The sequence below is a fragment of the Oncorhynchus mykiss genome, chromosome 6, assembly GCF_057628025.1.
Source record: "Oncorhynchus mykiss isolate SJ-2025 chromosome 6, ASM5762802v1, whole genome shotgun sequence".
Classification (NCBI taxonomy): Eukaryota; Metazoa; Chordata; class Actinopteri; order Salmoniformes; family Salmonidae; genus Oncorhynchus; species Oncorhynchus mykiss.
This window is the reverse complement of record NC_143027.1, coordinates 48549603-48614196: the sequence shown is the minus strand read 5'-3', so window position 1 is coordinate 48614196 and position 64594 is coordinate 48549603. Positions and strand designations below refer to the sequence as shown.

General features: G+C 43.8%; 2 protein-coding genes and 1 long non-coding RNA gene across 3 annotated transcripts; 1 reads left to right on the top strand and 2 right to left on the bottom strand.

The window, feature by feature from the left end:
• Nucleotides 1-12583: 12583 nt before the first annotated feature.
• On the top strand, nucleotides 12584-13148 carry LOC149982887 (uncharacterized). Its single transcript, XR_016496714.1, has 2 exons — nucleotides 12584-12691; nucleotides 13108-13148. It is a non-coding gene; the product is annotated as an uncharacterized LOC149982887 (long non-coding RNA).
• Nucleotides 13149-24066: 10918 nt separating this feature from the next.
• Nucleotides 24067-27242, bottom strand: LOC118964899 (uncharacterized). Its single transcript, XM_036980346.2, has 3 exons — nucleotides 24758-27242; nucleotides 24474-24552; nucleotides 24067-24230 (listed from the first exon to the last, which is right to left on the bottom strand). The coding sequence occupies exons 1-3, from the start codon at nucleotides 26255-26257 to the stop codon at nucleotides 24067-24069; spliced, it is 1743 nt and encodes a 580-aa protein (XP_036836241.2). The 5' UTR covers nucleotides 26258-27242.
• A 29414-nt stretch (nucleotides 27243-56656) lies between these two features.
• Nucleotides 56657-59707, bottom strand: LOC110512256 (uncharacterized). Its single transcript, XM_021592749.3, has 3 exons — nucleotides 57516-59707; nucleotides 57245-57323; nucleotides 56657-56858 (listed from the first exon to the last, which is right to left on the bottom strand). Exons 1-3 carry the CDS (start codon nucleotides 58326-58328, stop codon nucleotides 56695-56697), a joined length of 1056 nt encoding a protein of 351 aa, XP_021448424.2. The 5' UTR covers nucleotides 58329-59707; the 3' UTR covers nucleotides 56657-56694.
• Between the last annotated feature and the right edge of the window lie 4887 nt (nucleotides 59708-64594).

Below are 64594 nucleotides of genomic sequence, written 5' to 3'. Positions count from 1 at the left end.
ATCCTGATTCAGGCCAAAGAGTTCAATCTCGGTATCATCAGATCAGAGAATATTGTTTCTCATACCCTTCCCCCAGGTCTGTGTTTCTTTCCAAATCATGTCCAATCAATTGAATTTACCACAGGACTCCAAACAAGTTGTAGAAACATCTCAAGGATGATCAATGGAAACAGGACGCACCCGAGCTCAATTTCGAGTCTCATAGCAAAGGGTCTCAATAATTATTTAAACAAGGTAATTCTGTTTTTATTCTTAATAAATTTGCTAAAATGTTCTACACTTTTCGCTTTGACATGAGGCGTTTTTGGTAGCTTAATGAGGAAAAAATAATTGTATCAATTTTAGAATAAGGCTGTAATGTAACAATGTGGAAAAAGTCAAGTGGTCTGAATACTTTCCGGATGCACTGTAAGTTTACTTTTTATAACACATTTCCTGTTTTCAACGGATACGATTAGACGAGTTTAACAGTTACAGAATAGCTGCAGTGTCAGAGGCGCAGAGCCTTAATTAACGGCCTACACATAATGGCTGACGACAGCCAGGTAAGGTTCATTTTAGCCTACGTTTAACGAGCTTTACAGTTGTCCTAATTCCATCTTGTTCTATTGGCAAGTCTGCCTTAAGTGCAGAAACTATGGTTGATATTAGAAAATAAGTATGATTGGAAGTTTAGGCAAGTAATTCCAATTCAGGAATTGTTGTGGGATGTTAGCCTACCATATTGCGCGTGTAGCATTCGTGCCATGGAGGATTGTGCAGGCCTGCAGGTTGCTACAGGATCCTAGTATCATGTATGTTATAGGGATCAGATCTGGCTGACTTTTTCACCTGAACTGCTCATTGGCTGTCCATAATGAGCCCAGCGAGCAGGATGTGTAGCTGGGCTCTGCAATAATTAGCTCCCAGAGCAATTACAAATAACTATTATTGTTTTAAAATCGTCAACTAGCAACATGACGGTCAGTCACCTCTAAGCAGGACTCAGTAGAAACGCTATGTGTTGGATTTGTCCATGTCTCGCTAAGTTAACCTCGCTACCATAACAGCCGTGGTGAATTTATACTACAGTTTTAAGGGATCTCTCTGAAGGTTTTAGATGATACAGTGGTGCTTCGTACTCTGGATGAAGAACCATACATCTCGGCTTGGCTTCATTGCATTATTATTTGGGAAACGTTGACATGGCATTTGTGTTGACGGATGGATGAAAATAATGTAATTATAGTATCGTTATACATAGGCTAGCAGGAAAATCCGCATGAGATATCCATAGAACTGAGCCCTGCTCCATTTCAGCACAATGCCGCGGTCTCAGGTGCTGCCCAGACTCGAAACATTTCAGCACCATGGCACTGTCCCCTGACGCCAAGATACGTGTCAGCTCTATGCAGCGGAACGTCTTTGATTTGAAATTATTCTGCAAGTGGTTATAATTTATTGCACGTCCTAGTTTTGCAGCTTTACAACCTCAGAATTATAGCTAATGTATATGGTGATGAATGACGATGCATGATAAACCATCAATTATACGCAAAAACGTGCACTTAGACATATTTTCGTTTGGCAGAACTTTGACAAGCTTTTATTTGTTTTCTAATGACATTGACAATTCATATAGACATTAGACTTAGGCCTAATTGTGACATCATGTGTGTATGACATCTTTGAAGAATGCTCTGCCTTCAGCCAATCGGAATCGAGTATTCAACAATGCTTTGGCATAATTCAAGGACGTTCATATTCACTTCAGTTGTCTGCCGATGGTTCACTGACGTTTTTTCAAAGGAGGTATTAGTATTTCCTCTAAACAGCCTACAACAATAAGCTACTCATCATGTCAGATGACAGCAAGGTATGGTTCATTTGCCTATTTTGAGTTTAGAGGAGAAATTACTAACAATATAGTAGGTCACTAACACAGCAATAGGTCTCACTGGTTTGATCCATGGCCTGAAATCTGACCACTATTGCCGTTTTGTTTAAAATAGGAGCGAATAAGTTGTTTCATAAAGTCACAACCTAGGACTGATATTGACCTCTTATTTATCCACCAGAGCGTGAAATGGGAGGATCCCCCGGATGACCAAAATAAAGTCGTGGAGAACATGAAGGATGAAACAGAGACACATGAGACCAACAAGAACAGGACAGGAGGCAAGGTAAGAAATATGCTGTCCTTTACACATGCTCTGCCTACTTAGGCACAGATCTAGGATTAGTTTACTATCACTAAATCCTAGCCTTACAGCATTAGGAGGAGACGCTACACTGACCTTAGATCTGCTATGAGACCTATAATCTGTTGTCATGTAGGCTAAACATAAGTCCAGTGGCTGTGCCAAGAAGACTTTCGTGGAGGAGGACAGCAGCATTGGTGCAGGTCCGAGATTACTTCATGTTGGGTGCAGGTTGTGTTCAAATTCATCAGCACTAATCTGAGAAGATAGTATCTATATAGGTGAAAGCAATATAGTGGAGGCCCGCAGAGAGATGTGCTTTTACCTGTCCAGTGCAATCAAATACCTAAAGGTGAAGGAAATTAGGGATCAAGTTCAGATTCAACTTTAGATTTCTCTTTGCGGTTTCCCAGAGTCTTCTCAGACACCCGGGTGTGGTTTCCGGGAAAGGGGATCTATCATTGAGCAGCTGGAGAAGGAGGCTCAGAGGATTCTAATGCCTTCTCTCAAGATTGGGACATGCTGTGCCCCAATCCTCCTCTCCTTCCTGAGGAGTCTAACTGATGAGCAAGTCCCATGTCTTTTTCCAACCTCACATACAACTCTGAATTTATAGTCATAGTGCACCTTCTAACCACAAATGGGATTTCAAACATTACACCTAACCCTAAGGTAGTAGTTTTGGAATTGTTAGCTAGATTACTCGTTGGTTATTACTGCATTGTCGGAACTAGAAGCACAAGCATTTCGCTACACTCGCATTAACATCTGCTAACCATGTGTATGTGACAAATAAAATTTGATTTGATTTAACATTACTGTAACCACACCTCTAACTCTTCCTGTAAATCAAGATCAAAATGTCTCATGTACTTGCTAATTGCTTAATTAAATACACTTTTATTTTCCTTATAATGGCTATCTAGTGACTCCACTAACTCAACACCAGTGTACAGGTAAAATATGTTTCCTTTCTTTTCTTTTCTCTAGCCAATGGAGAGTGATTCAGCAGGGCATGAAAAATAAGTCTCTCCACATAAGGTTCTGGTCAAAAGTTGTGCGCTATACAGGGAATGGTGTCACGGAATTACTTGATTGACAAAAACATTACTCTGCTTGTTGGCCACAGCTCACATTCGAGCAGCTCTCCATGCTGTGTCTGAAGATTGTTAAAGTCGTGACCCAGACAGCCCTCCGCATTCTCCTACCAGCGCTAGCTCGTATCATGGGGGTGAACCTGAGGAGTGGGGCAACCTCCCCAGAATCCCAGTGCTCTCTGACAGGGTCTGAGGATTCCTTAGGCAGTCTGGATGAGAGAGAGAAAAGGCTGCTGATCAGTGAGATGAACTACTGGACTAAGGAGAGGAGGAGGAATGGCAGTGCAGGATGCCGCCAAAAATCCACTCGCAGAACCTCATCACCATGCTGTTCGCCTAAGAGGTATGTTCACAGCAATATTTCAACATAATAATTGCAAGACCTGATCCATACTTATCTTAAATTATTAACTTGGAATTCACACCTTGTAGTTTTAAGTTCTGGTCAGAAATGTTGCCACTGAGGGGGTGGGTCCAGGTGAAAGTCATTTTTAACTGGGTAAGCCATAAAGTCATCTATGAATAAATAGATCAGGTACATGCCTTTCAGAATTAATCATATTCTGATGTCGTACAAACATAAAAATCTGGCAAAACATCGTGTCAGTTGGCTTTAGGCTTCTAGAACTACGGTGGTATGAGAAGTAATCCATCATTGCTCTAATTTGGTTTTCAGGCTCACTAATGACCCAGATTAGATACAGTTGGTCACATTTGCATGGCTTAAGTGGTGATTGTGTGTTTATCTTCAAGGTCCCAGACCTCATTGCAGAGCTTGCCTGCAACTAGAGAGGCTCCCCTCATGGAGGAGCCTCTGAAGGCTCTTTTTGGGGTAACGGAAGAGAGCCTCCTGATATCCCTGGTTGAGGGTCACTCCATCCCCACCTCCTCCAGCTCCTCCGAGTTGAGCTGTGCTATCGTGGGGGACGTAGTACACCAGCTTAACTCTGGCCTCTCAGTGGCCATTCAGGCCAGCTCGGGGAGTTGCCCCCCTATGGACAGTCAGGACATAGCAGCAGGCAAGGAGGTCATTCGGGTAGCCTCGGTGCAGATCCTGGCCGAGCTACAGAGCCAAACGTCTGAGCCAGAGTGGGTAGGGTTTATCGAGCCCCTCATGGACCCTGTGACCGATGATGTGCTGGTAGCCATTGTCGGCACAATGGACAAAATGGCACAGGACTTCAACATCCTATTGGATCTGGCCAAGAAGATGACAATCTTGGGGTCTAAATTTCTGACCAATCTTCAATGTGACCTTGATGTTGAGTGTCCTTCTGGGAAAGAAGGGACCACTCACTTTCTCAAAGAGACTGGATCCTCTACCAGTGTGGCGTCCAGAAAGATTCAGACCCTCTCTAGCCCCGACTTTCAGTCTAAAGCCCTGAAGGCGGTGAGCACCATCCTTACAAGGAAAGTCAGCAGCTCTTCTGGCATGGCTCCTTCCTCTTCTAGTGCTGCTCCTAGCCTTACTGAAGCCCCCCTGAATACCAGCTGCACAGCCCTAACATCTGTAACCTCCACTGCCACAGTGATTGTTAAGGCATTTGTGGGAGGCATGGAGACGATAGCATCATTTGAAGGCACATGTGAAGCAGTTGATTGGCCAGTTCCTGTAAATGACCACAAAACAGGACCTTCACAGATGATAACCCTCTCTCTAGCCCACACACTCTACGGCCGTATACGAGCAAAGCTGAGGGACCTTTTAACTCTAGCCGCTCGAGAAGAAGGTGTGGCTAAGGATGCTTCTCTTCTGGAGTATTCAGAAACCCTGGAAAAGGCAACTGTTTCAACTGTTGAGGTCCAGTTACCCAGCACCGAACTTAGTAGACATTCCCAGAGAGAGCCAACCAATACCAGCTCTCTGTCTCTCCAATCTGGATACCAGTACTCAAGAAGTTCTTAGCAGTGTTTTTTCCATCTACAAGTCAGAGTTATCAAAAGTGGAGAGTAAATCCTTGGCCGTTGTCAGTTCATCTGATGAGTCCCTAGAGGCTTGTTGGTTTGTTGTGTCCTATCAAAGCTTGATGACTATACTATTTCCCAGTCACCCTCACCCAATGAAGACTTGAGCGTGAGTACTCAATATTCTCAACTGAGCTCAGAAGAGAGTGTCAGAATCACAGAGTCCTCAACTAGTCTGATTCAGAGCATTAAGAAGCTCTCTAGCAATGACTTTCAGACTCAGGCAGAAGAGGCAGTGAGTAAAGTGCTGATGAGATCCAGTCATTCCTTTATCACACAGATCAGCCATACTGGTCTTCAGAAAAGTCTGCAGGCTGGCTTATCATCTAGCTCACCATCAGAGATCCATGTCCTTTCAGAATCCATGTCCTCCATGTCCTCTGAGAATACAGCCTCTGGATTAGTGGAAACCTTTGTCAAAGGAATGGCGACTATTTTCCAGAAAAATGAGTCCACTGACACTGTGCTACTGGAAAGAAGTGGGAGAGTTTCGCAGTGCTCCCACGGGGGCTCCCAACTGGATTATACTGAATTGAGTGTTAAAATATCAGAGGAGAAGCTTTGGTCAACAGCTGCGTCAGTATGAAGAACACACTTAAGGATTTCTTCACAGGGCTGAAGCCATCTGGATCCGAAAGGACAGAAAAGGCTTCTTCCAAAGAGACCCTTGGGGAAATCCTGGTTGCTATCCAGAGTGAGATCTCAAACTTAGGGCGAATGAAGGATTCCAGGGAGCTCCTTCAGATCAATGATATGGTAGGAACTATGCTGAAGGAGGTTGAGAAAAGTGAGAATGACAGTGAACAAGTCTGCCAAGACATCCCTAGAACCTGTTAATCTTTGTCCACTTCTTTAAATGGTCGTAGTTCCTTGTCCAGCTCTTCAAATGGTCCTAGGTCAGAGTGTGAGTTAGAGATCAACCTCCCTGGCACTCCCATCCCTGACAAAGTGTATTTTGATCTGACCTGCCCCATCGTCAGGAGCTCCTGCATCGACACCAGGGTCTCTAAAATGCCAGAGATTTCTTCAAGTGACCTAAAGACAAAGATGATGGAACACACAGATGAACCCCTGCATCGTAACAGTCCAATGACTGACAGCAGCCGACCACCGAGTGCTAAAGCCTCTTTTCGATCCTCCACTCCATCTTTCACCAGCAAGGGAACCTCTTTGGTACCAAAGGGAGATGGGATTGACATTGAAGAGAAGGAGGTGTGTATCCCCAGCAGCTCTGGCCATCTGAGGGAGCTCTTAATCACCCCGGACATCAGCAGTGCCACTGCAGTACTTGATGGACTCCAGCAAAGATGATGGCATCTGTTTTGTCACCATACTGGTGATAAGGTTGATATCGGAGATCAGACCCTCAGCCCTAGATGGACCCTCCCAAAAGGCAGCAGATCTGACAGAAACATCTCAGCAACTCATCAGACAAGTCCTGTCTGAGTTCTGTGCTGCATCCAGATTCTCCAGGACACAGGCATATTCCCAGATCCTGAACATTCAAAGGGTGTTCAGAGGTGTACATAAAAACCTAATTGAGGAGTTAGGCTCTGCCCTGCAAGCAGCTATTTCCTCCCAGGACCCTGCATTTGACAGAGTCCTGGTAAAGTCCTTGACCCAGCAGCTGGTACAGGGATGCAAGGAGGCGTCAAGACCAGCTTCTGCTGCAACAAACCCATCAGACCAGGCTGAGACAGAGAGGGGGGCTGAGCAGAAAGCAAGAAGGAGCTTCCTTTGCTTTTCAATTACCAAACTCAGGATCAACTTCAAGGTATAGCAGGGAGTTAGAATTTGTTTTTGGATCCAGTTAGGTGCTGATGTTATTGATGATAAGACAAATACATGAAATACATTTGCTTTATTCATCACTAAATTGTTGCCTTGGATTCAGAAGTTTTCCATTTATTTATTTATTCTCTGTACCATTTTCTTTACCTTTCTTCTGTTAGCGTTCCAAGAGAGCAAACAAAAAGGACTGCCATTCAGTCCAGGACCAGACTGAGATTCCCTCTACTGATGGACATTGCATAGGTAAGGATGTTTTAGAGCTCTGCTATAGCTTGTAGTTTGGTTTAGGTGTGTGTTAGAAACATAGGAATGCCTACCAAACTCATAGCACTGTTATTTTTCAACGTTACTATACTGCATCTCTCTCTCTCCCCCCCCCCCCCCCAGTTGGAGAGGTTTCTCCCTCCATATCTCAGCCTGTCAAAAAACGATCCTTGATTGTACGGGTCTTTTCAGCAATGATGAAGCCATTCAGGCGCTTCACCAAGAAGAACCTGTAACCTGTTACGCTGCATGAAGAACTACTTTTGTAACAGCAAGACTTTTGACAAGAGGAATTTCTGCATGTCTACCCTTTCAAAGTCTATTTGATCAAATAAATGCAAATTATTTTACAAGAATTTCAAGTGTTTTGGAAGATTGGTAAAACTGAAGCAGCTTTTCTCAGAGAAATGCACTAGTTCCCCCTTGGTTACACATTTATTGTGCAGTTTTTGAGTTGGCAGGACTTGGGGCAGCAGGTAGCCTTGTGGTTAGAGCATTGGGCCAGTAACTGAAAGGTTGCTAGGTCAGATCCCTGAGCTAACCATGTAAAAAATATGACGTTCTGCTCCTGAACAAGGTAGTTAACCCACTGTTCCTAAGCTGTCATTGTAAATAAGAATTTGTTCTGAACTGACTTGTCTATGAAAATAAATAAAATAACCACAGTTTGACTCTAATACAATAGTTGCTGCATAGACTGTCAGATAACCAGATGTTCTCTATTAATTTAGTTAGATTGGTAAGAGCTTATTAGCAGCAAGGGGAAAACACATAGATGAGAATTAGCTATCTGCAGCTAGATCAACCCTCTGAGATATTTTCTATATGTTGAAAATATAAGGTCCAACAGTTGACAGTGTATGTCAGAGCAAAAACCAAGCCATGAGGTCGAAGGAATTGTCCATAGAGCTCAGAGACATGATTGTGTCAAGACACAGATCTGGTGAAGGGTACCAAAATGTTTCTGCAATATTGAAGCTCCCCAAGGACACAGTGGCCTCCATCATTCTTAAACGGAAGAAGTTTGGAACCACCAAGACTCTTCCTAGAGCTGGCCGCCAGGCCAAACTGAGCAATCGGGGGAAGGGCAGTGCAGTGGAGCAGCAGTGCAGTGGAGTAGCTTCAACATCCATAGGCCCAGGGATTTCACATCCCATTCCATGATGCAATGCAGAATACGGCTTCACACAGAACAATCACCAAACCCATAAGATAACACTTAGCACAGCCAAACATCATGGATCACATGAAGAGGCATGTGTGTTCTCCAGACGTGATACCTTGTCATGGACCTGCTGTTTTGATCTTCGCTCTCCCTCTCCCCCACCTCTCTCTCTCTCTCTCTCTCTTTCTTTCTCTCTCTCTCTCTCTCTCTACCACACCTGTTGTCTCGACCTCTGAATGTTTGGCTATGAAAAGCCAACTGACAATTACTCCGGAGGTGCTGACCTGTTGCACCCTCTGTAACCACATTATTTTGTTGACTCTGCTGGTCATCTATGAAGAATGTTTGAACTACAGTACTTGAAGAACGATCTGGCCTTACAATCTGGCCATGCACGCTTATAATCTCCACCGGCACAGCCAGAAGAGGACTAGCCACCCCTCAGAGCCTGGTTCCTCTCTAGGTTTCTTCCTAGGTTCCTGTTTTTCTAGAGAGTTTTTCCTAGCCACCGTGCTTCTAAATCTGCATTGCATGCTATTTGAGGTTTTCAGCTGGGTGTCGGAATAAGCATTTTGTGACATCTACCGATGTAAAAAGGGCTTTATAAATAAATTGTACTGATTGATTGATGATTGATTGTATGAAATGGAGTAGCATATATCCATCATGTAAAATGAACATTGGGCACTGTCTCCATGGAGTATAAATCAAAATCAAATCAAATCAAATCTATTTGTCACATACACATGGTTAGCAGATGTTAATGCGAGTGTAGCGAAATGCTTGTGCTTCTAGTTCCGACAATGCAGTAATAACCAACGGGTAATCTAACTAACAATTCCAAAACTACTACCTCATACACACAAGTGTAAAGGGATAAAGAATATGTACATACAGATATATGAATGAGTGATGGTACAGAGCGGCATAGGCAAGATGCAGTAGATGGTATCGAGTACAGTATATACAGTGCCTTGCAAAAGTATTCGGCCCCCTTGAACTTTGCGACCTTTTGCCACATTTCAGGCTTCAAACATAAAGATATAAAACTGCATTTTTTTGTGAAGAATCAACAACAAGTGGGACACAATCATGAAGTGGAACGACATTTATTGGATATTTCAAACTTTTTTAACAAATCAAAAGCTGAAAAATTGGGCGTGCAAAATTATTCAGCCCCTTTACTTTCAGTGCAGCAAACTCTCTCCAGAAGTTCAGTGAGGATCTCTGAATGATCCAATGTTGACCTAAATGACTAATGATGATAAATACAATCCACCTGTGTGTAATCAAGTCTCCGTATAAATGCACCTGCACTGTGATAGTCTCAGAGGTCCGTTAAAAGCGCAGAGAGAAGTGAAGAACAAGGAACACACCAGGCAGGTCCGAGATACTGTTGTGAAGAAGTTTAAAGCCGGATTTGGATACAAAAAGATTTCCCAAGCTTTAAACATCCCAAGGAGCACTGTGCAAGCGATAATATTGAAATGGAAGGAGTATCAGACCACTGCAAATCTACCAAGACCTGGCCGTCCCCCTAAACTTTCAGCTCATACAAGGAGAAGACTGATCAGAGATGCAGCCAAGAGGCCCATGATCACTCTGGATGTACTGCAGAGATCTACAGCTGAGGTGGGAGACTCTGTCCATAGGACAACAATCAGTTGTATATTGCACAAATCTGGCCTTTATGGAAGAGTGGCAAGAAGAAAGCCATTTCTTAAAGATATCCATAAAAAGTGTCGTTTAAAGTTTGCCACAAGCCACCTGGGAGACACACCAAACATGTGGAAGAAGGTGCTCTGGTCAGATGAAACCAAAATTGAACTTTTTGGCAACAATGCAAAATGTTATGTTTGGCATAAAAGCAACACAGCTCATCACCCTGAACACACCATCCCCACTGTCAAACATGGTGGTGGCAGCATCATGGTTTGGGCCTGCTTTTCTTCAGCAGGGACAGGGAAGATGGTTAAAATTGATGGGAAGATGGATGGAGCCAAATACAGGACCATTCTGGAAGAAAACCTGATGGAGTCTGCAAAAGACCTGAGACTGGGACGGAGATTGTCTTCCAACAAGACAATGATGCAAAACATAAAGCAAAATCTACAATGGAATGGTTCAAAAATAAACATATCCAGGTGTTAGAATGGCCAAGTCAAAGTCCAGACCTGAATCCAATCGAGAATCTGTGGAAAGAACTGAAAACTGCTGTTCACAAATGCTCTCCATCCAACCTCACTGAGCTCGAGCTGTTTTGCAAGGAGGAATGGGAAAACATTTCAGTCTCTCGATGTGCAAAACTGATAGAGACATACCCCAAGCGACTTACAGCTGTAATCGCAGCAAAAGGTGGCGCTACAAAGTATTAACTTAAGGGGGCTGAATAATTTTGCACGCCCAATTTTTCAGTTTTTGATTTGTTAAAAAATTTGAAATATCCAATAAATGTCGTTCCACTTCATGATTGTGTCCCACTTGTTGTTGATTCTTCACAAAAAAAATACAGTTTTATATCTTTATGTTTGAAGCCTGAAATGTGGCAAAAGGTCGCAAAGTTCAAGGGGGCCGAATACTTTCGCAAGGCACTGTACATATGAGATGAGTATGTAAACAAAGTGGCATAGTTTAAGTGGCTAGTGATACATGTATTACATAAAGATGCAGTAGATGATATAGAGTACAGTATATACGTATACATATGAGATGAATAATGTAGGGTATATAAACATTATATTAAGTAGCATTGTTTAAAGTGGCTAGTGATATATTTTACATCAATTCCCATCAATTATCATTATTAAAGTTGCTAGAGTTGAATCAGTGTGTTGGCAGCAGCCACTGAATGTTAGTGGTGGCTGTTTAACAGTCTGATGGCCTTGAGATAGAAGCTGTTTTTCAGTCTCTCGGTCCCAGCTTTGATGCACCTGTACTGACCTCACCTTCTGGATGATAGCGGGGTGAACAGGCAGTGGCGCGGGTGGTTGTTGTCCTTGATGATCTTTATGGCCTTCCTGTGACATCGGGTGGTGTAGGTGTCCTGGAGGGCAGGTAGTTTGCCCCCGGTGATGCGTTGTGCAGACCTCACTACCCTCTGGAGAGCCTTACGGTTGTGGGCGGAGCAGTTGCCGTACCAGGCGGTGATACAGCCCGACAGGATGCTCTCGATTGTGCATCTGTAGAAGTTTGTGAGTGCTTTTGGTGACAAGCCGAATTTCTTCAGCCTCCTGAGGTTGAAGAGGCGCTGCTGCGCCTTCTTCACGATGCTGTCTGTGTGGGTGGACCAATTCAGTTTGTCTGTAATGTGTACGTCGAGGAACTTAAAACTTACTACCCTCTCCACTACTGTCCCATCGATGTGGATAGGGGGGTGTTCCCTCTGCTGTTTCCTGAAGTCCACAATCATCTCCTTAGTTTTGTTGACGTTGAGTGTGAGGTTATTTTTCTGACACCACATTCCGAGGGCCCTCACCTCCTCCCTGTAGGCCGTCTCGTCGTTGTTGGTAATCAAGCCTACCACTGTTGTGTCGTCAGCAAACTTGATGATTGAGTTGGAGGCGTGTGTGGCCACGCAGTCGTGGGTGAACAGGGAGTACAGGAGAGGGCTCAGAACACACCCTTGTGGGGCCCCAGTGTTGAGGATCAGCAGGGTGGAGATGTTGTTATCTACCCTCACCACCTGGGGACGGCCCGTCAGGAAGTCCAGTACCCAGTTGCACAGGGCGGGGTCGAGACCCAGGGTCTCGAGCTTGATGACGAGTTTGGAGGGTACTATGGTGTTAAATGCTGAGCTGTAGTCGATGAACAGCATTCTCACATATTCCTCTTGTCCAGATGGGTTAGGGCAGTGTGCAGTGTGGTTGAGATTGCATCGTCTGTGGACCTATTTGGGCGGTAAGCAAATTGGAGTGGGTCTAGGATGTCAGGTAGGGTGGAGGTGATATGGTCCTTGACTAGTCTCTCAAAGCACTTCATGATGACGGATGTGCTGCCATCCTGTTAGAAGGTAACAGATTATTTTATTACAATGGTTCAATTGGATTTTCATTGTGTTCAATGGTGTTATTTGCCCCCTAGTGGATGTTTCTGGTACTTAGAAAGACTACGCAAACAGGAAGGAGAGAATTTGTTCTGCACGCATAGAAGCAGCTACAAACAACGCTACGGTGCAGGTCTTTCAATGTAGTTATTTCTTGTCACGCTTCAGCCTTGGAAAATATTTGTTTGTAAGTTCAATTCAAGCGTTTAGCTAATGATTATAATCTTGTTATTGATAGAGTTGCTTACATATCAATGTTGGTTGCATTTACTCACAAATTGCAATGCCTTTCATGTATGTCGTTAGCTGTATTACTTTGCTCGTGCGTCATGCAAACGAATTGTAAAATATACAATACTGTAGTTTTGTTACTGTTCCTAGTGTAATGTGCTTTGTTATTCTACATAAATGGTTGTACATTAGAGTAATGAAAGGAGCCAATTACCATATGAGTAACAAATAGCTATATGGTTTGGCATCATGCCAGATGCATGGTACCTTAGCGCGTGCTTTGTATTTATGCAACTTCAAATGTATAATGTACAGCTACAGTGTTTCGGTGTGAATTGAATACTAAAGTATATTCTTTTCTGTATTTTGCAGTTTCACAACATAAACGTTTTCAATATATTCATTCAAGAAAAGTCACGCCTTGGGAGTTTTATTGAAGACTTAGTTGTTAGCTATCTGTCTAGTTTTGCATGGGAACGCAACTCAAGGGCAGAATAACGGAAGTGAGTGCTACGGGGCGGTAGTCGTTTAGCTCAGTTACCTTAGCTTTCTTGGGAACAGGAACAATGGTGGCCCTCTTGAAGCATGTGGGAACAGCAGACTGGGATATGGATTGATTGAATATGTCCGTAAACACACCAGCCAGCTGGTCTGCGCATGCTCTGAGGGCGCGGCTGGGGATGCAGTCTGGGCCTGCAGCCTTGCGAGGGTTAACACGTTTAAATGTTTTACTCACCTCGGCTGCAGTGAAGGAGAGTCCGCATGTTTTGGTTGCGGGCCGTGTCAGTGGTACTTTATTGTCCTCAAAGCGGGCAAAAAAGTTATTTAGTCTGCCTGGGAGCAAGACATCCTGGTCCGTGACTGGGCCGGTTTTCTTTTTGTAATCCGTGATTGACTGTAGACCCTGCCACATACCTCTTGTGTCTGAGCCGTTGAATTGCGATTCTACTTTGTCTTTATACTGACGCTTTGCTTGTTTGATTGCGTTGCGGAGGGAATAGCTACACTGTTTGTATTCGGTCATGTTTCCGGTCACCTAGCCCTGACTAAAAGCAGTGGTTCGCGCTTTCAGTTTCACGCGAATGCTGCCATCAATCCACGGTTTCTGGTTTGGGAATGTTTTAATCGTTGCTATGGGAACGATATCTTCAACGTACGTTCTAATGAACTCGCTCACAGAATCAGCATATTCGTCAATGTTGTTGTTTGATGCAGCCTTAGGCAATGTATATTTACGTGGTGCATAACATTATCTCATATCACATGCATGGCAATGTAACGGATGTGAAACGCTAGCTTAGTTAGCGGTGGTTCGCGCTAAATAGTGTTTCAATCGGTGACGTCACTTGCTCTGAGACCTTGAAGTAGTGGTTCCCCTTGCTCTGCAAGGGCCGCGACTTTTGTGGAGTGATGGGTCACGACGCTTCGTGGGTGACTGTTGTTGCTGTGTGCAGAGGGCTTTTGTGGAGCGATGGGTAACGATGCTTCGAGGGTGACTGTTGTTGATGTGTGCAGAGGGTCCCTGGTTCGCGCCCGGGTATGGGCGAGGGGACGGTCTAAAGTTATACTGTAACAGCAAGACTTGATGTAATTAGATGCTCTGGACAGATCCCACCCTCCTTTCCCAACACATGTAGAATGCTTAGAAACCACCAGAAACCTGTGAAATAGATCAACAGATGATGTTTTATCTCCTCTCAAGGTCTGTTGATTTACAGTATCTCAGAATCAGGAACTGTCATATCCCATGTGATATGTCAAAACAAGTTGATACATGTGCATAGTGCATTGGGTTTGTATTTGTATTTATTGTGGATCCCCTTTAGCTGCAGCAGCTACTCTTCATGGGGTCCAGTAAAATGAAGGCAGTTATACAATTGTAAAAACATTCCCGATACATTAACAACAGATTTCACATAATCCATGTTCCTGTTTGATTTCGGGGTAGGCTGTCAACAGCACGTACTGTGACAGACACTGTGATATGTATTCTGATCAAGTCAACAATACCTCTAGGCATATCTGACGTCATGTATTTGATATCTTTATGTGAAGGTTCATGTCCATATTGACATCAGTTCATTGTGTTTGAGGACGGTTCACTAACCAGTTTTCAACGGATACGACTAGACGAGTTTAACAGTTACAGAACAGCTGCAGTATCAGAGGCGCAGAGCCTTAATTAACAGGCTACACATAATGGCTGACGACAGCCAGGTAAGGTTCATTTTAGCCTACGTTTAATGAGCTTTACAGTTGTCCTAATTCCATCTTGTTCTAATGGCAAGTCTGCCTTAAGTGCAGAAACTATGGTTGATATTAGAAAATAAGTATGATTGGAAGTTTAGGCAAGTAATTCCAATTGGGGAATTGTTGTGGGATGTTAGCATACCATATTGCGCGTGTAGCATTCATGCCATGGATGATTGTGCAGGCCGGCAGATTGCTACAGGATCCTAGTATCATGTATGTTCTAGGGATCAGATCTGGATGACTTTTCACCTGAACTGCTCATTGGCTGTCCATAATGAGCCCAGCGAGCAGGATGTGTAGCTGGGCTCTGCAATAATTAGCTCCCAGAGCAATTAAAAATAACTATTCTTGTTTTAAAAGCGTCATTACAACTAGCAACATAACGGTCAGCCACCTCTAAGCAGGACTCAGTAGAAATGCTATGTGTTGGATTTGTCCATGTCTCGCTAAATTAACCTCGCTACCATAACAGCCGTGAAGAATTTATACTACAGTTTTAAGGGATCTCTCTGAAGGTTTTAGATGATATTATATGTAATTAAAGTGTCGTTATACATAGGCTAGCAGGAAAATCCGCATGAGATATCCATAGAACTGAGCCCTGCTCCATTTCAGCACCATGCCGCGGTCTCAGGTGCTGCCCAGAGGGGAGATGGGACGGTCCCCTGATGCCAAGAAACGTGTCAGCTCTATGCAGCGGACAGCTCCACAGTGCTGAAATAGTTCAAGCCCCCTTGAACATCTGATTTGAAATTATTCTGCAAGTGGTTATAATTTATTGCACGTCCTAGTTTTACAGCTTTGCAACCTCAGAATTATAGCTAATGGATGGCAGCGAGTTACGTTTTTGTATATGGTGATGAATGACGATGCATAAATTAAATGCAAAAACGTGCACTTAGACATATTTTCGTTTGGCAGAACTTTGACAAGCTTTTATTTGTTTTCTAATGACATTGAGAATTCATATAGATATTAGACTTAGGCCTAATTGTGACATCATGTGTGTATGACATCTTTGAAGAATGCTCTGCCTTCAGCCAATCGGAATCGAGTATTCAACAATGCTTTGGCATAATTCAAGGACGTTCATATTCACTTCAGTTGTCTGCCGATGGGTCACTGACGTTTTTTCAAAGGAGGTATTAGTATTTCCTGTAAACAGCCTACAACAATAAGCTACACATCATGTCAGATGACAGCAATGTATGGTTCATTTGCCTATTTTGAGTTTAGAGGAGAAATTACTAACAATATAGTAGGTCACTAACACAGCAATAGGTCTCACTGGTTTGATCCATGGACTGAAATCTGACCACTATTGCCGTTTTGTTTGAAATAGGAGTGAATAAGTTTTTTCATAAAGTCACAACCTAGGACTGATATTGACCTCTTATTTATCCACCAGAGCGTGAAATGGGAGGATCCCCCGGATGACCAAAATAAAGTCGTGGAGAACATGAAGGATGAAACAGACACACATGAGACCAACAAGAACAGGACAGGAGGCAAGGTAAGAAATATGCTGTCCTTTACACATGCTCTGCCTACTTAGGCACAGATCTAGGATTAGTTTACTATCACTAAATCCTAGCCTTAAAGCATTAGGAGGAGACGCTACACTGACCTTAGATCTGCTATTAGACCTATAATCTGTTGTCATGTAGGCTAAACGTAAGTCCAGTGGCTGTGCCAAGAAGACTTCCGTGGAGGAGGACAGCAGCATTGGTGCAGGTCCGAGATTACTTCATGTTGGGTGCAGGTTGTGTTCAAATTCATCAGCACTAATCTGAGAAGATAGTATCTATATAGGTGAAAGCAATATAGTGGAGGCCCGCAGAGAGATGTGCTTTTACCTGTCCAGTGCAATCAAATCCCTAAAGGTGAAGGAAATTAGGGATCAAGTTCAGATTTCTCTTTGCGGTTTCCCAGAGTCTTCTCAGACACCCAGGTGTGGTTTCCGGGAAAGGGGATCTATCATTGAGCAGCAGGAGAAGGAGGCTCAGAGGACTCTAATGCCGTCTCTCAAGATTGGGACATGCTGTGCCCCAATCATCCTCTCCTTCCTGAGGAGTCTAACTGATGAGCAAGTCCCATGTCTTTTTCCAACGTCACATACAGCTCTGAATTTATAGTCATAGTGCACCTTCTAACCACAAATGGGATTTCAAACATTACACCTAACCCTAAGGTAGTAGTTTTGGAATTGTTAGCTAGATTACTCGTTGGTTATTACTGCATTGTCGGAACTAGAAGCACAAGCATTTCGCTACACTCGCATTAACATCTGCTAACCATGTGTATGTGACAAATAAAATTGGATTTGATTTGACATTACTGTAACCACACCTCTAACTCTTCCTGTAAATCAAGATCAAAATGTCTCATGTACTTGCTAATTGCTTAATTAAATACACTTTTATTTTCCCTAACATGGCTATCTAGTGACTCCACTAACTCAACACCAGTGTGCAGGTAAAATATGTTTCCTTTCTTTTCTTTTCTCTAGCCAATGGAGAGTGATTCAGCATGGCATGAAAATTAACGTAAGTCTCTCCACATAAGGTTCTGGTCAAAAGTTGTGCGCTATATAGGGAATGGTGTCACGGAATTACTTGATTGACAAAAACATTACTCTGTTTGTTGGCCATAGCTCACATTCGAGCAGCTCTCCATGCTGTGTCTGAAGATTGTTAAAGTCGTGACCCAGACAGCCCTCCGCATTCTCCTACCAGCGCTAGCTCGTATCATGGGGGTGAACCTGAGGAGTGGGGCAACCTCCCCAGAATCCCAGTGCTCTCTGACAGGGTCTGAGGATTTCTTAGGCAGTCTGGATGAGAGAGAGAAAAGGCTGCTGATCAGTGAGATGAACTACTGGACTAAGGAGAGGAGGAGGAATGGCAGTGCAGGATGCCGCCAAAAATCCACTCGCAGAACCTCATCACCATGCTGTTCGCCTAAGAGGTATGTTCACAGCAATATTTCAACGTAATAATTGCAAGACCTGACCCATACTTATCATAAATGATTAACTTGGAATGCACACCTTGTAGTTTTAAGTTCTGGCCAGAAATGTTGCCACTGGGGGGGATCACGCGGGATCACGTGACCCTTGAACGAGATGGCCGCATGAACTAAGAGCTCCGCACAAGTAGTTTCCAATTCCTAATCTTACCTCCACTCCAAGTTCACACTCATTTAGCTTTAGTAAGAAAAAGTCATGGCGGCTACAAAAGGCGACACTACATGTGACATTTTTACCCGGACTCGAGTATTAGCGACGGAAAAAGCCTCCAAGAAGAAGCTAGCTTCAGAAAAAACTAGCACCATTAGCCAGGAGCAAGAGAACCCGCTCCCCCACGAGGCACAACGAATGCCAACCTCGCACTCTGTCGAAGACATCCTTTCTGAGTTGAGATCCCAACGTACAGAACTAAACACCAAATTAGATGCCATTAACTCTCAGCTCAGTGCGATAGGGGGCAAGGTGACAATCCTGGAAAACGCTTTGCCTGACATCAACAACAAGATAACCATAAACGCGGGGCGCCTGGACGAGGCAGAGGGGCGAATCCTATCCATGGAAAACTTATTGACAGATGCCATGGAAACAATAGCATATGCTAAAAAGAAAATCGAGCATCTGGAAGAGAAAACAGAGGACCTGGAAAACAGGGGGCGAAGGAATAATTGTGTTCTATTCAATCTGGGCGAAAAAGAAGAGGGAAACATGCCACTGATCCGCTACCTGCAAGACAAACTTCCCGAGTGGCTCCACCTGCCCACCGACAGGCCCATAGAACTCGAGAGAGCTCACCGAGCACTGAGGCCCCCACCAGCAGCCAGACAACCAGTGCGCCCAATCACCATACGTTTCCTGAGATTCACCGACAAGGAACGAGTCCTACAGGCGGCGAAAAACAACACCATCACAGTGGGAAACACCAAACTCGCTTTACACCAGGACCTGTCAGCTGGAATACGCCGAAAGCGCCAAGAATTTGACGAAGTGAAGAATTACTCCATTGACCGAGGCATCTTCAGGGGATTCAAATACCCAAACGAGCTCAGGATTCTTCACCAAGGAGCCTTGCGACACTTCAAAACTCCCGAAGAGGCAAAACGTTTTCTGAAAGACAATCCTGGCCAATGAGAAACAGACCAATGACTAAATGCGATTAATGCCATTACTAAAGGAGGTAAGACGACATATAGCCGATATCCAGAGATCCACCCCCTAAATGTCATTATAGCCGTCCAATTTATATTTATTGTCCTTTAACTGAGAGGGGTGGGCTGTATAGCCTAACTTAGGCCTACTAATGTTTCAGCCTACTTTTATTTCCCTGTTTTTTGTTGTTGTTGCTATTATTACCTGGGGTTCCCTATGTCCCTTGGGGGAGGTATATGTAGGCTGGGCTATTGATTTTTATTTTTCTCCCCTCTTTTACTGTGGTCTGGACGAGGGCAACTGTGTTATTTACTCAATGCGGGGTGGAGAGGATGAGGCATTTCTTTGGTGGGGAGAGGGAGACGTTGTGCGTTGCTAACTGTTCCCGGTTTTTGTTTTATTCGGAACACAGAATTGAGACTGAGCGGGGGGGTAATAGATCCAACGGGATGTGTCGAGTTGTTTGGGAACTCGGCTGGGGTGTTCAGAGATTATTATTTTATGTACACCATTTATTTTCCTTTTATGTGAACGCAGCTGTAATTACTATCCACTTTTACCCAGAGATGACTTGCACTAAAGTTCGATTACTGCTCGATGACGATGACTAGTACCTTAAATCTATTGACATGGAACTGCCATGGTCTAGGGCATGCAATAAAACGAAAAAAGATACTATGTGCTCTAAAAAAGGAAAAAGCAGACATTGCGCTATTACAAGAGACACACCTCTGTGATGCTGAACATGCCAAACTCCGCAGAGCTTGGGTGGGACAGGTGTATTTCTCATCTTTCAAATCAAACAGTAGAGGCACAGCCATACTTATCCATAAAAATGTTCCATTCATAATTGACAAAAACATATCTGATCCGGAGGGGAGATTTATTTTGATAACTGGGTCACTATATGGTCAACCAATTACTATATTAAACATATACGCCCCTAACACAGATACTCCTGCCTTCATGTCAAAAATCATAACCCTGTTCAATGAGCATTATGTCTCCTTTGGCGTGGTGGCTGGAGATTTTAATTGTACCCTTAACCCAACCCTAGACAAATCATCTCAAGTCCCCACCACAAATCCTAGATCTGCAAAGATGTTGAACTCTCTTACTAAAGAGATGGGACTGATAGATATCTGGAGAGAGAATAATAGCTCATCTATGGACTATACATACTACTGTAATGTCCATAACACCTACTCCCGTATAGATTACATTTTTATCCCAAAGAGTTTCATAAATTCAGCCACATGTACAATCGGACCCATAGCACTTTCAGATCACGCCTTTGTCCACCTCTGCTTTGACCTCTGCAAAAACATCCCGAGGTCAAAGAGCTGGAAATGCTATGCTATCAAATGACGAGTTCCATACATTGGTAACTACATGGATAGACAACTACACACAAGACAATAAAGACTCTCCTGTTTCTCCGGCCACAATGTGGGACGCTGCTAAAGCCACACTAAGAGGCCATCTAATTGCATAGGCTTCCTCTAAGAAAAAAGCAATGGAAGCACACAGGCTAGATCTTGAGAGGGAGCTGGAATGCTGTGAAAAAATACATAAACAATCCCTAGACAGCACCTCCTGGAGTCATCTTAAAGCAGCCAAAGCCAAACTGAATTTGGACTACACTCGGGAGATAAAAAAAAAAGTTTTCTTTACTAAACAGAAATACCATGAGTATAGCAATAGGCCCAGTAGATTACTTGCTTACCAATTAAAAAAGGAGCAGTACAATCATGGCTATCCGAACAGCAGAGGACGAGGTCACATATGACCCAAAAAAGATCAATTTAACTTTTCATGATTTTTACTGCAAACTATATACCTCTGAGAGAAAACACACAGAGGCAGAACTCCACTCTTTCCTAGAGGGAATCTCGCTACCTAAACTATCAGAGACCGACCAGGAAGATCTCAACTCCCCCTTCACTCCTGAGGAGATCCTGGAGGCAATTACCTCCATGCCACCTAATAAGTCCCCAGGCCCAGATGGATTCCCCAGAGAGTTCTACAAAGCTTTTTGGCCCCAGCTCAGCCCTATCTTCATGCCAATGCTGGAGGATTTTTGCAAAAACGGAGTTCTCCCAGACTCAATGCACACAGCTCGCATTACAGTGTTGCTAAAAAAGGACAAGGACCCCCTATCCTGCTCGTCCTTCCAGCCCATAAGCTTGTTGGATTTCGACTATAAAATAATTACCAAATTGCTCGCCAAAAGACTAAACACTCTTCTTCCCAAAATAATAAAAGCGGACCATACTGGATTTATTAGAGACAGATACTCTTCTGATAACATTCGCCGTCTTTTTGATATTATTGATCAAGTAAACGCACAAAAGACCCCTGTCCTGCTGGCTTCACTGGATGCTGAGAAGGCGTTTGACAGGATGGAGTGGAGCTTTCTGTTTTCAGTCTTCAGAAAAGTTCAATATGGGCCCAAATTTTATTAAATGGATCAAATCACTATACTCTCATCCAAATGCCATGGTGACTACTAATGGACTGAACTCTGACAGATTCCCTCTGGAACGGGGCACAAGACAAGGGTGCTCGCCGTCCCCGCTGCTCTACTTGTTGGGGGCGAAGCCTCTGGCAGAGCTGATAAGGAGCAATCCAAGTATTATGGGTGTTTCTGCAGGTGGCCTGCAGCACAAGATTTCGCTTTACGCGGATGATGTCTTGCTCTACATATCCAACCCTGAGAAATCCCTCCCTCTCATTTTAGACACAATTGCTCAATATGGCAAGTTTTCAGGTTATAAGATTAATTTTAACAAATCCACTGTCTGCCCTCTCAATATTACACTCACCAGCTCTATGAAGACACTTTGTCTTTTCCAATGGAAAACACACGGGTTTCAATACCTCGGGATCTTCATAACACCAGATCTGAATAGCCTTTTTAAGGAAAATGATCTTCCACTCCTGGATCGAATCAAGAACGATCTCCAAACCTGGATCTCCCTCCCAATTAGCTTAGTAGGAAGAATTAATGTAATCCGTATGAACGTCCTCCCTAGACTAAACTACTTATTTCAGATGCTCCCATGCTATCTCCCAGTTTCCTTCTTCAAAACAACTAACCAAAGCATCACCAAATTTATATGGGGCAATAAAAAACCTAGGATCAAGTTTTCCACTTTATCAAAACCTGAATCTAAAGGTGGTCTTGCCCTTCCCTCCCTTCAACTGTACTACTGGTCTGCCCAAATCCGCAACATACTAACATGGATCACAAACAGACAAGAGTCAACGTGGATTCAGATAGAAGCCCAATCCTGTGGTTCATTGCCCTTAAGCTCAATTATATTCATTAATAACTTTAGTGAAGTGGGCAACATAGCCAAAACCTTTGCGATTTACAGCACCCTACTAGCGTGGAGGGACTGTAAGAAATACCTGGGCATTTCCTCCCAAATATGTTCTCACTCGCCTATAGTAGGCAACCCAGACTTGCCAAAAGCCCTGAGGGATGCCAACTTTAATCTTTGGCATACTCTAGGAATCAGGACCTTTTCAGACCTATTTCATCAGAAAACCACTACACTGAAATCCTTTCAAGAGCTCTGCAGTGAATTCGATGTGCCAAGATCCCATTTTTTTTAAATATCTTCAAATTAGACATGTCATTTCCTCATTTACCTCCAAGAGGAGGTTTAGAACTCAGTTGAATGAAGTTGAAACCCTTCTTGTCACAGCACAATCCATTAAAGGCAAAATATCTTACATCTATAAACTCCTTTCTGAGAAAGGAAGCTCCTCCTTTACTCCTTTGAAAATAATCTGGGAAAAGGACCTTGGTCTGACTATCAGTGATGAGTTATGGGCGGAGGTTTGCGACAGGGTATACTGCTCCTCTACCAGTGTAAAAATGAAAGAATCTAATTACAAATTTTTGTACAAATTTTATTATACTCCTTTGAGACTCCATAGAATGAAAACAGATATGTCTCCTAACTGTAAAAGATGTACCTCTGAAAGTGGAATCTATATGCATGTATTTTGGAGCTGTAAGGAGATTGCCAGATTCTGGCAATCTGTACATACTGCTGCACAGAAAATACTAGATGTACAGTTTGATATGACCCCGTGTATCTATCGTCTTAATGCCCAGCAGGACTTTGTTCTTGATCCTGACAGAGAAAATTTGCTTATGACTATTACATACTTTGCTAAGAAATGTATTATTCTATTGTGGGCCTCTAATACCCCTCCTACATTTAAAATGTGGATTGACCAGATTGTTGACTTTCTTCCTCTTGAAAAGCTCACTTATGACCTCCACAAGAGACAGCCCAAGTTTGATAGACTCTGGTCTCCACTATTCAACTATATTTCAAACTGGACAGAGTGAACGGGGTGACTAGGGAAATGCGCAGATACATGTTGTGTAAGGTACTGTAAAACCTAAAAACGAATTATTGGCCCGTCGTCTCAGCGAATGCTTGAAATAGCTGATAAGAACCTTGATAGTGCTGCTGCAAGTGTTATGTTTTTTTTTCTTTCTTTTGTGTGTTTTTATTTTAATTTAGTTTTTGAGTACGTTTGCGTAGGTGTGTGTATGTATGTACGTATGTATATATATATATGTACCAAGGAAAATATATTGATTAAGAAAAATAAATGCTTTTATTTGACTTTATCATTCATTTTAATTGTATTTTTATTTTTTCAAAAGTATTATTTTTTTATTTTTTATTTTTTTAAAGCCTGTCACATCTGTGAATGTGGAATGTGTTCTGTTGGTTGATTGAAAAACAATAAAACTTAATAAAACTTTAAATTGAAAAGAAAAAAAAGACCAGTGTTGTAATCTGGTCTGTTAACGGGAGCACATATGAAGACAAAGGCCAATTTAATGCAATGAATGACGTTTAATAAATTGTCTTAAGTTACTTGGTCTTTAAGGACTGTTTGAAGGGCTTGAACAGGCCTTTGGAGATGACAGAAAACATCCTGACGAGAAGTGGACGTTTGTGAGGCGTCTCCTGTTGGGAGCTGGCGGGGAGATCCTTTGGCAGTGCAGACATGGCAGCATGTGGCACTATGCTGGGCACTACAGAAGAGAGAGAGAGTTGACATGCACTTTAATTTAGAAATGATGTAATGTATGTTACAACTCAACATAACTGACACTGATAAAATGAGAACCAACAGCTTGAGTTTTGGAGAATATAATTACTTTTACATAAGAGATGACTACTGATTGCGTATATAACCTTTGTAAGGTTATTTTGAAGTGGCATTTCTTTGTACACCAATATCTCAAACAGACTGTTGTCCTGTTGTGTGAACTTACGCATGCCATCTTCAGCAGTGGTCTGTACTTGTTCTGATTCAGAGCGGTGGGAATCCTTCTTGTTCCCCTTCTTGAATAGCTAAGTATTTAAAGAGAAAAACATGTTTTAAAAAATGTCACAGCTGACCAACCTCATGATGATAACAATCACACCTACCACACCAGCACAACAACATTTATGATTGGTTTTGGAATGAACGGATGGTTTTATATTTTTTACACTGAATAGCATTGTTTACTCACATTATCTCCCACAACTGTTCATTTAAATACGTTTGCTGTACCTTTAAGTTGCTTGTCAGCCTGACCAGCCTTTGTAGAAAAGATAGTTTCCCGCTGCTAGCCCTCACATCCTCAGCCAGTGGAAGAGCCTTAGGCCCGGTGGTTTTGACTGATGTTCTTGAGGCTGCCCTCAATGCCTCATTACATCTGTGGAGAAGCGCTTCACTCAAAGACTTGACAAGAATCCTATCAAATGAAGAGTCCTGAGTCGACACGGCCTGTTGGAGGATTTTCTCCGAGCCAAACTCCTCCAACAGATTTTTATAGACGACTCTGTAGACTTTATGAATCCTCAAGTTCTCTGGATAGGCTTGTGTCTCAGAGCAGCCTGACCATGCACAGAAGACCTCCATAACTTTAGGGATCAGGTCTTGTGACTTGCGTGTGACGTCAACTGGGTAATCTTCTGCTGGGGTTTGGATTTCTGTTAGAATTCTCATTACTAACATGCTGATGAGGCCGGTGACGTCATCATCACTGCCCAAGTTATCAGAGGATGGGGTTGGAAGTGTGACATCTTTGACCATGTCTGGGCTGGTTGACATATCGTCCCTGACAATGTTTTGAGCTACACCAGAATGACTGGTGGTATCCACTTCCTCTCCATCAATGTTGGCCTTCAAGATTTGTGCTGCATTGGAGGTCTCGCTTGTTGCCATAATGGTGCCAGAAGGAGACAGCCGAGGGGAGGACTTGCCACTCAATAGATTGCCTACATCAGATATAGTGGGTTCAGATGTTTGGAGAGATTCAGTTGGAGAGGATCCTCTACTTTCTGCATCAGAATCCACAGAGTACATGACCTGGCTTACCATAACTTTGGTAAAGAGACTGACTGTGTCACTAAATACTGATGAAGAAGAAGAAGAGCATGAAATTCTATCTTCAGACACTCTAGCCAACACCTTGGCCCCCTGAGCCAAACTCATTGAAGTTGAATAGGGCACAAAACTAGGAAGCAGGAGGCACTTAACAGACTCCTCTACAAACAGCTGAACCAGCTCGTAAGTTGTGGGCTTCCCCACCTTGTCATTCCTCTTCAGCTTCGAAAGGATGGTATCAGATGCACTCTTTCCAGCCGCCACTGTCAGTCCCAGAGGGGTCAAGTTGCTATCGGAAATTATGCGGTTGACTTGGTGACTGAGATCACGGGAGAGAGCACCAATCCTACCCTGAGATATGAGCTCCTCCAGTCTAGCTATTGGATCTGTTAGATCAGGGTGAGATGTAACCTGCCCTTCTGCCTCTGGATATATCTTCTTCATGATGGTATCGGCTATGGCAAACATGCTTGTTCTGGCATCACACACCATTGTTTTTGGCTTAGTAGATTCGCTCATGTCAATGACTGAGCATCTTACAATGGGCTGAGCAGTACTCTCGGGTAACTCAGAAGGAATGGGAGTGCAAATTCCCACTCTGTCTTCTGTGATTTGGCAGTTGAGAATGACAATGAGGAGGAAGACCGCAGTGACTCTTGATAGACCAATTCCTCGCCACATTCGCTGCTTATCTTCTCAATGTTCTCCAGCATAGTTCCAACCACTTTATCTATTTGTGAAAGCTGTCCTGCAGCCACCATTTGGTCAGATTTTGACAGTTGCTCCTGGACACTGCTGATGATACTGTCCTCTGGCATTCCCAGGTGGACTTTCAGTGAGGTCTGGGAACTTTAAAATGAACAAGCAAAGCATGTTAATTGCTGTCTGAAGTTGGAAAATCGATATATTAGTGCTAACAAATCTAACAAGCATTATAATTGAGTATTCTAAATGTAATTTATATGTGTGCATTAGATATTGCAAAACACACCTGTTAGAAAGCTGGAAAATATTGAAATGGGGAAATTATTGTTCATCAGTTTGAGGGTTAGGATTAACTGCACAAACACACACACACACATTATGGGGAACATACAGTACCTCTTGGAAGAGGGTGTGCTAGACCTTGGTCGGAGAGCCCTGCCGCCACAGTTACTTCGCCAAATATTTAACTTCCTGGATGAGCTCCAGTATTTTTTGCTCAAAGGCAGTGAAGGATCTTGCACTGCCACCCCTCTTGAGTGAGTCAGAGTTGTCATAAAAGCCCGTCACCCCTAGAATGCGGGCCAGGGCCGGCAGCAGGATCTGCAGGGTGGTCTGTGCAATGAAGTTGACAATGGTCTTGCACAATTTTGCAAGCTGTTCCTTTGTCATCTGCATTGCACAAACAAAACAGAACACAGCAGGTTTGGCAATGAAACTCTGATGTAAAGTATTCTAGATTGAACAGAATGCATTTCACCAACATCGTTTTCCTTATCTGTGACTGAATTCAAAGTTGGATGAAGTATGACAGATTAATGAACGTAATAGCAGAATAGAACTATGGTTAATTCCTCTCTTGATTCAACACAACATTCCCAAATCAAAGGTCAAAGGCTGATGGAGAAACTTACAGGTTTTTTAAATCCTTTATAGATCACTTGCCATTGCCTAGAAAAGAAAAAAGAAATGTGTTTTACTTACTTTTTATTTCCTTCTGCACAAAATATGTGAGGCTAGAGCAAAACATGGTTCTAACATACTCATCAGTAAGATTGCGCATGAATGAGATGAGGATTGGGTAGCAGTCCTCCATCTCATCTTTGTTGCCTGGGCCGAATGCAGCCTTAAGAGCATTCTTCTCCAAGAGCTCAATAACAGATCCTCTGTCCGGGTGTTTATTCCTCAATCCTAAATATGTTATTACCGTATAGGACAATTCAGGATAAGTCAGACGCTTTAATCTTAATACAATACTTTGATAAAATTGCTACAATAGGACTATTGAATAAAACTATCCATGCAACATTTCTTACTGACTACAGTTTCTAACATGACCTTTATCTATGATATGCAGGTTTAGAGAACCAACATACTACAGAGGGAAAATCTATGACCTGCATCCGTATCAGTGCCCTGCTCCCCTGACTTCTTGGCACTACTTTTCCTCTTCGCCTTGGATAGAATATAATAGAATAGATTCCAGATCACAAATAATAGACATGTTACATCAGGTCAATGCAGCTATTGTGACAATTGAGTGTTACTAGTCTAGTAGTTGCCCTGTCACTCCTCCCATTTTACCTTTCCTGTCTTCTTGGGCTCCTTCTTGAGCTGGGCCACTGGTTCTTCCTCAACAACCTCCCTCCCCTCCCTCGGGGGATCATCATCATCTCTCTGTACTACCTGAAGGACATAGGAATTTCATGTCAATGTCAGATTAGATTCTTGCAAAGGACATCATAGAGCTACAGCCATATCAGAGCTAAACTGGTGATTGACTTAATAGAGAGAATTAGACATTTGTTTTGCAATAGCCTATGTTATCTTAAATTACGTTTTCCTTAGTTACATTCCCAAATATTTAGTGTCATTTAACCTACCTTTTCTTCATCCATAATAGCATACAGTATTTTTTATATCTCGAAAAACTTGTCCTTATCTGTGTTGTTTTCACTCATGTTGAGTTTACTGAGGACAATATTGCAGCCACTGACGAATTAAGAACTTCATACCACGTCATGGAATGTTAGACCTTTATGCACATTCCCATTCTCTCATTAATATTGGGGGGGAAATATATTGATCAGATTACACACTTTCCCCATCAACCGTTTTCGAAACAGCTAGGCCCACATTGAAATCTGTTCACTAAGCACTGCGACTCAGTAGGTCAAAACAGAAATAAACCTAGTCTAATTTCGTGTCGACCTCTTTTGGATGTATTTCGGTACCCCATTTAGTGAGCCAGTTGATTGATCTATTCCTTATAGTGCATTCCTTAAAAGTAGGCCTACATTAGGGAATAAGGTGCTATTTGGTAGCATATTACTCTCTAGCCCATGCCTCCACCAATGATTTTAGATTTGTAGGAAGAAGCGAACGAGTGTACACTTCAGGAGAAGGAGATATTATTGGACTGTATCCCTAGGCTATAGCCAGGCCTAAACCAAGTAGCCTTGAGTACGATCCCAAAAGCTTGGATTGCCAAAGGCCTATCAGAGCTAAATTGGTGATAACAACTTTAAACTTACTGTAAAACATGTTCTACCTTCCCCTATATTTCACTTACCTTTTCTTCCACCATAGCTAATTGTATATGGGGGCGACAGGGTAGCCTAGTGGTTAGAGCGTTGGACTAGTAACCGGAAGGTTGCGAGTTCAAACCCCCGAGCTGACAAGGTACAAATCTGTCGTTCTGCCCCTGAACAGGCAGTTAACCCACTGTTCCCAGGCCGTCATTGAAAATAAGAATTTGTTCTTAACTGACTTGCCTGGTTAAATAAAGGTAAAATAAAATAAATATCCCGAAAAGCATGTCATTGACTGTTTTGGCTTTGCTACTTTCATGTCGAGTTATGATAAAAGAGCATTTTTGCAGACGCAGACTTAGTTAGTCGGGGACGTCATGGACTGAAGGCAGTAGAGGTTAATTGGTTTTAAGAAATGTTTATATGTCGCCCTCTTGTGGAATTATTTAGGTACAACAACGTGTTGTGTAGGATCCAAATTATTGTTTTCTCCTCATCCCTGTGTTACGTCCTATTATCAGTCATAAACAGAGAGCAATACACTTTAATAGTAAAGAGGTAACACTCTGCTTCACCCAATGTGATACGGTATCGCTATTATTTTTTATTTTATTTTATTTTAGAACACATTCAAGACCCTCCAGAAGCTAACTAGCTAATTAGCTAAAAGCTATTTAGTCATAGTTAGCCAATGCTAGCGGCTTTTACCTTCTGCACAGATACCAGCCCTGTTCTTAGCCTGGATAATACTCGCCAGTCTACTAGTATCGGACTGTCTCTCCACAACAACGCCGGATTCCTGCCGTAATCCCTGGACCACTACTTCTGATCTTCACAGCTAGATCACAGCTTGCAGCTAACTAGCTCACAGCTAGCTTGCACTTATCGTGGCATCCAGTACCGAAGCTATCCCTGAGGCCCACCTCCCGGCCTACTCAGCTGTTCTCCCGAACCCCACTCATACACGGCTAGAGCCCAATACTCCACCTGATCCTTGCTGTAAACTATGGACCTTGGCACCGGTTCATCGCTGCTACCGATTGGCTATAGTGGATGACGCCACTGCCACGAAGGTAGCACCAGTTAGCCGTGAGCCAGGCGCATCTCCCTGCTAGCATTCTAAATTCTACAATACCTCTTTCGCCATCTGGCTTGGATTCTCTGTCGACACGGCCCCCCGCCGCACCACCACAACTGGTCTGCCGACGAATACTCCATCCGCTGTGCCTTCAACCGGCCTCCGTCGGAGGGCTACTAACTTTAAACGCAGTGTAGCCCGCGTGCTAGCGTAATGGCGCCTTCCCTGTACCATCTACTGCTGCCTTCTGGACACTGTTATCACTTGGCTACATAGCTGATGCCTGCTGGACTGTCGATTAATCACGGTACTCCATTCTGTTTATTTATTTATTATCTGTCGGCCCCAGCCAGCCGCGATCTCAGGCTCTGTGTGTCATCGCCATTTTACCTGCTGTTGTTGTGTTAGCTGATTAGCTGTTGTTGTCTCACCTGTTGTTTTAGCTAGCTCTCCCAATCAACACCTGCGATTACTTTATGCCTCGCTGTATGTCTCTCTCAAATGTCAATATGCCTTGTATACTGTTGTTCAGGTTAGTTATCATTGTTTTGGTTTACAATGGAGCCCCTAGTTCCACTATTCATACCTCTGATATCTCCTTTGTACCACCTCCCACACATGCGGTGACCTCTATGAGGTTTCTGTGTTTTACACTATAGCCATTACCATATGTGTATTCCCAGCAGCTCTGGCCATCTGAGGGAGCTCTTAATCACCCCAGACATCAGCAGTGCCACTGCATTCCCACTGCAGTACTTGATGGACTCCAGCAAAGATAATGGCATCTGTTTTGTCACCATACTGGTGATAAGTTTTCTATCGGAGATCAGACCTTCAGCCCTAGATGGACCATCCCAACAGGCAGCAGATCTGACAGAAACATCTCAGCAACTCATCAGACTAGTCCTGTCTGAGTTCTGTCTGCATCCAGATTCTCCAGGACACAGGCATATTCCCAGAACCTGAACATCCAAAGGGTTCAGAGGTGTACATAAAACACTCATGGAGGAGTTTGGCTCTTATAAAACCCTGCAAGCAGCTATTTCCTCCCAGGACCCTGCATTTGACAGAGTCCTGGTAAAGTCCTTGACCCAGAAGCTGGTACAGGGATGCAAGGAGGCGTCAAGACCAGCTTCTGCTGCAACAAACCCATCAGACCAGGCTGAGACAGAGAGGGGGGCTGAGCAGAAAGCATGAAGGAGCTTCCTTTGCTTTTCAATGACCAAACTCAGGATCAACTTCAAGTATAGCAGGGAGTTAGCATTTGTTTTTTGTTCCAGTGAGGTGCTGATGTTATTGATGTGGCTATGATAAGACATATACATTCAATGTTTTATTCATCACTAAATTGTTGCCTTGGATTCAGAAGTGTTCCATTTATTTATTCTCTGTACCATTTTCTTTACCTTTCATCTGTTAGCGTTCCAAGAGAGCAAACAAAAAGGACTGCCATTCAGTCCAGGAACAGACTGAGATTCCCTCTACTGATGGACATTGCATAGGTAAGGATGTTTAAGAGCTCTGCTATAGCTTGTAGTTTTGGTTTAGGTGTGTGTTAGAAACATAGGTATGCCTACCAAACTCATAACACTGTTATTTGTCAACGTTATTTGTCAACGTTACCCCCCCCCAGTTGGAGAGGTTTCTCCCTCCATATCTCAGCCTGTCAAAAAACGATCCTTGATTGTACGGGTCTTTTCAGCAATGATGAAGCCATTCAGGCGCTTCACCAAGAAGAACCTGTAACCTGTTACGCTGCATGAAGAACTACTTTTGTAACAGCAAGACTTTTGACAAGAGGAATTTCTGCATGTCTACCCTTTCAAAGTCTATTTGATCAAATAAATGCAAATTATTTTACAAGAATTTCAAGTGTTTTGGAAGATTGGTAAAACTGAAGCAGCTTTTCTCAGAGAAATGCACTAGTTCCCCCTTGGTTACACATTTATTGTGCAGTTTTTGAGTTGGCAGGACTTGGGGCAGCAGGTAGCCTTGTGGTTAGAGCATTGGGCCAGTAACTGAAAGGTTGCTAGGTCAGATCCCTGAGCTAACCATGTAAAAAATATGACGTTCTGCTCCTGAACAAGGTAGTTAACCCACTGTTCCTAAGCTGTCATTGTAAATAAGAATTTGTTCTAAACTGACTTGTCTAGGAAAATAAATAAAATAACCACAGCTTGACTCTAATACAATAGTTGCTGCATAGACTTTCAGATAACCAGATGTTCTCTATTAATTTAGTTAGATTGGTAAGAGCTTATTAGCAGCAAGGGGAAAACACATAGATGAGAATTAGCTATCTGCAGCTAGATCAACCCTCTGAGATATTTTCTATATGTTGAAAATATAAGGTCCAACAGTTGACAGTGTATGTCAGAGCAAAAACCAAGCCATGAGGTCGAAGGAATTGTCCATAGAGCTCAGAGACATGATTGTGTCAAGACACAGATCTGGTGAAGGGTACCAAAATGTTTCTGCAATATTGAAGCTCCCCAAGGACACAGTGGCCTCCATCATTCTTAAACGGAAGAAGTTTGGAACCACCAAGACTCTTCCTAGAGCTGGCCGCCAGGCCAAACTGAGCAATCGGGGGAAGGGCAGTGCAGTGGAGCAGCAGTGCAGTGGAGTAGCTTCAACAGCCATAGGCCCAGGGATTTCACATCCCATTCCATGATGCAATGCAGAATACGGCTTCACACAGAACAATCACCAAACCCAGAAGATAACACTTAGCACAGCCAAACATCATGGATCACATGAAGAGGCATGTGTGTTCTCCAGACGTGATACCTTGTCATGGACCTGCTGTTTTGATCTTCGCTCTCCCTCTCCCCCACCTCTCTCTCTCTTTCTTTCTCTCTCTCTCTCTCTCTCTCTCTCTCTCTCTCTCTCTACCACACCTGTTGTCTCAACCTCTGAATGTTTGGCTATGAAAAGCCAACTGACAATTACTCCGGAGGTGCTGACCTGTTGCACCCTCTGTAACCACATTATTTTGTTGACTCTGCTGGTCATCTATGAAGAATGTTTGAACTACAGTACTTGAAGAACGATCTGGCCTTACGATCTGGCCATGTACGCTTATAATCTCCACCGACACAGCCAGAAGAGGACTAGCCACCCCTCAGAGCCTGGTTCCTCTCTAGGTTTCTTCCTAGGTTCCTGTTTTTCTAGAGAGTTTTTCCTAGCCACCGTGCTTCTAAATCTGCATTGCATGCTATTTGAGGTTTTAAGCTGGGTGTCGGAATAAGCATTTTGTGACATCTGCCGATGTAAAAAGGGCTTTATAAATAAATTGTACTGATTGATTGATGATTGATTGTATGAAATGGAGTAGCATATATCCATCATGTAAAATGAACATTGGGCACTGTCTCCATGGAGTATAAATCAAAATCAAATCAAATCAAATCTATTTGTCACATACACATGGTTAGCAGATGTTAATGCGAGTGTAGCGAAATGCTTGTGCTTCTAGTTCCGGCAATGCAGTAATAACCAACGAGTAATCTAACTAACAATTCCAAAACTACTACCTCATACACACAAGTGTAAAGGGATAAAGAATATGTACATAAGGAAACCTGAATGAGTAATGGTACAGAGCGGCATAGGCAAGATTCAGTAGATGGTATCGAGTACAGTATATACATATGAGATGAGTATGTAAACAAAGTGGCATAGTTTAAAGTGGCTAGTGATACATGTATTACATAAAGATGCAGTAGATGATATAGAGTACAGTATATACGTATACATATGAGATGAATAATGTAGGGTATGTAAACATTATATTAAGTAGCATTGTTTAAAGTGGCTAGTGATATATTTTACATCAATTCCCATCAATTCCCATTATTAAAGTGGCTGGAGTTGAGTCAGTGTGTTGGCAGCAGCCACTCAATGTTAGTGGTGGCTGTTTAACAGTCTGATGGCCTTGAGATAGAGACTGAAAAACAGCTTCTCGGTCCCAGCTTTGATGCACCTGTACTGACCTCACCTTCTGGATGATTGTGGGGTGAACAGGCAGTGGCTCGGGTGGATGAAGTTTATGGCCTTCCTGTGACATCGGGTGGTGTAGGTGTCCTGGAGGGCAGGTAGTTTGCCCCCGGTGATCCGTTGTGCAGACCTCACTACCCTCTGGAGAGCCTTACGGTTGTGGGCGGAGCAGTTGCCGTACCAGGCGGTGATACAGCCCGACAGGATGCTCTCGATTGTGCATCTGTAGAAGTTTGTGAGTGCTTTTGGTGACAAGCCAAATTTCTTCAGCCTCCTGAGGTTGAAGAGGCGCTGCTGCGCCTTCTTCACGATGCTGTCTGTGTGGGTGGACCAATTCAGTTTGTCTGTGATGTGTATGCCGAGGAACTTAAAACTTACTACCCGCTCCACTACTGTCCCATCGATGTGGATAGGGGGGTGTTCCCTCTGCTGTTTCCTGAAGTCCACAATCATCTCCTTAGTTTTGTTGACGTTGAGTGTGAGGTTATTTTCCTGACACCACATTCCGAGGGCCCTCACCTCCTCCCTGTAGACCGTCTCGTCGTTGTTGGTAATCAAGCCTACCACTGTTGTGTCGTCCGCAAACTTGCTGATTGAGTTGGAGGCGTGCGTGGCCACGCAGTCGTGGGTGAAAAAGGAGTACAGGAGAGGGCTCTGAACGCACCCTTGTGGGGCCCCAGTGTTGAGGATCAGCGGGGTGGAGATGTTGTTACCTACCCTCACCACCTGGGGGCGGCCCGTCAGGAAGTCCAGTACCCAGTTGCACAGGGCGGGGTCGAGACCCAGGGTCTCGAGCTTGATGACGAGTTTGGAGGGTACTATGGTGTTAAATGCTGAGCTGTAGTCGATGAACAGCATTCTCACATAGGTATTCCTCTTGTCCAGATGGGTTAGGGCAGTGTGCAGTGTGGTTGAGATTGCATCATCTGTGGACCTATTTGGGCGGTAAGCAAATTGGAGTGGGTCTAGGGTGTCAGGTAGGGTGGAGGTGATATGGTCCTTGACTAGTCTCTCAAAGCACTTCATGATGACGGAAGTGATTGCTACGGGGCGGTAGTCGTTTAGCTCAGTTAACTTAGCTTTCTTGGGAACAGGAACAATGGTGGCCCTCTTGAAGCATGTGGGAACAGCAGACTGGGATAAGGATTGATTGAATATGTCCGTAAACACACCAGCCAGCTGGTCTGCGCATGCTCTGCGGGCGCGCCTGGGGATGCCGTCTGGGCCTGCATCCTTGCGAGGGTTAACACGTTTAAATGTTTTACTCACCTCGGCTGCAGTGAAGGAGAGTCCGCATGTTTTGGTTGCGGGCCGTGTCAGTGGCACTGTAATGTCCTCAACGCGGGCAAAAAAGTTATTTAGTCTGCCTGGGAGCAAGACATCCTGGTCCGTGACTGGGCTGGTTTTCTTTTTGTAATCCGTGATTGACTGTAGACCCTGCCACATACCTCTTGTGTCTGAGCCGTTGAATTGTGATTCTACTTTGTCTCTATACTGACGCTTAGCTTGTTTGATTGCGTTGCGGAGGGAATAGCTACACTGTTTGTATTCGGTCATGTTTCCGGTCACCTAGCCCTGATTAAAAGCAGTGGTTCGCGCTTTCAGTTTCACGTTCTAATGAACTCGCTCACCGAATCAGCGTATTCGTCAATGTTGTTGTTTGATGCAGCCTTAGGCAATGTATATTTACAGTGTATATTTACAATGTATATTTACGTGGTGCATAACATTATCTCATATCACATGCATGGCAATGTAACGGATGTGAAACGCTAGCTTAGTTAGCGGTGGTTCGCGCTAAATAGTGTTTCAATCGGTGACGTCACTTGCTCTGAGACCTTGAAGTAGTGGTTCCCCTTGCTCTGCAAGGGCCGCGACTTTTGTGGAGTGATGGGTCACGACGCTTCGTGGGTGACTGTTGTTGCTGTGTGCAGAGGGCTTTTGTGGAGCGATGGGTAACGATGCTTCGAGGGTGACTGTTGTTGATGTGTGCAGAGGGTCCCTGGTTCGCGCCCGGGTATGGGCGAGGGGACGGTCTAAAGTTATACTGTAACAGCAAGACTTGATGTAATTAGATGCTCTGGACAGATCCCACCCTCCTTTCCCAACACATGTAGAATGCTTAGAAACCACCAGAAACCTGTGAAATAGATCAACAGATGATGTTTTATCTCCTCTCAAGGTCTGTTGATTTACAGTATCTCAGAATCAGGAACTGTCATATCCCATGTGATATGTCAAAACAAGTTGATACATGTGTTATCATGGTGCATTGGGTTTGTATTTGTATTTATTGTGGATCCCCTTTAGCTGCAGCAGCTACTCTTCATGGGGTCCAGTAAAATGAAGGCAGTTATACAATTGTAAAAACATTCCCGATACATTAACAACAGATTTCACATAATCCATGTTCCTGTTTGATTTCGGGGTAGGCTGTCAACAGCACGTACGGTGACACTATGATATATATTCTGATTAGACATATCTGACGTCATGTATTTGATATCTTTATGTGAAGGTTAATGTCCATATTGACATCAGTTCATTGTGTTTGAGGACGGTTCACTGACGGGTTTTCAACGGATACGATTAGACGAGTTTAACAGTTACAGAACAGCTGCAGTATCAGAGGCGCAGAGCCTTAATTAACGGGCTACACATAATGGCTGACGACAGCCAGGTAAGGTTCATTTTAGCCTACGAGCTTTACAGTTGTCCTAATTCCATCTTGTTCTAATGGCAAGTCTGCCTTAAGTGCAGAAACTATGGTTGATATTAGAAAATAAGTATGATTGGAAGTTTAGGCAAGTAATTCCAATTGGGGAATTGTTGTGGGATGTTAGCCTACCATATTGCGCGTGTAACATTCGTGCCATGGAGGATTGTGCAGGCCGGCAGGTTGCTACAGGATCCTAGTATCATGTATGTTATAGGGATCAGATCTGGCTGACTTTTTCACCTGAACTGCTCATTGGCTGTCCATAATGAGCCCAGCGAGCAGGATGTGTAGCTGGGCTCTGCAATAATTAGCTCCCAGAGCAATTACAAATAACTATTATTGTTTTAAAAGTGTCATTACAACTAGCAACATAACGGTCAGTCACCTCTAAGCAGGACTCAGTAGAAACGCTATGTGTTGGATTTGTCCATGTCTCGCTAAATTAACCTAGCTAATTAATTAACCTAACAGCCGTGGAGAATTTATACTACAGTTTTAAGGGATCTCTCGGAAGGTTTTAGATGATACAGTGGTGCTTCGTCCTCTGGATGAAGAACCATACATCTCGGCTTGGCTTCATTGCATTATTATTTGGGGAACGTTGACATGCCATTTGTGTTGACGGATGGATGAAAATAATGTAATTATAGTATCGTTATACATAGGCTAGCAGGAAAATCCGCATGAGATATCCATAGAGCTGAGCACTGCTCCATTTCAGCACCATGCCGCGGTCTCAGGTGCTGCCCAGACTCGAAACATTTCAGCGAAATGGGACGGTCCCCTGATGCCAAGAAACGTGTCAGCTCTATGCAGCGGACAGCTCCACAGTGCTGAAATAGTTCAAGCCCCCTTGAACGTCTGATTTGAAATTATTCTGCAAGTGGTTATAATTTATTGCACGTCCTAGTATTGCAGCTTTCCAACCTCTTTCAGCTTTCCAATTATAGCTAATGGATGGCAGCGAGTTACGTTTTTGTGCATGGTGATGAATGACGATGCATGATAAACCATAAATTAAACGCAAAAACGTGCACTTAGACATATTTTCGTTTGGCAGAACTTTGACAAGCTTTGATTTGTTTTCTAATGAAATTGACAATTCATATAGATATTAGACTTAGGCCTAATTGTGACATCATGTGTGTATGACATCTTTGAAGAATGCTCTGGCTTCAGCCAATCGGAATGGAGTATTCAACAATGCTTTGGCATAATTCAAGGACGTTCATATTCACTTCAGTTGTCTGCCGATGGTTCACTGACGTTTTTTCAAAGGAGGTATTAGTATTGCCTCTAAACAGCCTACAACAATAAGCTACTCATCATGTCAGATGACAGCAAGGTATGGTTCATTTGCCTATTTTGAGTTTAGAGGAGAAATTACTAACAATATAGTAGGTCACTAACACAGCAATAGGTCTCACTGGTTTGATCCATGGCCTGAAATCTGACCACTATTGCCGTTTTGTTTAAAATAGGAGCGAATAAGTTGTTTCATAAAGTCACAACCTAGGACTGATATTGACCTCTTATTTATCCACCAGAGCGTGAAATGGGAGGATCCCCCGGATGACCAAAATAAAGTTGTGGAGAACATGAAGGATGAAACAGAGACACATGAGACCAACAAGAACAGGACAGGAGGCAAGGTAAGAAATATGCTGTCCTTTACACATGCTCTGCCTACTTAGGCACAGATCTAGGATTAGTTTACTATCACTAAATCCTAGCCTTAAAGCATTAGGAGGAGACGCTACACTGACCTTAGATCTGCTATTAGACCTATAATCTGTTGTCATGTAGGCTAAACGTAAGTCCAGTGGCGGTGCCAAGAAGACTTCCGTGGAGGAGGACAGCAGCATTGGTGCAGGTCCGAGATTACTTCATGTTGGGTGCAGGTTGTGTTCAAATTCATCAGCACCGATCTGAGTAGATAGTATCTATATAGGTGAAAGCAATATAGTGGAGGCCCGCAGAGAGATGTGCTTTTACCTGTCCAGTACAATCAAATCCCTAAAGGTGAAGGAAATTAGGGATCAAGTTCAGATTCAACTTTAGATTTCTCTTTGCGGTTTCCCAGAGTCTTCTCAGACACCCGGGTGTGGTTTCCGGGAAAGGGGATCTATCATTGAGCAGCTGGAGAAGGAGGCTCAGAGGACTCTAATGCCTTCTCTCAAGATTGGGACATGCTGTGCCCCAATCCTCCTCTCCTTCCTGAGGAGTCTAACTGATGAGCAAGTCCCATGTCTTTTTCCAACCTCACATACAACAACTCTGAATTTATAGTCATAGTGCACCTTCTAACCACAAATGGGATTTCAAACACTACACCTAACCCTAACATCACTGTAACCACACACCTAACTCTTCTTGTAAATCAAGAACAAAATATCTCATGGACTTGCTAATTGCTTAAATAAATACACGTTTATTTTCCCTGACATGGCTATCTAGTGACTCCACTAACTCAACACCAGTGTGCAGGTAAAATATGTTTCCTTTCTTTTCTTTTCTCTAGCCAATGGAGAGTGATTCAGCAGGGCATGAAAAAGAATGTAAGTCTCTCCACATAAGGTTCTGGTCAAAAGTTGTGCGCTATATAGGGAATGGTGTCATGGAATTGCTTGATTGACAAAAACATTACTCTGTTTGTTGGCCATAGCTCACATTCGAGCAGCTCTCCATGCTGTGTCTGAAGATTGTTAAAGTCGTGACCCAGACAGCCCTCCGCATTCTCCTACCAGCGCTAGCTCGTATCATGGGGGTGAACCTGAGGAGTGGGGCAACCTCCCCAGAATCCCAGTGCTCTCTGACAGGGTCTGAGGATTCCTTAGGCGGTCTGGATGAGAGAGAGAAAAGGCTGCTGATCAGTGAGATGAACTACTGGACTAAGGAGAGGAGGAGGAATGGCAGTGCAGGATGCCGCCAAAAATCCACTCGCAGAACCTCATCACCATGCTGTTCGCCTAAGAGGTATGTTCACAGCAATATTTCAACATAATAATTGCAAGACCTGATCCATACTTATCATAAATTATTAACTTGGAATTCACACCTTGTAGTTTTAAGTTCTGGTCAGAAATGTTGCCACTGGGGGGGGTGGGTCCAGGTGAAAGTCATTTTTAACTGGGTAAGCCATGAAGTCATCTATGAATAAATAGATCAGGTACATGCCTTTCAGAAATAATCATATTCTGATGTCGTACAAACATAAAAATCAGGCAAAAAATCGTGTCAGTTGGCTTTAGGCTTCTAGAACTAAGGTGGTATGAGAAGTAATCCATCATTGCTCTAATTTGGTTTTCAGGCTCACTAATGACCCAGATTAGATACAGTTGGTTACATTTGCATGGCTTAAGTGGTGATTGTGTGTTTATCTTCAAGGTCCCAGACCTCATTGCAGAGCTTGCCTGCAACTAGAGAGGCTCCCCTCATGGAGGAGCCTCTGAAGGCTCTTTTTGGGGTAACGGAAGAGAGCCTTCTGATATCCCTGGTTGAGGGTCACTCCAACCCCACCTCCTCCAGCTCCTCCGAGTTGAGCTGTGCTATCGTGGGGGAGGTGGTACACCAGCTTAACTCTGGCCTCTCAGTGGCCATTCAGGCCAGCCCGGGGAGTTGCCCCCCTATGGACAGTCAGGACATAGCAGCAGGCAAGGAGGTCATTCGGGTAGCCTCGGTTCAGATCCTGGCCGAGCTACAGAGCCAAACATCTGAGCCAGAGTGGGTAGGGTTTATCGAGCCCCTCATGGACCCTGTGACTGATGATGTGCTGGAGGCCATTGTCGGCACAATGGACAAAATGGCACAGGACTTCAACATCCTATTGGATCTGGCCAAGAAGATGACAATCTTGGGGTCTAAATTTCTGACCAATCTTCAATGTGACCTAGATGTTGAGTGTCCATCTGGGAAGGAAGGGACCACTCACTTTCTCAAAGAGACTGGATCCTCTACCAGTGTGGTGGCCAGAAAGATTCAGACCCTCTCTAGCCCCGACTTTCAGTCTAAAGCCCTGAAGGCGGTGAGCACCATCCTTACAAGGAAAGTCAGCAGCTCTTCTGGCATGGCTCCTTCCTCTAGGCCTTCTAGTGCTGCTCCTAGCCTTACTGAAGCCCCGCTGAATACCAGCTGCACAGCCCTGACATCTGTAACCTCCACTGCCACAGTGATTGTTAAGGCATTTGTGGGAGGCATGGAGACGATAGCATCATTTGAAGACACATGTGAAGCAGTTGATTGGCCAGTTCCTGTAAATGACCACAAAACAGGGTCTTCACAGAAGATAACCTTCTCTCTAGCCGGCACACTCTATGGCCGTATACGAGCAAAGCTGAGGGACCTTTTAACTCTAGCCGCTCGAGAAGAAGGTGTGGCAAAGGATGCTTCTCTTCGGGAGTCTTCAGACACCCTGGAAAAGGCAACTGTTTCAACTGTTGAGGTCCAGTTACCCAGCACCGAACACAGTAGAGTTCCCAGAGAGAGCCAACCAATACCAGCTCTCTGTCTCTCCAATCTGGATACCAGTACTCAAGAAGTTCTTAGCAGTGTTTTTTCCATCTACAAGTCAGAGTTATCAAAAGTGGAGAGTAAATCCTTAGCCGTTGTCAGTTCATCTGATGAGTCCCTAGAGGCTTGTTGGTTTGTTGATGGTGTCCTATCAAAGCTTGATGACTATACTATTTCCCAGTCACCCTCACCCAATGAAGACTTGAGCGTGAGTACTCAATATTCTCAACTGAGCTCAGAAGAGAGTGTCAGAATCACAGAGTCCTCAACTAGTCTGATTCAGAGCATTAAGAACCTCTCTTGCAATGACTTTCAGACTCAGGCAGAAGAGGCAGTGAGTAAAGTGCTGATGAGATCCAGTCATTCCTTTATCACACAGATCAGCCATACTGGTCTTCAGAAAAGTCTGCAGGCTGGCTTATCATCTAGCTCACCATCAGAGATCCATGTCCTTTCAGAATCCATGTCCTCCATGTCCTCTGAGAATACAGCCTCTGGATTAGTGGAAACCTTTGTCAAAGGAATGGCGACTATTTTCCAGAAAAATGAGTCCACTGACACTGTGCTACTGGAAAGAAGTGGGAGAGTTTCACAGTGCTCCCACGGGGGCTCCCAACTGGATTATACTGAATTGAGTGTTAAAATATCAGAGGAGAAGCTTTGGTCAACAGCTAAGAACATCTGCGTCAGTATGAAGAACACACTTAAGGATTTCTTCACAGGGCTGAAGCCATCCGGATCCGAAAGGACAGAAATGGCTTCTTCCAAAGAGACCCTTGGGGAAATCCTGGTTGCTATCCAGAGTGAAATCTCAAACTTCGGGCGAATTAAGGATTCCAGGGAGCTCCTTCAGATCAATGATATGGTAGGAACTATGCTGAAGGAGATTGAGAAAAGTGAGGATGACAGTGAACAAGTCTGCCAAGACATCCCTCGAACCTGTTCATCTTTATCCACTTCTTTAAATGGTCGTAGTTCCTTGTCCAGCTCTTCAAAGGGTCCTAGGTCAGAGTGTGAGTTAGAGATCAACCTCCCTGGCACTCCCATCCCTGACGAAGTGCCTTTTGATCTGACCTGCCCCATCGTCAGGAGCTCCTGCATCGACACCAGGGACTCTAAAATGCCAGAGATTTCTACAAGTGACCTAAAGACAAAGATGATGGCACACACAGATGAACCCCTGCATCGTAACAGTCCAATGACTGACAGCAGCCGACCACCGAGTGCTAAAGTCTCTTTTCGATCCTCCACTCCGTCTTTCACCAGCAAGGGAACCTCTTTGGTACCAAAGGGAGAGGGGATTGACATTGAAGAGAAGGAGGTGTGTATCCCCAGCAGCTCTGGCCATCTGAGGGAGCTCTTAATCATCCCGGACATCAGCAGTGCCACTGCATTCCCACTGCAGTACTTGATGGACTCCAGCAAAGATGATGGCATCTGTTTTGTCACCATACTGGTGATAAGGTTGCTATCGGAGATCAGACCCTCAGCCCTAGATGGACCCTCCCAACAGGCAGCAGATCTGACAGAAACATCTCAGCAACTCATCAGACAAGTCCTGTCTGAGTTCTGTGCTGCATCCAGATTATCCAGGACACAGGCATATTCCCAGAACCTGAGCATCCAAAGGGTGTTCAGAGGTGTACATAAAAACCTCATGGAGGAGTTTGGCTCTTATAACACCCTGCAAGCAGCTATGTCCTCCCAGGGCCCTGCATTTGACAGAGTCCTGGTAAAGTCCTTGACCCAGCAGCTGGTACAGGGATGCAAGGAGGCGTCAAGACCAGCTTCTGCTGCAACAAACCCATCAGACCAGGCTGAGACGGAGAGGGGGGCTGAGCAGAAAGCAAGAAGGAGCTTCCTTTGCTTTTCAATGACCAAACTCAGGATCAACTTCAAGGTATAGCAGGGAGTTAGCATTTGTTTTTTGTTCCAGTTAGGTGCTGATGTTATTGATGTGGCTATGATAAGACAAATACATGAAATAAATATTTTTTATTCACCACTAAATTGTTGCCTTGGATTCAGAAGTGTTCCATTTATTTATTCTCTGTACCATTTTCTTTACCTTTCTTCTGTTAGCGTTCCAAGAGAGGAAACAAAAAGGACTGCCATTCAGTCCAGGACCAGACTGAGATTCCCTCTACTGATGGACATTGCATAGGTAAGGATGTTTTAGAGCTCTGCTATAGCTTGTAGTTTTGTTTAGGTGTGTGTTAGAAACATAGGAATGCCTACCAAACTCATAGCACTGTTATTTTTCAACGTTACTATACTGCATCTCTCTCTCTCTCTCTCTCTTACCCCATCCATTTCTCTTGTGTTTCTAGCTCCAGTTGGAGAGGGTTCTCCCTCCATATCTCAGCCTGTCAAAAAACGATCCTTGATTGTCAGGGTCTTTTCAGCAATGATGAAGCCATTCAGGCGCTTCACCAAGAAGAACCTGTAACCTGTTACGCTGCATGAAGAACTACTTTTGTAACAGCAAGACTTTTGACAAGAGGAATTTCTGCATGTCTAACCTTTCAAAGTCTATTTGATCAAATAAATGCCATTGATTTTACAAGAATTTCAAGTGTTTTGGAAGATTGATAATACTGAAGCAGATTTTCTCAGAGAAATGCACTAGTTCCCCCTTGGTTACACATTTATTGTGCAGTTTTTGAGTTGGCAGGACTTGGGGCAGCAGGTAGCCTTGTGGTTAGAGCATTGGGCCAGTAACTGAAAGGTTGCTAGGTCAGATCCCTGAGCTAACCATGTAAAAATATGACGTTCTGCTCCTGAACAAGGTAGTTAACCCACTGTTCCTAAGCTGTCATTGTAAATAAGAATTTGTTCTGAACTGACTTGTCTAGGAAAATAAATAAAATAACCACAGCTTGACTCTAATACAATAGTTGCTGCATAGACTGTCAGATAACCAGATGTTCTCTATTAATTTAGTTAGATTGGTAAGAGCTTATTAGCAGCAAGGGGAAAACACATAGAGGAGAATTAGCTATCTGCAGCTAGGTCAACCCTCTGAGATGCTTTCTATATTTTTTTAAATATTATTTTTTATTTCACCTTTATTTAACCAGGTAGGCAAGTTGAGAACAAGTTCTCATTTACAATTGCGACCTGGCCAAGATAAAGCAAAGCAGTTCGACACATACAACGACACAGAGTTACACATGGAGTAAAACAAACATACAGTCAATAATACAGTATAAACAAGTCTATATACGATGTGAGCAAATAAGGTGAGATAAGGGAGGTAAAGGCAAAAAAAAGCCATGGTGGCAAAGTAAATACAATATAGCAAGTAAAACACTGGAATGGTAGATTTGCAGTGGAAGAATGTGCAAAGTTGAAGTAAAAAATAATGGGGTGCAAAGGAGCTAAATAAATAAATAAAATAAAATAAATACAGTAGGGAAAGAGGTAGTTGATTGGGCTAAATTATAGGTGGGCTATGTACATGTGCAGTAATCTGTGAGCTGCTCTGATAGTTGGTGCTTAAAGCTAGTGAGGGAGATAAGTGTTTCCAGTTTCAGAGATTTTTGTAGTTCGTCCCAGTCATTGGCAGCAGAGAACTGGAAGGAGAGGTGGCCAAAGAAATAATTGGTTTTGGGGTTGACCAGAGAGATATACCTGCTGGAGCGCGTGCTACAGGTGGGTGATGCTATGGTGACCAGCGAGCTGAGATAAGGGGGGACTTTACCTAGCAGGTTCTTGTAGATGACATGGAGCCAGTGGGTTTGGCGACGAGTATGAAGCGAGGGCCAGCCAATGAGAGCGTACAGGTCGCAATGATGGGTAGTATATGGGGCTTTGGTGACAAAACGGATTGCACTGTGATAGACTGCATCCAATTTGTTGAGTAGGGTATTGGAGGCTATTTTGTAAATGACAAGGATTGGTAGGATGGTCAGTTTTACAAGGGTATGTTTGGCAGCATGAGTGAAGGATGCTTTGTTGCGAAATAGGAAGCCAATTCTAGATTTAACTTTGGATTGGAGATGTTTGATGTGGGTCTGGAAGGAGAGTTTACAGTCTAACCAGACACCTAGATATTTGTAGTGTCCACGTATTCTAAGTCAGAGCCGTCCAGAGTAGTGATGTTGGACAGGCGGGCAGGTGCAGGCAGCGATCGGTTGAAGAGCATGCATTTAGTTTTACTTGTATTTAAGAGCAATTGGAGGCCACGGAAGTAGAGTTGTATGGCATTGAAGCTTGCCTGGAGGGTTGTTAACACAGTGTCCAAAGAAGGGCCAGAGACTCACCAGCAGCAAGAGCGACATCATTGATGTATACAGAAAAGAGAGTCGGTCCAAGAATTGAACCCTGTGGCACCCTGCCAGAGGTCCGGACAGCAGACCCTCCGATTTGACACACTGAACTCTATCAGAGAAGTAGTTGGTGAATCAGGCGAGGCAATCATTTGAGAAACCAAGGCTGTCGAGTTTGCCGATGAGGATGTGGTGATTGACAGAGTCGAAAGCCTTGGCCAGATCAATGAATACGGCTGCACAGTACTGTTTCTTATCGATGGCGTTTAGGACCTTGAGCGTGGCTGAGGTGCACCCATGACCAGCTCTGAAACCAGATTGCATAGCTGATAAGGTATGGTGAGATTCTATTGTTTTCATACTGTTTTTATTTATTTACTTTTCTGCTCTTTTGCTCACCAGTATCTTTACCTGCACATGACCAGCTGATAATTTATCACTCCAGTGTTAATCTGCTAAATTGTAATTATTCGCCTACCTCCTCATGCCTTTTGCACACAATGTAGATACTATTTTTTTCCTACTGTGTTATTGACTTGTTTATTGTTTACTCCATGTGTAACTCTGTGTTGTTGTCTGTTCACACTGCTATACTTTATCTTGGCCAGGTCGCAGTTGTAAATGAGAATTTAATCTCAACTAGCCTACCTGGTTAAATAAAGGTGAAATAAAATAAAAATCAGGCACTTTTTTTCAGAAAACCGATGGCAGCGTCTATCATTGCTCTTCTACCATCTATCCCATGTCTGCACCTCCCTCTTCCATCAAAAACAAATTACCTGGTTAAAGGTAGTTAGGCTAGGGGTTAGGGTTAAGGTTAGAGTTAAGTTTAGGAGTTAGGTTAAAGGGTTAAGGTTAGAGTTAGGGGAAGGGTTAGCTGTAAGGGTTAGGGGAAGGGTTAGCTAACATGCTAAGTAGTTACAAAGTAGCTAAAAAGTAGTAAGTAGTTGAAAGTTTGCTAATTAGCTAAAGTCCTCTGTGATGAAATTCAAAATCATAACCTTTGGATCGTTAGACATCCGTGTTATACTGTATGCCCACCCCTCCACCCTGACCAACCACCCTACTTTCGTTTTTGCCTTAAATAACCATTTGTCTTATATAACCATACCAAACATAACATATTATACTAATTTGAGTGTCCCGGATTTACATTTACTATGTTATGTCTAGTCTATGAGATCAGGCTGATCACAGACATGAACAGAGTAACAGGTCATTGTAGTTATGAGTGTGAGGGATTGGAGGATTTCACTGTGGGTCAATGCAGAGCTAAGCATGAAGGGTTTTTGTGGCATGAAATAAAACCAGAAACCACAGCACAGAGGAAACCTCTGAGGGTCATAATGGCTGGTCCCATTAAACCTGGGGGAGGAGGAGTTTGAGCAGACCTCAGAGGACAGGAGCTGTCATGGTGTTAAGGACAGTAGATGAATCACCGCACTTTTTTGCTCTTGTTCCCTGTGTGTGTGTGTGTGTGTGTGTGTGTGTGTGTGTGTCTGTGTGTGTGTGTGTGTGTGTGTGTGTGTGTGTGTGTGTGTGTGTGTGTGTGTGTGTGTGTGTGTCTGTGTGTGTGTGTGTGTGTGTGTGTCTGACAGAGGTAGAACGTGATGAAATACAGAATTGTGCGTTCGTTTGTTGTAGCTTTTTATTATTGTAATAGATCATTTTCATCCCTAGCTTTTTAAGAATGAGGCAAGATGAAGTCAAATTTCTCAAACAAGAAACACTGTTGACTGTTTCCCTTCAGTCGATTTCTCATTCTCTTGTAAAATAGCAATGATGCAAGCGCTCTGATCTAGAAGCCAGTGAAAGCCAGAGGTTTTACAGCTAGTTTGTTCAGCTCAGGAAAGCCCCACGGCAGCACTTTGGAGTGTAGCATTGTGTTTTGATATCCTCATCTCCTTTGACAGTGTCTCCCGCATTCCGACAGAGCAGATAAAGCAGTACTGGGTAGAGCTGGTGGGGCTTTCAGAGTCAGTTTCATCTTTCTGCTCAGGCACAGGGCAGGCATCCTATGAACTGTTTATCTCAGGAGTGCCTGATTTACCTCTGAACGGTGTCAAATGTGAGAGAAAGTGGGATCCGGGTGTTTTTTTACCGTTGTATGGATGTCTCTCTTTGACGAAGAAAAGCCTTGCCAATGAGAACCTTATTCCAGTCAGAGAGATATTATCAATATTTGTGTTGACACATACCCTACTGCTTCAGTCAGGATAGCATCACGGCTGGGGATTTGTTGTCATCTGTCTGAGACGGAGATACTGGTTGAGCAGAATACATTTAGAGGTACATTGGGAAAGAAAATCCTGCATGTATGAAAAAGCCCACCCTGTGGGTGTCACAACGTCGTCGATCTTGTCTTACTATACACCTGGTTTCAATCCCATTCATTACCTGTTGTGTATTTAACCGTCTGTTTTCCCTCATGTCTTTGTCAGAGATTGTTTTATGTTCAGTATTCGTGTTTTGTATTTGGTGCGCGACGGGTCCTCGTACCCACTTTGTTTCATTGTATTTCATGGTTTTGGAGTTATGTGTTTTAAGTTTTAATTCTCCTGTGCCTGACTTCCCTGCCACCTATAAACACGACTGTGATAGAATCTCCGACCAAAATGAAGTCAGCAGGAGAAGGTACCCCAGCCATGGAGGTGGAGGAGCGCCACGGTCCACCCAGCTCCATCGGACCGTGAGAAGAGTTTCGCCCTCATCTCGTGCCTCACCGGGAAAGCCCTGGAGTGGGCCAGCGCTGTGTGTGGAGGGGGAGATGCGAAGTTGGACGATTTTGAGGAGTTCACCCGCTGTTTCCGGACAGTATTCGACCACCCACCCGAGGGCAGAGCGGCAGGTGAGCGCCTCTACCATCTGAGGCAGGAGATGAGGAGCGCACAGAAGTTTGAGCTGGAGTTTAGGACCCTGGCTGCCGGCGCTGGATGGAGCAACAGGGCCCTGATCGACAATTACCGCTGTAGTCTATGTGAGGACGTCCGTCGGGAGCTGGTCTGCAGAGACACCACCCTCACCTTCGACCAGCTGGTGGACCTGTCCATCCGGCTGGACAACCTGCTGGCTACTCGCGGATGTCCAGATCGGGGTCTGGTTGTTCCATCCTCCCGCACACCCTCTCCGATACCCATGGAGCTGGGAGGTGCGGTGCGCAGGGAGACCGGAGGGGGTTCCCTCTCGTGCACCATATGTGGCCGCAGAGGTCACACTGCTGGTCGGTGCCGGGTTGGTTCCTCTGGGAATCGATGTAGAAGGCAGGGCACTCTGGCGTCACCCCAGGTGAGTAAGCACCATTCTCATCCAGAGCCCGCTGTTGCACATATGTTTGTCTCTGTTACTTTTCCTGAATTTTCCCTGTGTTCCCAGCATAAGGTGCTAGTAGATTCAGGCGCGGCTGGGAATTTCAGTAATAAAGGATTAGCTCATAGTTTAGGGATCCCCATTGTTCCTGTGCATATGCCTTTCCCCGTTCATGCCTTAGATAGTCGACCATTAGGGTCAGGGTTTATCAGGGAGGCAACCGCTCCTTTGAGTATGGTAACGCAGGGGGGTCACAGGGAAAATATGAATCTTTTTCTTATTGATTCTCCTGCGTATTCCGTGGTGCTTGGCCTACCCTGGTTAGCTTGTCATAACCCCACTGTTTCTTGGCCACAGAGGGCTCTCACGGGGTGGTCGCGAGAGTATTCATGTAGGTGTTTAGGGGTTTCCGTTGGTGCTACTACGGTGGAAAGTCCAGACCAGGTCTCCACCGTGCGCATTCCCCCAGAATATGCCGATTTGGCTCTCGCCTTCTGTAAAAAGAAGGCGACTCAATTACCACCCCATCGACGGGGGGATTGTGCGATAGATCTCCTGGTAGACACTGCACTTCCCAGGAGTCACGTGTATCCCCTGTCGCAAGCGGAGACGGTGGCTATGGAGACATATGTCTCCGAATCCCTGCGTCAGGGGTACATTCAGCCCTCCATTTCACCTGTCTCCTCGAGTTTATTTTTTGTGAAGAAGAAGGATGGAGGTTTGTGCCCGTGCATTGATTATCGAGGTCTCAATGAAATCACGGTGAGGTATAGTTACCCGCTACCTCTTATTGCTATGGCGATTGTATGGCGATTGATTGCACAGGGCTCGCTTCTTCAATAAACTGGATCTCAGGAGTGCGTACAATCTGGTGCGTATTCGGAAGGGAGACGAGCGTAAGACCGAATTTAGTACCACCTCAGGGCATTATGAGTACCTCGTCATGCCGTATGGGTTGCAGCCGTGCGTAATTAGCCAACTCCCACCACGGTAAAAGAGGTGCAGTGATTTTTTGAGTTTGCCAACTACTAGAGGTTTATCCTTTATACTGGAGGTTTATCCGGGGCGCCAAACAATGATGCACCTGTAGAATGGTCGTTAAGACACTAACAGCTTACAGATGGTAGGCAATTCAGGTCACAATTATGAAAACTTAGGACACTAAAGAGGCCTTTCTACTGACTCTGAAAATCACCAAAAGAAAGAAAGATGCCCAGGGTCCCTGCTCATCTGCGTGAACATGCCTTAGGCATGCTGCAAGGAGTTATGAGGACTGAAGATGTGGCCAGGGCAATAAATTGCAATGTTCGTAGTGAGAGACGCCGAAGACAGCGCTACAGGGAGACAGGACAGGACGGACAGCTGATGGTCCTCGCAGTGGCAGACCACGTGTAACACCTGCACAGACCACGTGTAACAACACCCGCATCGGTACATGCGAACATCACACCTGCGGGACAGGTACAGGATGGCAACAACAACTGCCCGAGTTACACCAGGAAAGCACAATCCCTCCATCAGTGCTCAGACTGAATAGACTGAATAATAGGCTGAGAGAGGCTGGACTGGGGGCTTGTAGGCCTGTTGTAAGGCAGGTCCTCACCAGACATCACCGGCAACAACGTCACCTATGGGCACAAACCCACCGTCGCTGGACCAGACAGGACTGGCAAAAAGTGTTCTTCACTGCGAGTCGCGGTTTTGTCAAACCAGGGGAGATGGTCGGATTTGCGCTTATCGTCGAAAGAATGAGCGTTACAGAGGCCTGTACTCTGCAGCGGGATCGATTTGGAGTTGGAAGGTCCATCATGGGCTGGGGCGGTGTGTCACAGCATCATTGGACTGAGCTTGTTGTCATTGCAGGCAATCTCAATGCTGTGCGTTACAGGGAAGACATCCTCCTCCCTCATGTGGTACCCTTCCTGCAGGCTCATCCTGACATGACCCTGCAGCATGACAATGCCACCACGCACAGAACGAGCAGTATGGCTGATTTCCTACAAGACAGGAATGTCAGTGTTTTGCCATGGCCAGCAAAGAGCCCGGATCTCAATCACATTGAGCATGTCTAGGCCCTGTTGGATCGGATGGAGAGGACAGGGCCATTCCCCCCTAGAAATGTCTGGGATCTTGCAGGTGCCTTGGTGGAAGAGTGGGGTAACATCTCACAGGAATAACTGGCAAGTCTGGTGCAGTCCATGAGGAGGAGATGCACTGCAGTACTTAATGCTGCTGGTGGCCACACCAGATACTGACTGTTACTTTTGATTTTGCCCTTCCCCTTTTGTTCAGGGACACATTATTCAATTTCTGTTCGTCACATATCTGTGGAACTTGTTCAGTTTGTCTCAGTTTTTGAATCTTATGTTCGTACAAATATTTACAAGTGTTACGTTTCCTGAAAATAATTGCAGTTGACAGTGAGAGGACATACATACACACACACACACACACACACACACAAAGCCTACCATCAGTAACACACTACGCCGCCAGGGACTCAAATCCTGCAGTGCCAGACGTGTCCCCCTGCTTAAGCCAGTACATGTCCAGGCCCGTCTGAAGTTTGCTAGAGAGCATTTGGATGATCCAGAAGAAGATTGGGAGAATGTCATATGGTCAGATGAAACCAAAATATAACTTTTTGGTAAAAACTCAAAGAACAAAGAATGCTGAGTTGCATCCAAAGAACACCATACCTACTGTGAAGCATGGGGGTGGAAACAGCATGCTTTGGGGCTGTTTTTCTGCAAAGGGACCAGGACGACTGCTCCGTGTAAAGGAAAGAATGAATGGGGCCATGTATCGTGAGATTTTGAGTGAAAACCTCCTTCCATCAGCAAGGGCATTGAAGATGAAACGTGGCTGGGTCTTTCAGTATGACAATGATCCCAAACACACCGCCCGGGCAACAAAGGAGTGGCTTCGTAAGAATCATTTCAAGGTCCTGAAGTCTCCAGATCTCAACCCCATAGAAAATCTTTGGAGGGAGTTGAAAGTCTGTGTTGCCCAGCAACAGCCCCAAAACATCACTGCTCTAGAGGAGATCTGCATGGAGGAATGGGCCAAAATACCAGCAACAGTGTGTGAAAACCTTGTGAAGACTTACAGAAAACGTTTGACCTCTGTCATTGCCAACAAAGGGTATATAACAAAGTATTGAGATAAACTTTTGTTATTGACCAAATTCTTATTTTCCACCATACATACATACATACATACATACAGTGCCTTGCGAAAGTATTCGGCCCCCTTGAACTTTGCGACCTTTTGCCACATTTCAGGCTTCAAACATAAAGATATAAAACTGTATTTTTTTGTGAAGAATCAACAACAAGTGGGACACAATCATGAAGTGGAACGACATTTATTGGATATTTCAAACTTTTTTAACAAATCAAAAACTGAAAAATTGGGCGTGCAAAATTATTCAGCCCCTTTACTTTCAGTGCAGCAAACTCTCTCCAGAAGTTCAGTGAGGATCTCTGAATGATCCAATGTTGACCTAAATTACTAATGATGATAAATACAATCCACCTGTGTGTAATCAAGTCTCCGTATAAATGCACCTGCACTGTGATAGTCTCAGAGGTCCGTTAAAAGCGCAGAGAGCATCATGAAGAACAAGGAACACACCAGGCAGGTCCGAGATACTGTTGTGAAGAAGTTTAAAGCCGGATTTGGATACAAAAAGATTTCCCAAGCTTTAAACATCCCAAGGAGCACTGTGCAAGCGATAATATTGAAATGGAAGGAGTATCAGACCACTGCAAATCTACCAAGACCTGGCCGTCCCTCTAAACTTTCAGCTCATACAAGGAGAAGACTGATCAGAGATGCAGCCAAGAGGCCCATGATCACTCTGGATGAACTGCAGAGATCTACAGCTGAGGTGGGAGACTCTGTCCATAGGACAACAATCAGTCGTATATTGCACAAATCTGCCCTTTATGGAAGAGTGGCAAGAAGAAAGCCATTTCTTAAAGATATCCATAAAAAGTATTGTTTAAAGTTTGCCACACGCCACCTGGCAGACACACCAAACATGTGGAAGAAGGTGCTCTGGTCAGATGAAACCAAAATTGAACTTTTTGGCAACAATGCAAAACGTTATGTTTGGCGTAAAAGCAACACAGCTGAACACACCATCCCCACTGTCAAACATGGTGGTGGCAGCATCATGGTTTGGGCCTGCTTTTCTTCAGCAGGGACAGGGAAGATGGTTAAAATTGATGGGAAGATGGATGGAGCCAAATACAGGACCATTCTGGAAGAAAACCCGATGGAGTCTGCAAAAGACCTGAGACTGGGACGGAGATTTGTCTTCCAACAAGACAATGATCCAAAACATAAAGCAAAATCTACAATGGAATGGTAGTAAATAAACATATCCAGGTGTTAGAATGGCCAAGTCAAAGTCCAGACCTGAGTCCAATCAAGAATCTGTGGAAAGAACTGAAAACTGCTGTTCACAAATGCTCTCCATCCAACCTCACTGAGCTCGAGCTGTTTTGCAAGGAGGAATGGGAAAAAATTTCAGTCTCTCGATGTGCAAAACTGATAGAGACATACCCCAAGCGACTTACAGCTGTAATCGCAGCAAAAGGTGGCGCTACAAAGTATTAACTTAAGGGGGCTGAATAATTTTACACGCCCAATTTTTCAGTTTTCGATTTGTTAAAAAAGTTTGAAATATCCAATAAATGTCGTTCCACTTCATGATTGTGTCCCACATGTTGTTGATTCTTCACAAAAAAATACAGTTTTATATCTTTATGTTTGAAGCCTGAAATGTGGCAAAAGGTCGCAAAGTTCAAGGGGGCCGAATACTTTCGCAAGGCACTGTACATACATACATACATACATACTGTAGCGGTATTTATTAGAGAGGGGTAAAGAAAGATTTTGTTCGGGCGCCAGGCAGGTATTATCCATGCCGAAAGGAAAAGAGTAGAATAGAGAGTACCACTACCAGACCCACACACATCAGCAGAAGAGACTGCCTAGAGGGTAGCCTGTTTACCAGATAGCCAGTGGAGAGAAAAAAGAATACACACCATATAAAACCCACATCACAGCACAGGGGTAACCCAAACAAGAACACCTCATACAATAATAGTAATACTAATAATGGCAGAGCAATTCAACAGCAACTTCATACAAGAACGAACCCAGTCATCAACATAGGATTTGCAATAATCTGTATTATTTTCTAGTGGATGAGTGCAGAGGGTATGAATGTGGGGGGTGTTCATCGACACAACAAAGGCCTTAAAAATGTCCACAGTCTTCTCGGCCACATGTCATTAGTACACCTCAATACAGTTCACGTAACAATACACAACTTGCAAGCAACCTCCCTTTTAACTAAAATGTCCAAATAATTCTGGCAGGGCAATAATAGTCCAGCTCTAATGAACTTCAATGGGAAGTGCATTGGAAAAATAGAGAGTCTGTTGCAGGGTAAAGATCTGGAATGATAGAGGGAAGAGAAAAAGAGAAAGAGAACAAGAGAGATCTTAGCTGTGGTCTTCAGGCGTGCAGGTGTACTGTCTGACTGTCCGATGGTTTGTTGGTTTGTATGTTAAAGCTTCGCAACAATGTTGCTACTAATCCATGCGATCCATAACGGGCGTGGTCCCAAACGAAAACAACCACGACCTAGAGCGATTACACCGATGATTGAGTTAAATACTCTATAAACTACACACGCTGAAAACAAACAAAACTTCTGCAGCACAGCACACACAATCAAACTGTCGCGCCACCAAAAAGCTCCTCCCCAAAGAGCTGAATGACCCCTCTTCATTTCCTCCTTCCTTACTGCTCATGCGCTCTTAAAGTGGCAGCGCACGGTGAAGGCTCCGTGCAGATTTCGACACAATACATACATACATACATACATACATACATACATACATACATACATACATACAATGTATGTATGTACGTATGTATGTATGTGGGGCTGCAGGTAGCCTCGTGGTTAGAGCATTGGGCCAGTAACCGAGAGGTTGCCAGATCAAATCCCCGAGCTGACAAGGTAAAAATCTGTCGTTCTGCCCTTGAACAAGGCAATTAACCCACTGTTCCTATGGCCGTCGTTGTAAATAAGAATTTGTTCTTAACTGACTTGCCTAAAATTTAAAAAAACAATCATACACTCTTAACAATACTGCTACAGAAGTGACACCTAGGGACGGTGCCAACAGATTACAACCACGAGTGATCAACAGATTACAACCACGAGTGATCAACTTACACTTTATAACATGTTGTCTTCTGTATGATTTAATGTGACCCTCATCCTGTCTCGTAACAGATCCTGACCCAGACTACATCCCCAGGTCCAGATGATTCCATCAGGCACAGCCTAGGTGGTTCAGCAGAAGCTCCTCCAGCAGCAGGTGGTGACTGCAGCTGCCTCGCTTCAGATACCGCCCCTCCTCACAGCCCGGCCCAACAGGCCCCAGTTTCCGCTGCAGCAGAGTCCTCAGTACAGCAGCAGCCAGCCAAGGGCCAGGCTCGCGGAGGGGCCTTGAGGTGCAAGACCCAGTCCAAGCCTAGCGGGGGCAGCAGCTAGGTGCCCGCAGGACTAGTTAGAGCTCCCCTTTCAGCTAGGCTAAGCAGGACATCTCATCAGTGTAAATGCACTCAGTGACTGAGGAGCAGCATTATGAAGAGATCCAGCGTTATGAAGGAGTGGTGGAGCCCAGTCTGAGGTGGCTGTGTTGAATCTAACCTGGTTTAAGGAACTGCTCCATGTAAAGGAATGACCTGTCTTTTAAGAGTGTCATCATCTATCTTCAACACAGTACTGTAACTGTCGGCTGTTTCCTTCGCAACTGTTTCAGAAGGTCTCCCTTGGAGGAAACCTGGACAACATCCAGGGGGAGGTTTAAGATCAGAAAAGCAGAAAAACAATATTCATGCCTTTTTTTAAATTGATGAATATATTAATGTTACTCCATAGATATCCTGTGGCTATGGGCTGGTGCATAGCTCATTTGGGGAATGTCCATTTGAATAATGTTTTGTGTATTCATACATTGTCCCTGTCCGCCTTGATGATATTATTCTCATGCTTACCGTTTATGATGTCTGTAATTTCATAGTTGGTAGATATAGAAAACACCCTTCTTGTTAAAAAAAAACCTATGTAGTGATAATCATATCTTTACGTTGTAAGTTTGAGCTATGTAGTCTGAAGAAAGCTTGTGATTGTGTCTCTGGCACCCGGATAAGCACGCATCCTACGTTATCTCCCAAGGCAGGCAGTATTACCACTGCACTGGATAACCTAGCTATCTATAGTGGCAACCAGCTAATATTTTCATTACATAAAGTGCATTCGGAAAGTATTCAGACCCCTTGACCTTTTCCACATTGTTACGTTACAGGCTTATTCTAAAATTGATTGTGTAGCTTAATGAGAGGAAAAAATATTTGTATCATTTTTAGAATAAGGCTGTAACGTAACAATGTGGAAAAAGTCAAGTGGTCTGAATACTTTCCGGATGCACTGTAAGTTTACTTTTTATAACACATTTCCTGTGATATAACCGTTGGGAAATAATGGGTACTTCTACCGTATAATAGGTTAAATCAAAAGATGGAATATGCTGCAATAGATAAAAGCCTTTCTCAGTGTTTTAGTCATGAGGGAGAAAAGAAAGCTCTCAACAGCGCTGTCTGTTTTCCCCTGCTGGCTGCTGAAGAGTGGCAGATATATCAGAAGAGAAAACATTTATTTGGGCAGGAGGGCAGAGATTCAGGCCTAAAGCCACTCAGAATATCCTAGATCACTGGATCAGATGGCATGTCACACAGTGTCAGAAGAGTCAGACTGTGTAGAAGGGCTATACACACACCACTATAGTTAATGTTGCTATCACTGCTAACATTTAAAAGACCAGTATTGTAATCTGGTCTGTTAACGGGAGCACATAAGAAGACAAAGGCCAATTTATTGCAATAAATGACGTTTAATAAATTGTCTGAAGTTACTTGGTCTTTAAGGACTGTTTGAAGGGCTTGAACAGGCCTTTGGAGATGGCAGAAAACATCCTGACGAGAAGTGGACGTTTGTGAGGCGTCTCCTGTTGGGAGCTGGCGGGGAGATCCTTTGGCAGTGCAGACATGGCAGCATGTGGCACTATGCTGGGCACTACAGAAGAGAGAGAGAGCGTTTACATGCACTTTAATTCAGAAATGATGTAATGTATGTTACAACTCAACATAACTGACACTGATAAAATGAGAACCAACAGCTTGAGTTTTGGAGAATATAATTACTTTTACATAAGAGATGACTACTGATTGCGTATATAACCTTTGTAAGGTTATTTTGAAATGGCATTTCTTTGTACACCAATATCTCAAACAGACAATGAATCAAATCAAATCAAATTTTATTTGTCACATACACATGGTTAGCAGATGTTAATGCGAGTGTAGCGAAATGCTTGTGCTTCTAGTTCCGACAATGCAGTAATAACAAGTAATCTAACTAACAAGTAATCTAACTAACAATGTCCTGTTGTGTGAACTTACGCATGCCATCTTCAGCAGTGGTCTGTACTTGTTCTGATTCAGAGCGGTGGGAATCCTTCTTGTTCCCCTTCTTGAATAGCTAAGTATTTAAAGAGAAAAACATGTTTTAAAAAATGTCACAGCTGACCAACCTCATGATGATAACAATCACAACTACCACACCAGCACAACAACATTTATGATTGGTTTTGGAATGAACGGATGGTTTTATATTTTTACACTGAATAGCATTGTTTACTCACAACTGTTCATTTAAATATGTTTGCTGTACCTTTAAGTTGCTTGTCAGCCTGACCAGCCTTTGTAGAAAAGATAGTTTCCCGCTGCTAGCCCTCACATCCTCAGCCAGTGGAAGAGCCTTAGGCCCGGTGGTTTTGACTGATGTTCTTGAGGCTGCCCTCAATGCCTCATTACATCTGTGGAGAAGCGCTTCACTCAAAGACTTGACAAGAATCCTATCAAATGAAGAGTCCTGAGTCGACACGGCCTGTTGGAGGATTTTCTCAGAGCCAAACTCCTCCAACAGATTTTTATAGACGACTCTGTAGACTTTATGAATCCTCAAGTTCTCTGGATAGGCTTGTGTCTCAGAGCAGCCTGACCATGCACAGAAGACCTCCATAACTTTAGGGATCAGGTCTTGTGACTTGCGTGTGACGTCAACTGGGTAATCTTCTGCTGGGGTTTGGATTTCTGTTAGAATTCTCATTACTAACACGCTGATGAGGCCGGTGACGTCATCATCACTGCCCAAGTTATCAGAGGATGGGGTTGGAAGTGTGACATCTTTGACCATGTCTGGGCTGGTTGACATATCGTCCCTGACAATGTTTTGAGCTACACCAGAATGACTGGTGGTATCCACTTCCTCTCCATCAATGTTGGCCTTCAAGATTTGTGCTGCATTGGAGGTCTCGCTTGTTGCCATAATGGTGCCAGAAGGAGACAGCCGAGGGGAGGACTTGCCACTCAATAGATTGCCTACATCAGATATAGTGGGTTCAGATGTTTGGAGAGATTCAGTTGGAGAGGATCCTCTACTTTCTGCATCAGAATCCACAGAGTACATGACCTGGCTTACCATAACTTTGGTAAAGAGACTGACTGTCACTAAATACTGATGAAGAAGAAGAAGAGCATGAAATTCTATCTTCAGACACTCTAGCCAACACCTTGGCCCCCTGAGCCAAACTCATTGAAGTTGAATAGGGCACAAAACTAGGAAGCAGGAGGCACTTAACAGACTCCTCTACAAACAGCTGAACCAGCTCGTAAGTTGTGGGCTTCCCCACCTTGTCATTCCTCTTCAGCTTCGAAAGGATGGTATCAGATGCACTCTTTCCAGCCGCCACTGTCAGTCCCAGAGGGGTCAAGTTGCTATCAGAAATTATGCGGTTGACTTGGTGACTGAGATCACGGGAGAGAGCACCAATCCTACCCTGAGATATGAGCTCCTCCAGTCTAGCTATTGGATCTGTTAGATCAGGGTGAGATGTAACCTGCCCTTCTGCCTCTGGATATACCTTCTTCATGATGGTATCGGCTATGGCAAACATGCTTGTTCTGGCATCACACACCATTGTTTTTGGCTTAGTAGATTCGCTCATGTCAATGACTGAGCATCTTACAATGGGCTGAGCAGTACTCTCGGGTAACTCAGAAGGAATGGGAGTGCAAATTCCCACTCTGTCTTCTGTGATTTGGCAGTTGAGAATGACAACGAGGAGGAAGACCGCAGTGACTCCTCGCCACATTCGCTGCTTATCTTCTCAATGTTCTCCAGCATAGTTCCAACCACTTTATCTATTTGTGAAAGCTGTCCTGCAGCCACCATTTGGTCAGATTTTGACAGTTGCTCCTGGACACTGCTGATGATACTGTCCTCTGGCATTCCCAGGTGGACTTTCAGTGAGGTCTGGGAACTTTAAAATGAACAAGCAAAGCATGTTAATTGCTGTCTGAAGTTGGAAAATCGATATCTTAGTGCTAACAAATCTAACAAGCATTATAATTGAGTATTCTAAATGTAATTTATATGTGTGCATTAGATATTGCAAAACACACCTGTTAGAAAGCTGGAAAATATTGAAATGGGGAAATTATTGTTCATCAGTTTGAGGGTTAGGAATAACTGCACACACACACACACACACACACACACACACACACATTATGGGGAACATACAGTACCTCTTGGAAGAGGGTGTGCTAGACCTTGGTCGGAGAGCCCTGCCGCCACAGTTACTTCGCCAAATATTTAACTTCCTGGATGAGCTCTAGTCTTTTCTGCTCAAAGGCAGTGAAGGATCTTGCACTGCCACCCCTCTTGAGTGAGTCAGCGTTGTCATAAAAGCCCGTCACCCCTAGAATGCGGGCCAGGGCCGGCAGCAGGATCTGCATGGTGGTCTGTGCAATGAAGTTGACAATGGTCTTGCACAATTTTGCAAGCTGTTCCTTTGTCATCTGCATTGCACAAACAAAACAGAACACAGCAGGTTTGGCAATGAGACTCTGATGTAAAGTATTCTAGATTGAACAGAATGCATTTCACCAACATCGTTTTCCTTATCTGTGGCTGAATTCAAAGTTGGATGAAGTATGACAGATTAATGAACGTAATAGCAGAATAGAACTATGGTTAATTCCTCTCTCTTGATTCAACACAACATTCCCAAATCAAAGGTCAAAGGCTGATGAAGAAACTTACAGTTTTTTTTAAATCCTTTGTAGATCACTTGCCATTGCCTAGAAAAGAAAAAAGAAATGTGTTTTACTTACTTTTTATTTCCTTCTGCACAAAATATGTGAGGCTAGAGCAAAACATGGTTCTAACATACTCATCAGTAAGATTGCGCATGAATGAGATGAGGATTGGGTAGCAGTCCTCCATCTCTACTTTGTTGCCTGGGCCGAATGCAGCCTTAAGAGCATTCTTCTCCAAGAGCTCAATAACAGATCCTCTGTCCGGGTGTTTATTCCTCAATCCTAAATATGTTATTACCATATAGGACAATTCAGGATAAGTCAGACGCTTTTCTCTTAATACAATACTTCGATAAAATTGCTACAATAGGACTATTGAATAAAACTATCCATGCAAAATGTCTTACTGACTACAGTTTCTAACATGACCTTTATCTATGATATGCAGGTTTAGAGAACCAACATACTACAGAGGGAAAATCTATGACCTGCATCTGTATCAGTGCCCTGCTCCCCTGACTTCTTGGCACTACTTTTCCTCTTCACCTTGGATAGAATATAATAGAATAGATTCCAGATCACAAATAATAGACATGTTACATCAGGTCAATGCAGCTATTGTGACAATTGAGTGTTACTAGTCTAGTAGTTGCCCTGTCACTCCTGCCATTTTACCTTTCCTGTCTTCTTGGGCTCCTTCTTGAGCTGGGCCACTGGTTCTTCCTCAACAACCTCCCTCCCCTCCCTCGGGGGATCATCATCATCTCTCTGTACTACCTGAAGGACATAGGAATTTCATGTCAATGTCAGATTAGATTCTTGCAAAGGACATCATAGAGCTACAGCCATATCAGAGCTAAACTGGTGATTGACTTAATAGAGAGAATTAGACATTTGTTTTGCAATAGCCTATGTTATCTTAAATGACGTTTTCCTTAGTTACATTCCCAAATATGTTGTGTCATTTAACCTACATTTTCTTCATCCATAATAGCATACAGTATTTTTTATATCTCGAAAAACGTGTTGTTGTGTTGTTTTCACTCATGTTGAGTTTACTGAGGACAATATTGCAGCCACTGACGATTTAAGAACTTCATACCACGTCATGGAATGTTAAACCTTTATGCACATTCCCATTCTCTCATTAATATTGGGGGGGAAATATATTGATCAGATTACACACTTTCCCCATCAACCGTTTTCGATACAGCTAGGCCCACATTGAAATCTGTTCACTAAGCACTGCGACTCAGCAGGTCAAAACAGAAATAAACCTAGTCTAATTTCGTGTCGACCTCTTTTGGATTTATTTCGGTACCCCATTTAGTGAGCCAGTTCATTGATCTATTCCTTATAGTGCATTCCTTAAAAGTAGGCCTACATTAGGGAATAAGGTGCTATTTGGTAGCATATTCCTCTCTAGCCCATGCCTCCACCAATCCAATGATTTTAGATTTGTAGGAAGAAGCGAACGAGAGTGTACACTTCAGGAGAAAGAGATATTATTGGACTGTATCCCTAGGCTATAGCCAGGCTAAACCAAGTAGCCTTGAGTACGATCCCAAAAGCTTGGATTGCCAAAGGCCTATCAGAGCTAAATTGGTGATAACAACTTTAAACTTACTGTAAAACATGTTCTACCTTCCCCTATATTTCACTTACCTTTTCTTCCACCATAGCTAATTGTATATCCCGAAAAGCATGTCATTGACTGTTTTGGCTTTGCTACTTTCATGTCGAGTTATGATAAAAGAGCATCTTTGCAGACGCAGACTTTTAGTTAGTCGGGGACGTCATGGACTGAAGGCAGTAGAGGTTAATTGGTTTTAAGAAATGTTTATATGTCGCCCTCTTGTGGAATTATTTAGGTACAACAACGTGTTGTGTAGGATCCAAATGATTGTTTTCTCCTCATCCCTGTGTTACGTCCTATTATCAGTCATAAACAGAGAGCAATACACTTTAATAGCAAAGAGGTAACACTGCTTCACCCAATGTGATACGGTATCGCTATTATTTTTTATTTTATTTTAGAACACATTCAAGAACCTCCAGAAGCTAACTAGCTAATTAGCTAAAAGCTATTTAGTCATAGTTAGCCAATGCTAGCGGCTTTTACCTTCTGCACAGATACCAGCCCTGTTCTTAGCCTGGATAATACTCGCCAGTCTACTAGTATCGGACTGTCTCTCCACAACAACGCCGGATTCCTGCCGTAATCCCTGGACCACTACTTCTGATCTTCACAGCTAGATCACAGCTTGCAGCTAACTAGCTCACAGCTAGCTTGTACTCATCGTGGCATCCAGGACCGAAGCTATCCCTGAGGCCCACCTCCCGGCTTACTCAGCTGTTCTCCCGAACCCCACTCATACACGGCTAGAGCCCAATACTCCACCTGATCCTTGCTGTAAACTATGGACCTTGGCACCGGTTCATCGCTGCTACCGATTGGCTATAGTGGATCTATAGTGGATAACGCCACTGCCACGAAGGTAGCACCAGTTAGCCGTGAGCCAGGCCACGTACCAGTACCACCTCCCACACATGCGGTGACCTCTATGAGGTTTCTGTGTTTTACACTATAGCCATTACCATATGTGTATTCCCAGCAGCTCTGGCCATCTGAGGGAGATCTTAATCACCCCAGACATCAGCAGTGCCACTGCATTCCCACTGCAGTACTTGATGGACTCCAGCAAAGATAATGGAATCTGTTTTGTCACCATACTGGTGATAAGGTTTCTATCGGAGATCAGACCTTCAGCCCTAGATGGACCATCCCAACAGGCAGCAGATCTGACAGAAACATCTCAGCAACTCATCAGACTAGTCCTGTCTGAGTTCTGTCTGCATCCAGATTCTCCAGGACACAGGCATATTCCCAGAACCTGAACATCCAAAGGGTTCAGAGGTGTACATAAAAAACTAATTGAGGAGTTTGGCTCTTATGAAACCCTGCAAGCAGCTATTTCCTCCCAGGACCCTGCATTTGACAGAGTCCTGGTAAAGTCCTTGACCCAGCAGCTGGTACAGGGATGCAAGGAGGCGTCAAGACCAGCTTCTGCTGCAACAAACCCATCAGACCAGGCTGAGACAGAGAGGGGGGCTGAGCAGAAAGCATGAAGGAGCTTCCTTTGCTTTTCAATGACCAAACTCAGGATCAACTTCAAGTATAGCAGGGAGTTAGCATTTGTTTTTTGTTCCAGTTAGGTGCTGATGTTATTGATGTGGCTATGATAGGACATATACATTAAATGTTTTATTCATCACTAAATTGTTGCCTTGGATTCAGAAGTGTTCCATTTATTTATTCTCTGTACCATTTTCTTTACCTTTCATCTGTTAGCGTTCCAAGAGAGCAAACAAAAAGGACTGCCATTCAGTCCAGGAACAGACTGAGATTCCCTCTACTAATGGACATTGCATAGGTAAGGATGTTTTAGAGCTCTGCTATAGCTTGTAGTTTTGGTTTAGGTGTGTGTTAGAAACATAGGTATGCCTACCAAACTCATAACACTGTTATTTGTCAACGTTACCCCCCCCAGTTGGAGAGGTTTCTCCCTCCATATCTCAGCCTGTCAAAAAACACTCCTTGATTGTCAGGGTCTTTTCAGCAATGATGAAGCCATTCCGGCGCTTCACCAAGAAGAACCTGTAACCTGTTACGCTGCATGAAGAACTACTTTTGTAACAGCAAGACTTTTGACAAGAGGAATTTCTGCATGTCTAACATTTCAAAGTCTATTTGATCAAATAAATGCAAATTATTTTACAAGAATTTCAAGTGTTTTGGAAGATTGGTAAAACTGAAGCACCTTTTCTCAGAGAAATGCACTAGTTCCCCCTTGGTTACACATTTATTGTGCAGTTTTTGAGTTGGCAGGACTTGGGGCAGCAGGTAGCCTTGTGGTTAGAGCATTGGGCCAGTAACTGAAAGGTTGCTAGGTCAGATCCCTGAGCTAACCATGTAAAAAATATGACGTTCTGCTCCTGAACAAGGTAGTTAACCCACTGTTCCTAAGCTGTCATTGTAAATAAGAATTTGTTCTAAACTGACTTGTCTAGGAAAATAAATAAAATAACCACAGCTTGACTCTAATACAATAGTTGCTGCATAGACTTTCAGCTAACCAGATGTTCTCTATTAATTTAGTTAGATTGGTAAGAGCTTATTAGCAGCAAGGGGAAAACACATAGATAAGAATTAGCTATCTGCAGCTAGATCAACCCTCTGACATGTTTTCTATATGTTGAAAATATAATGTCCAACAGTTGACAGTGTATGTCAGAGCAAAAACCAAGCCATGAGGTCGAAGGAATTGTCCATAGAGCTCAGAGACATGATTGTGTCAAGACACAGATCTGGTGAAGGGTACCAAAACGTTTCTGCAATATTGAAGGTCCCCAAGGACACAGTGGCCTCCATCATTCTTAAACGGAAGAAGTTTGGAACCACCAAGACTCTTCCTAGAGCTGGCCGCCAGGCCAAACTGAGCAATCGGGGGAAGGGCAGTGCAGTGGAGCAGCAGTGCAGTGGAGTAGCTTCAACAGCCATAGGCCCAGGGATTTCACATCACATTCCATGATGCAATGCAGAATACGGCTTCACACAGAACAATCACCAAACCCATAAGATAACAC

Bases quoted from the DNA above. Each gene is read 5' to 3' on its own strand.
- LOC118964899 (XM_036980346.2), bottom strand. From the start codon at position 26,257: ATGTGGCGAGGAATTGGTCTATCAAGAGTCACTGCGGTCTTCCTCCTC. The intron at 24,553-24,757 runs GTACAGCAAACG...TTAAATACTTAG, and splicing joins GGCTGACAAGCAACTTAAAG to CTATTCAAGAAGGGGAACAA. The intron at 24,231-24,473 runs GTAAGTTCACAC...TCTCTTCTGTAG, and splicing joins CACTGCTGAAGATGGCATGC to TGCCCAGCATAGTGCCACAT.
- LOC110512256 (XM_021592749.3), bottom strand. From the start codon at position 58,328: ATGGTAAGCCAGGTCATGTACTCTGTGGATTCTGATGCAGAAAGTAGA. The intron at 57,324-57,515 runs GTACAGCAAACA...TTAAATACTTAG, and splicing joins GGCTGACAAGCAACTTAAAG to CTATTCAAGAAGGGGAACAA. The intron at 56,859-57,244 runs GTAAGTTCACAC...TCTCTTCTGTAG, and splicing joins CACTGCTGAAGATGGCATGC to TGCCCAGCATAGTGCCACAT.